Below are 72089 nucleotides of genomic sequence, written 5' to 3'. Positions count from 1 at the left end.
GTTGCTCAAGACACATGACAGGAGAGAAGTCCATGTTCCTCAGCCTAACAATGAAAGAGGGAGGAAATGTGAAATTTGGAGGCAACCAGTCTGGCAAAATCATAGGTACAGGAACTATTGGTAATTCCTCTACCTTAATTAATAATGTATGGTTGGTAGATGGTCTTGAACATAACCTTTTGAGCATTAGTCAATTTTGTGATAATGGTTATGATGTGTTTTTTGAGAAAACCAACTGTACTGTAATCAACAAGGAAGACAAATCCATTGTGTTCAAGGGAAAGAGAGTTGACAATGTCTACAAAATCAATTTTTCTGAACTGGCTGATGAGAAGGTGATATGCCTTCTATCAGTGAATGATAAGAAATGGATGTGGCACAGAAGGTTGGGACTTGTTAACTGGAGATTAATCTCTAAGCTTAGTAAGTTACAACTTGTTAAAGGGCTAACAGACATTGACTATCATTCAGATGCACTCTGTGGTGCATGTCAGAGAGGGAAAATTGTGAAATCATCTTTTAAAACCAAAGACATTGTTTCAACCTCCAGACCCTTATAACTACTCCATATTGATCTATTTGGACCAGTGAGTACTGCGTCCTTATATGGAAGTAAATATGGATTAGTCATTGTTGATGATTATAGCAGATGGACTTGGGTGAAATTCCTGAAAAGTAAGGATCATGCATATGATGTATTCAGTAACTTCTGCACACTGATTCAAACTGAAAAAGAGTCAAAGATTTTGAAAATCAGAAGTGATCATGGTGGAGAATTTGAAAACGAGCCATTTGAAGCTTTTTGTGAAAAACATGGAATTATCCATGAATTCTCTTCTCCTAGAACTCCACAACAAAATGGGGTTGTAGATAGAAAGAATAGAACGTTACAAGAAATGGCCAGAACCATGATCCATGAAAACAATTTGGCAAAACATTTTTGGGCAGAAGCAGTGAATACAACATGTTATGTCCAGAACATGATCTATATCAGACCTATTTTGGAGAAAACAGCATATGAACTCTTTAAAGGAAGAAAACCCAATATCTCTTACTTTCATCAATTTGGATGTACATGTTACATTCTAAACAACAAGCTCTACCTAAAGAAATTTGATGCCAAGGCCCAAAGAGGAATCTTCTTAGGTTACTCTGAAAGGTCAAAGGCATACAGAGTGTATAATTCAGAGACACTCCGTGTTGAAGAATCTATGCTCGTTAAATTTGATGACAAAGAACTTGAAGATAAAACTTCAAAGCAAGGTGAAAGTTTTGCAGAGATACAGGTTCCTGAAGTTACTCCAGAACCTGATCAGATAGCTGAATCTGAAGATAGTCCAGAAGCTGAACCCACATCAGAAGCGCAAGATGAAGCTGCTTCTGATGAAGCCTAAGATGGCTCACATCAAGAAGATCCTACCAGAAACACATTCAAGCACAAGTCTTCACATCCTGAGGAGCTAATCATTGGAAACAAAGATAGTCCAAGAAGAACAAGATCATATTTCAGACAAGAAGAGTCAATGATTGGACTGATCTCAATGATTGAACCTACAACAGTTGATGAAGCACTTTCAGATGATGGATGGATCTTAGCTATGCAAGACGAGTTGAATCAATTTCAAAGAAATGATGTGTGGGATCTGATACCCAAACCTCGGCACAAGAACATTATTGGAACAAAATGGGTACTCAGAAACAAGTTGAATGAGCAAGGAGAAGTAACAAGAAACAAAGCAAGACTTGTTGCACAAGGATATAGTCAACAAGAAGGTATTGATTACACTGAAACATTTGCTCCAGTTGCAAGATTGGAAGCAATCAGGAATTCTCTAAGTTAATGCAAGATGAATTTGAAATGAGCATGATGGGAGAGCTGAAGTTCTTCCTTGGCATTCAAATCAATCAATGCAAAGATGGAGTTTATGTTCTTTAATCAAAATATACAAAGGAGCTTCTGAAGAAGTTCAAGCTTGAAGATTGTAAAGTGATGAACACTTCAATGCATCCTACGTGCATCTTAAGCAAAGAAGATGAAGGAGCTAAAGTAAATCAGAAGCTGTACAGAGGTATGATTGGTTCTTTGTTATACCTCACTGCATCTAGGCTAGATATTTTATTCAGTGTATGCTTGTGTGCAAGATTCCAATCAGATCCTAGAGAATCTCATATGACTGCTGTCAAGAGAAGCTTCAGGTATTTGAAAGGAACAACTAATCTTGGACTCCTTTATAGGAAATCCTTAGATTATAAGCTAATTGGATTCTGTGATGCTGATTATGCTGGTGATAGGATTGAAAGAAAGTCAACCAGTGGCAATTGTCAATTTCTGGGTGATAATCTTATATCCTGGGCTAGCAAAAGACAGACAACAATTGTTATGTCTACAGCAGAAGCAGGATACATTTCAGCTGCAAGTTGTTGTACACAACTACTTTGGATGAAACATCAGTTGGAAGACTATCAGATAATTGCTAACAATATTCCCATTTATTGTGATAATACTGCTGCTATTTGTTTGTCTAAAAATCCGATTTTGCATTAAAGAGCTAAGCATATTGAAATCAAACACCATTTTATCAGAGATTATGTTCAAAAAGGAGTTTTAGATATACAATTCATTGATGCTGAGAATCAATGGGCTGATATATTTACTAAGCCTTTAACTGTTGAAAGATTTGATTTTATAAAGAAAAATTTGAACATGCACTACGTGTATGATAAAAGCTTGCTTGCTCTTGAATAGGATTTTAGGTTCTGAAGTCAGTTCAGAAGCAGTAGTCCATCATAAGCTCTTTATTGAGATTCTGAGGAAAACTCGCTTCTGATGATGACGTCAGCATCTAAAGTTCAGAAGCTGGATTTTATGCTCCTGAATAGTAGAGTTAGTGGAAACGTTGGGAGTTACTTTATTTGGTAACTTCTTGCCCAATGGTAGTTACTCTGAGAACTTCTGACGTGGCGTATGTGTATTGATGTATAACTTAAAAGGGCAATGATGATTTAATAGCTTTGAAAAGTACTTTCACGCGCTCCCAATTTGTCATTAATGTTATGTTTGTTTGTCTCTTTTGAATTGCAATCATTTTACTTTTAACACTTTGTCAATTCACACACTACTCACTCACAACAAACACATTTGCTCTCAAACCTCTTGCGAAGTAAGCGCAAAAACCCTAGAACCCTAAAATCTTCTTCAATCTTCATCAATGGCAACCTCAAGCTCAAGCATTCCAGAATCTACTTTAAGTAAACAACATAGAGCTTCAGGATCTGGGTCTGTTTGCAAACAGAAAACAATGTCTACTCCTATTAAATCTCTTATCGTTCAGATAGAATCTCCAGTGGACTTTGCTTCACTCAAGAAGTATGATGTGGACATGAAAGCATTGGTAGATGCTCAGAAGCTGTCTGAGTACTTCAAGATGTTGAATGGGCCGACGTATGTGATCTTGTTTAAAGACTTCTGGGTAAGGGCTGAAGTCTACAAATGAGAAGATACAAAGGTAAACTTGCAAGATGCATCGAAGAAGGGAAATTCAAAGTTGGAGATGAATCCTACTTGTTTCAGTAGCTTGGAAATCAGGCCTGAAGTGATGGGTATTCCTGTAACCATCACTGAGGAGGTTATAGCAAAAGCATGCAGAGTGGATACTGTAGGAAGATTCCAAGAGATTGTGAAGAAGGAGGATATCCTACTACAAAGCTTCTGTAACATGCTTCTGGGTGGAAATCCAAAAGCCAAAACCTCTGAAATGGAAATTCACAACAGGATGTTGTTGAAGTTCTGCACGGACTGCTTCTTTCAGAGAGGAGGAGGGTCTGATCAACCCAACAATCAACAGAAGCTGGCAATCTACTGCATGGCCGCTTTTGAGAAGATAAATTTCCCTAGATATGTTATGGATTATCTCTGCTGGGCAATAAACGAGGGCATCAACAAAGGGAGAAAGCAAGTACCCTTTGGAAGATTATTGTCTGAAATCTTCCATCAAGGTAGAGTGCTGGAGGTTCTGAAGAAATCAAGGGATGCTTCTGATGAATGCTTCAAGGCTTCAACTGTTGAGAAAACTATCAGTAGCAAGACCTTGCATTTCATGCATCTGTTCAAGAAAGCCCCTCAAGATGAAAAGTGGTTGGAGTTGACTACAGCAGACTCTGAGATTATCAGGGACTTTCCTTCCATCATTAAAGGAAGTAATCCTGAAATCTTAACTGAGAAAGTGGCTGCTTATGTCTTAGAGGCAGATGAAAAACCTCAGGAGGAAGCTGCTCCTGCTAAGGTCAAAGGCAAGAAGACCAAAGCAGTTACTGTATCAGAAGCCACTGTTGAAGAAGCTAAGCAACAGAAGGATGCTAAGAGAAAAAGGGGTAAAGCTGAAAAGGAGACGGTGCAAGAAGCTCTTGAGAGGCTAGAACAAGAAGAAATGGAGCCTAAGAAGAAAAAGAAGAAGGTTGCTGCATCTAAATTTCTTTCCATGTTTGAAGTTACTCCTGATATGGAGAAAAGAGCTAAAGAGCAAAGAGATCAGTTCTTAGCTGACAAGAAGAAAAAGGAAGCTCAATACAAAAAGGAGAGGGATGCCAAACTCAAGGAAACAGGGCTAAGCGAGCCTGAAGATTACATTGTGGAGAAGATGGCAGATGTAAGGAAGATTAATGATGAGGCTGAAGAGTTAGTCAAGAAGAAAGCTGATACTTCAAAGCCTACTTCAGAAGCCACAGATAACTCAGCAACGTTATCTCAGGTACCTCAAGTCTCACACGCATCTTGTATTTCTTCTTCCATTCCCTCTGAAGACACCTCTCTCTTAGATCACCTAGAAAGCCATTACCTAGGTGAACTACCCCAATCTAGCTTATATTCAAACTCAGAAAAAGCCTCTGAAATGGCTTCTGAAGCAACTGCTTCTGAACAGGTCATTTCAGAAAGCCCCCAACAACAACAACCAGAACCAGAAAAGACCACCTCACCCCCACAACAACAACCTACTGTTCCTGAACCTTCTGTTCCTGAACAAGCCATTCCTCAACAGACCGTTCCTGAACACATTGTTCCTGAACAACCAGTTACGGAACCCGTTCCTGAACCTGAAACTGTTGTTCCTGAACATCATGTTCCTGAGCCAACCCCTTCTTCCACAATTCCTTCACCAGTACAAGTTGTCAAGATCACCCACTACACTGGTGTGTGTGATATGGACACTGATTTTGAGGATGATCAAGATGATCACTCCTCTAATATGATTATTGACAATTGTGCTGACCAACCCTCAACTAGCCAACCATTAACCACAAATGATCAACCAACATCAAGCCAAGACATTGTCCCCATAGCCCCTCCAAAACCTTCAAAACAACCTTCACCACCCACCATATTCCTGGACTCTCATGTATTACAAGATGTGTGGGAAGACATTGCCTCTGAAGTTTTAAGACTGATAGCTGAAAGACATGACTTGGGTCATAAATTAGATTATCAAAAGCAATGGAGGAGGATCAAGGAAAGGGTAGTCAATCTGATTTCAGCTCTGCATGATTCCTGCATAGAGGCTCAAGAGCAAGCCAAGCAGAAGCTAGAAGACTGGTTGAACGGAGTGGAAGAAAATTCAGAAGATATAGAAATCCTTGGTACTTGGGTGAAGAATCCACTAAGTATCAGAGGCATAAAACCTGAGGATTTTATGCCTAAGGATTTAAATTTGTCAATTCCTTCCGAGATCCTTTTGAAGAATGGTGCACCTAACCTGGCTCTAGTTCAGGAGAACAAGGTGCTGAAGGAAAGCAATGAAAGACTAGAAACAGAGCTACTAGAGCAGAAGCTGAAGATAACAAAGTTGGAAGCTGACATGAAAGAAGCCAGAATCAGGGAAGACAAGTACAAGTCAGAGATGGATAGGAAGTATGCAGAAACTCAAGAGTTGCTGAAGAAGATCCTAGAGAATCAAAATCAGCCAAACCCTTAGTTGCACACCTAGAGCTTGTTTTGTTTCTTTATGATTCTGATTTATATGTTTCTGCTTCTGATTTAGTCTTTGCTTCTGAACTTTTATCTGCTTCTGAACTTTTTTCGCTTTTGAATATCATTAACTGTTTATATCATGTGTGTTCTAGTACTTGCTCTGATTATATTGTTTGCTAATTGCTATGCTCTAATTAATTTGTTTTAGAAGATGGTTTATATGCTTTAATTATGATTATTCATTATGCTCTGAACCTTTATCTTGTTTTTCTAATCTCTTCTTTTTGTTTAATTCTTTTTGCTAATGACAAAAGGGGGAGTATATGTGATAGTATTTAAAGGCTCTGAGCCCCATTAATAATATTTGAAAATTTTGAAAAATTTCTATATTTTTGTTTTACCTTAAAGGGGTGTATCAAAAAGGAGGAGTATCAAATTTCAAATAAAATTAATTGAACCATTCTTCTTATCTATAAGTCAATTCTTTCAATTTTTTTTAAGCTCTGATATTATTGTGCGAAAAATGAATTTAATTAACCTGGATAGAACTTAGGGGGAGCTTACAAACCTCACCTTAAAGGCTATCAGACTCAGGGGGAGTTAGAGCTTACAAACCTCAGACTCTGAGCTTACAAACCTCAGAACCCCAAAGTCAACTCGTTAATTAGATTAACAACAATTGATCAATTTTTAAATACTATTGTTTGTCATCATCAAAAAGGGGGAGATTGTTGGAACAAAATGTGTTTAACAATGAACCTTAAAGAGTTTTGATGATAACAAGGTATTAAAAATTGTAAATTGGACTAGCTAATATTTGTTCAAGTGTACAGGACCATAGTTAAAAAGTTACATCATTTATTGGTTTTGAATGAGCAAATAAAGAGCGAAAGTAATCAACGAAATTGAAGCTTAGACGCTCCTGAAGGCAATACGCTCCTGAAGATGGAAAGCGCTCCTGAAGTTTAGCTGCTCCTGAAGAGAGAATAGCGCTCCTGAAGAATAACGCTCCTGAAGACTAGTGCTCCTGAAGACTGGAAGTCCTGAAGCGCCACGTCATCATCAGAAGCTACATTATCAGAAGCTGCCTCATCAGAAGCCATTTCACCAGAAGCTGAAGATCAACTGGATTTGCAAAATCCAAGGATTCAAGAGTTGTTTCATAGATCGAAATTCATCAAAGGACAGCAAAAGATTAGTGGAACGTTGCAACGGTCATTTCAAAGGTGTTTGAAGGCATGTGCTTGCAATTTGGACGAAAGCGTTGACATTGTACTATTATACGAACTGTACAACCACCTTCTCCACTACTCTGTTTTGTGTCCACGCTACAAGACAAGAAAATAGCTCCAGAATACGGCTTCGCCTGCATAGATGTTCCTTTGGATAAGGAATGGATTTCAAATTTGTTCTTCATAGGACAACAACCAAATCAGGCAAAAGATCATTGGTGAAAGATCTAGCTTCAACAACGACTCTTTGATGTGCTGGCAATTTCACAACGTCTCTTTCACACCTCTATATAAAGGAGTGAAGACTTAGAGATTTGGCAATGCTGAACGAAAGACTCTCAACATTTTTACAAGTGCCAAACCTCTGCTGAAATTGTTCTGCATTCACTCAGAATTTCTGTGTCTCAAAGTCATATCTTAGAAATTCTTAAGTCTTAGAGTCTGTATCTGATTTGTATTGTGATCACCTCTGATTGTATATCAGGTGTTCAACCTTAAACAATTTTCTGTGTAATTTTGTTTAGAAGTCTCTTGCAGTTGTGCTTGAGCAGGGAAGTCTCTTGCAGTTGTGCTTGAGCATAGAAGTCTCTTGATTGTGTTCTTGAGCATAGGAAGACTCTTGCAAAGTGTGCTTGAGCAAAGGAAGTCTCTTGCAGGTGTGCTTGAGCAATTGTAATCAGATATTACTCTTAGTGAAATCTCCTTGGAAGTGCAAGGGGGACTGGACTACTTCCGGTTTGTGGAAGGAACCAGTATAATTGCTTTGTGTCGTTCTTCTTCTCTCTCTCTATTTTATTCCGCTGCATTTAGATTCTAATTATCACTTCAGAAGCTGTCTCACTTAGCTTCTGACCAGTGTGTTCAGTCTTTAGGAGAAATGAAGAATTTTCCAAAACACAATTCAACCCCCCTTCTTGTGTTTTTCTCACTTCAATCACTATTCACTAAATTATGCCCAAAATTACTAAAATACCATTCACCCTAAAATGACCAAAATACCCATACTCCTCAAATTATCAAAATACCCTTATCGTCTAAAAATTCATCAATCCCCAAATCAAACACATCAAATAAGCAATTAAATAAATAAATAATTCTGACGAAAAGTGTTACAGATTGCAGTACATATTAGTTCGGTATTTGATAAATGTCAATACAATGCTTACGGTGTAAATACTCTTGATGTACTTTGTTACAATTCAATGAAGACAATTTATCTTTCTATGATAGTCTTTTAAGATTAGGTATCAAACGACCCATTTATTCATTAATAGTCATACAATATTTTTTTTAAAATATGATAGTAAAAAATCAACTCATTCATTGTTCCACCTATTCAAACACTGGATTTAATTTATTTGGGTTTTCATGTAAAATGTGCCCCGTCCACCTTACGGGGGATTTAAAATTTCTTATAGAAAGTCAAAGATTATTGAATCCAAAGATATGAATGACAATGATCTTAGATACCCTTAATTAAGGTCTAAAGACTTGATATCGACATTATATAATTTATTTGATGTAATTTTAGATTTTATCTTACGAGGATGTGTTGTGTTGTTGCATTTAAATTATATAATCATCTATATATGTATATAATTTAAGATTGATTATATAATAGGAAATAGTATAAATATCTTGGATTGTAGTATAAGTAAATAAATTATTATTAATATAGTATTATTATATAATGTAGTAGATTAGATAAGATTAGTTAGAGAATTCGGTTGAGGTGACAATTTAGTGCTAATTCAACCACTACGTCTACTATATAATGCAAACTCTGTTCATTAGTAATTGTTGGAACACTAGTTAATTCTAGTGAAGAAAATTGGAAAGAAAAAACATTATGAAAGAACTAGTGTGTGGGTGTGACTTAAAAATGTCCCACATTGAAGGGTCACCCCAACTAGTAAGTGTTTATATATGGGCAAAGTGACCTCCAAAGGTGTGCCCTTGGGGTACCCAATTTTGTGAACGGGTGAATGCTTACAAAATATATATATCGAATAAAAAAAATGATATATATATTTTTTGTCACTTGAAAATGTTAAATTAATTAATTAATTAATTTAATCATTATCCGTAAGCGCTACGGGTAACAAATAAATTTGTTACGATCCGACCCGATCCATAACGCGTATCCAGAAACTTCCGGATATATCCAATTAAGAAACAAAACGCGTTTGCTTAAGGATTAAGCAGACTTAATCCCCAAGTCACTCGTTTTTTGTTACAAACTCTCCCTATAAAAGGAGAAGTTCGCCCCACTCATTCTTCACACCGAAAAGAATTTCATTGAGTTGTCGGGAATTCTTTTCTTCTCTTCTCCCTCCGACTTGTGTTAACAAGTTTCATATTTTAAGAATGTTCTTAAGACCATAGTCCCTTTTTCGGTTTAATGTCTCTTCGGAATTAAGAGTGGTCTTAAGTTCATAGTCCCCTCGGAATATAGAGTACTATTAAGATCATAGTCCCTTTTCGTAATACTAATGTCCCATCGGAATTAAGAATGATCTTAACAGTATATAAATTATTTCAATAATTTTCTATTTGATGAGAAATGGCGGTATCACCATATTTGAGTGGTCGTAGTGCCATATTGATGTTTTGGAGAAGTTAAAATTAGAATGGTGGTAACACCATATTTGAGTGGTCTCAGCACCATAATAGAATGGTAATAATACCATATTAATTTGAGTGGTTTCAATATTAAAGAGTGGTCTTAGTACCATATTTGAAGGTGTAAATCTCGAACGATTTTCTACAGTGCAGTGGTTAATCGAACACTTGTAGCTGGGCTTGTTTTATCCTGGAGGCGGCGTGGTTGATAGTCTACCTTGCACAACTTTGGGTAGTGCCACGAAACGTCTTAAAGAGAGCGACCTGGTCGTGACTCAACCTAGTAACAACTTCGGTAGATAACAGAATTTGGAAATCCAAATTTAACAGTTTGGAAATCCAAAAACAACAATTTTAAGACGTTTCGATCTGATATGTCTACTGAAGAAGTTACTTATTGAGGTTAAGTTGTCCCTAAATACATTAAGGATAAATCAAGCTATAGATTTACATCTTTTGACTGAAATGATGAAGTGATTGTTGTTTCAATCAACAACGCTAAAAATTTATTTGATGAAAACAATAATTTGTTACAAAACATGAGAAAAACGTTTGGAGCTCATAATGCGAGCGTCGCGTATTTTTTGTTACAAAATAGTAACAAGATAAAATAATTTAGTTCCATTTGTTACAAAATAGTAGGAAAGAATGGAAAATGATAAAGTTTTATTTTATATAAAACTTAATGTCCCTTACGTGTTATTTTAAAACAATAACAAGAATTGCCATAAAATGGCATACTGGATGTATAGACATGTTGGATGCTCTAAATATTAGAAAGAATCTGAATTTCAGATTTTATTGAATAAGACTGAGTTGACTCAGACTCAAAGAGAGACTTGTGTATCATACACTCTTGTGGGAAAAGGTTGTGCCTTTGATGACATGTTCAAAATTAAATTCCCTTTCTATATAAGTTGGGTAATTTTGATATTTGACATATCAAAATTGATCATGAACAAGAGTTTAATTTTTGAGTAACTTGGACTTAATTCCAACGTTATATAATTAGACAATTTTATTTGTTGCAGTCAAGATATATGAACCAAAAAGTTCATATAAATCAGAATTTAGAGAATTTGAATCTCTAAACATAATAAATTATGATATGAGTTAAATTGATGACACATAAATTAGAAATGATAAAATGATATTTTTATCATATTTATTGATGACTGTGAACTTTGGAAAAATAAAATTGATATGCTTGAATGTTCAATTTTTTATAACGAAAATTGAAATTTATAGAGTACCCAAGTCTAAGAACAAAAATTCTAATTAAGAAATTTTTGAAGAAAAGACAATCCAACTTGTCTTATTTTTGAGCTTGGGATTGTCTGGACTATATTTAGATCCTGAACCCCAAGAGAGTTGAACTCACTAGTAGAGCCTATGAATATGTATTCATCGGGTATGCGATAAATAACGAAACATATAGGTTTTATGACCTAAATGTTAAGGTGATCATAGAATTTAAAAGATGTCGAATTCTATGTAAATATTTACCCCTTTAACTAAAGAATAGTGGGGGCACTAGTGGGGGCTCTAATGGGAGCACAACATAGTAGAGCCTATGAATATGTATTCATCGGGTATGCGATAAATAACGAAACATATAGGTTTTATGACCTAAATGTTAAAGTGATCATAGAATTTAAAAGATGTTGAATTCTATGTAAATATTTGCCCCTTTAACTAAAGAATAGTGGGGGCACTAGTGGGGGCTCTAATGGGAGCACAACATTAGTGGGGGCAAAATAAATTCCCTTCTAAAAATTAAGAACTAGTGGGGGCACTATATCTAATCACATTCATGTAATTAGAAATAGTTATGAAAACATCATACGAGATGTTATAAAACCTCAAGGAGGTAAGAAAGCTAAAATTGCTAAAGAGTATGAACTTGGTTTATACATTGGAAGAAGATTCATTAAGCCTTAAAGAAGTTATATCCTCATTGGATGATGAATTATGGCAAAAATCAATAAACGATGAAATGAATTTTCTAGAGTCTAACAAAACATGACACTTGGTTAACTTGTCTCATAGTTGCAAAACCAATCGGTTGTATTTGGATTTTGGAAAAAGGAACTAAAACCTGATGGTACGGTTGATGAATACAAGGCTTTCCTTGTAGTCAAATGTTTTAGACAAAGAAAAAAATATAGACTTCTTCTACATTCATTCACCAGTCACGAAAATCATATCCATAAGAGTACTAGTCCCTTTAGCCGCCGTTCATAACTCGATAGTACTCCAAATGGATGTGAAAGTTGCCTCTTTTTATGTTGAACTAGAAGAAGAAATCTATATGAAACAACCTGAAAGTTTTGCGATTCATGGACAAGAAAACATGGTCTGTAAGTTAGATAATTAATTGTATGGTCTAAAGTAAACTCCTGAGGAATGACATGAAAAATTTGACATTCTAATGTTATCGAATGAGTATAAAGTGAATGAAAGTGACAAATAATATTTGCACGATCATATGTCTCTATGAAGACGACTTGCTCATATTTGATTTAAAGATTCATGTATGAATTATGTGAAATCATTGTTTATCAACAACATTGATAAGAAAGACCTAGACAAAAAAAAAATTGAAGTAATTCTTAGTTTCAAGATTACTAGATCAGAAAAGATAACTTTTTTGATAAATCTCACAAAGTTGAGAAGATCTTAAGGAAATGTAATTATTTCACCGTAAACTTGCAATCATATATTATGATCCAAGTGTAAGAACACTTGAGATGGAGTTAGAAAAACAGAATATACGAGCATCATTGGCAGCACTTAGGTATGCCACTGAATGTATTAGATCCGACATTGTCGATGTCGTGAAACTCTTGTGCAAGTTTACTAGTAGACGGATGAGAAGCATTGCCATGCTATAGAAAGAGTCAAGAGGTGCCTTAAGAAGACTATGACTCTAACATTACTTCACTAGGAGTAACATATTGTACTTAAATGGTATAAGATATAAAATAGAACATCTTTCAGATGAATATTTAGCGACTAGTGTTTGCACATTGAGCATCACTAGAGGAGTTGTTTGTTAAAACAAATGATATTGACTCAGTCCACTATGGAATGAATCTGAGATGAGAACACTAGAGAAAACTAGTGAAGAAGCAAGTTGGCTAAGATCCTTGCTAGCTGAGATCCCTCTATGGGAAAAACCGTTACCTGCTGTGTTAATTCATTGTGATAGTACCGCATCTATTGCAAAGATTAAGAATCGTTATTACAATGGTAAGAGACGACATATAAGGCGAAAACATAGCACGATTAGAGAGTGTATCTCTAAATGGAGCGGTTAGAGTTGATTTTGTACGTATGAATGAAAACTTAGCTGATCCTTTGACGAAAGGACCTAATAGAGAGAAAGTCATAGAAACATCCAGTAGGATGGGACTAATGCCTATAGCCCACAAGTGATGGTAACCCGACCTACATGACTGGAGATCCCAAGAAATAGGTTCAATGGGTAAAAACAAGTCATGAAGTGGTAGAACATGCTATGAGAGAAAGAATATAGAAAGCATGATCCTGCAGCGAAAGAAGGATGAGGTAATAGTAACTCTTAATGAGATCTATACTCTATGTTGAGTGGGGTACACAACTACAGGAGTACCCTTGATAGACTCACCTATACGAATGTGGAACTTAGGCCGGTCCTATGGAATTTTGAGGCAGAATTCCTAGAGCATTCGCTAAAACCGGGATACACGTGCATGGCCTTAAAACGCACGGGCTTTTAGAATACACCTATGAAAAGGTTTGTGTGTGGATTCTATGTCTGAGATAGAGTTCAATGCTGTAAGCAACTCTTGTTAAATCAGAATACCTTCCACTATGCAAAGGTTCAAGTTGTTGGCAACACCTTTGTATATTAGCAAATCTTATGGAAACGATTTACGAAACCATTTTGAAGTCAAGTGGGGGATTGTTGGAACACTGGTTAATTCTAGTGAAGAAAATTGGAAAGAAAAAACACTATGAAAGAACTAGTGTGTGGGTGTGACTTAAAAATGTCCCACATTGGAGGGTCACCCCAACTAGTAAGTGTTTATATATGGGCAAAGTGACCTCCAAGGGTGTGCCCTTGGGGTACCCAATTTTGTGAACGGGTGAACGCTTACAAAATATATATCGAATAAAAAAATGATATATATATTTTTTGTCACTTGAAAATGTTAAATTAATTAATTAATTAATTTAATCATTATCCGTAAGCGCTACGCGTAACAAATAAATTTGTTACGATCCGACCCGATCCATAACGCGTATCCAGAAACTTCCGGATATATCCAATTAAGAAACAAAACGCGTTTGCTTAAGGATTAAGCAGACTTAATCCCCAAGTCACTCGTTTTTTGTTACAAACTCTCCCTATGAAAGGAGAAGTTCGCCCCACTCATTCTTCACACCGAAAAGAATTTCATTGAGTTGTCGGGAATTCTTTTCTTCTCTTCTCCCTCCGACTTGTGTTAACAAGTTTCTTCTGCTTCTACTCCTTTCTGTCCCTTTCGGTTTCAAATAGAGCGGTTACGTACCGTATCGAGTGGCTTCGATCAATCGATTGAACCATATTTTAAGAATGTTCTTAAGACCATAGTCCTTTTTTCGGTTTAATGTCCCTTCGAAATTAAGAGTGGTCTTAAGTTCATAGTCCCTTCGGAATATAGAGTACTATTAAGATCATAGTCCCTTTTCGTAATACTAATGTCCCGTCGGAATTAAGAATGATCTTAACAGTATATAAATTATTTCAATAATTTTCTATTTGATGAGAAATGGTGGTATCACCATATTTGAGTGGTCGTAGTGCCATATTGATGTTTTGGAGAAGTTAAAATTAGAATGGTGGTAACACCATATTTGAGTGGTCTCAGCACCATAATAGAATGGTAATAATACCATATTAATTTGAGTGGTTTCAATATTAAAGAGTGGTCTTAGTGCCATATTTGAAGGTGTAAATCTCGAACGATTTTCTACAGTGCAGTAGTTAATCGAACAGTTGTAGCTGTGCTTGTTTTATCCAGGAGGCGGCGTGGTTGATAGTCTACCTTGCACAACTTTGGGTAGTGCCACGAAACGTCTTAAAGAGAGCGACCTGGTCGTGACTCAACCTAGTAACAACTTCGGTAGATAACAGAATTTGGAAATCCAAATTTAACAGTTTGGAAATCCAAAAACAACAATTTTAACAGATTGCAGTACATATTAGTTCGGTATTTGATAAATGACAATACAATGCTTACGGTATAAATACTCTTGATGTACTTTTTTACAATACAATGAAGACAATTTCTCTTTCTATGTGTAGTTTTTTATTTCAGGATCAAATCCTCTTAATATACGAAAATGTTATCCTCTGGAAAATACAATTTTGCCCCATGCTACCTTTCTCCCACGTCACATTTTTAAAGGTAAAACATGTCTAAATTTTGTTTTTACTTATCTACTTCTATCTACTTTTATTTCTACTAAAATTACTTAACTACCCATACCTAATTTTCTTTATTTAATAATAAAGTTTTCTCTCTCATCTTTATTTATTTATAATAACAATCTTTTCTCTTTCATCTTTATTTATTTAATAATAAACTTTTCTCTCACCTTTATTTTTTAACAATAAACTTTTCTCTCTCAATCTCAATCTCACTCTCCTCACTTATATTTTTCTTACCAACTTTCTTCATTTTTCATTTTCTCTCTTCATTTTCTCTACTAATTTTCAATTCGGTTTTACTAACAAGTTTTTTTTAGAGGAAACTAACAAGTGTTGTTGTTATAGCAGAATATGATTTTGTATTTTACGATAACACTATAATATAATACGTTAGTTATGTATTTCCACGGGATGCATATTATAATTTTTCACACTCAAACATATTACTAAATAAAATCTATTGTTATTGTTATTTATTAGCTTTTTATATCGTCAATACTAAAACAAGAACAATATTATAATATACTATGATTAATCATACTTCAATTTTTTCTGTTTTTTTAAATGTATCACTAAAAAACTCGTTGGAGTGTATAATTGTAACACGAGACCCATTTTAGTAACTACAACGAGTTATCAGTTTTAATTAGTATTTTTTTAATATATCTAATTAAACACCGCAATTGCCTAAGTTTTATATTATTATTGTTATTTATTAGCTTTTTTATATCGTCAATACTAAAACAAGAACAATATTATAATATACTATGATCAATCATACTTTAATTTTTTTCTGTTTTTTTTAAATGTATCACTAAAAAACCCGTTGGAGTGTATAATTGTAACACGAGGCCCATTTTAGTAACTACAACGAGTGATCAGTTTTAATTAGTATTTTTTTAATATATCTAATTAAACACAACAATTGCCTAAGTTTTATTAATATATTAATAAAACATATGTTGGTGTACGGACTATATACTAATAAAAATATGTATGAGTATATGTTTATTTTATATTAATATATTAATATATTCTTTTTTTTTGATGGAAAAAAAGAATATATTAATATATTACCATTAAACAAACATAAAGAGAATATATTAATATATTCTAATTTCTTAAATTTAATAGGAACTGTATATTGATAAAATACAAATGAGTATATGAATTATATATTAACAAAAATATATCTCACTATATGTTTTTTGACGGGAATGTGTTAGTATATATTTATTTATGAAATGTATTTTCATTTATTAGCTTTTTTAATATCGTCAATACTAAAACAAAAACAATATTATAATATATTATGATTAATCATACTTCAATTTTTTTTCCGTTGTTTTTTTTTTTTTGAAAATGGATCACTAAAAAAAGCATTGGAGTGTACAATTGTAACACGGAACCCATTTTAGTAACTACAACGAGTGATCGGTTTTAATTAGTATTTTTTAATATCTCTATTTAAACACCGCGACTGCCTAAGTTTTATTAATATATTCAAAAAAATATATGTGGGTGTATGAACTATATATTAATAAAAATATATATGTGAGTATATATTTGTTTTACGGGAATATATTAGTATATTCTTATTTCTGAAATCTAATGGGAACTATATATTGATAAATATATATGAGTGTATGGACTATATATTTATAAAAATATATCTCACTATATGTTTTTATACGGGAATATGTTAGTATATTTTTATTTGTGATGCGCCAAAATAGAGGCTCGGCCAAAACAGATAGCTTATGCCTCTGTACTGATGCATTCAGGATTATATAATCCAAACATGTTTAGCGAATTCCGGATTATATAATCCAGAACCGTCATTCACCATCCCCTTTTGTTGACTTTCAACGGGGTGATTTACACGTTTCAGATTATATAATCCGAAAGCATCTAACTATTTCAGAATATATAATCCAGAACAATATTTTCATAACTGACATCATCAGCCATCAGGGTGGATGAAGTGCCACAATACACGAATAAATCCGGAGTCAATATTCCGGAATTGGTTCGGATTATATAATCTGAACTAGGGGTATTTTGGGAAAAAAATAGGGCGCACGAGGAAAGACATAGGGTGGGAAAAGTAATACTCCTTATATATATACTCCAATTATGTTGGGTTTTTCTCATTCTTATTGGGCCTAGTAACTTTCCCTCATTCATAGAATATCACTACATATTTACTTCATTTAAACCCCCACTATTACTCAGACATCACTATTCACTAAATTATCCAAGTTATTACTAACTTCATATAAATAACTCTCTATGCCCAAAATTACTAAAATACCATTCACCCTAAAATGACCAAAATACCCATACTCCTCAAATTATCAAAATACCCTTATCGTTTAAAAATTCATCAATCCCCAAATCAAACACATCAAATAAGCAATTAAATAAATAAATAATTCTAACGAAAAGTGTTACAGATTGCAGTACATATTAGTTCGGTATTTGATAAATGACAATACAATGCTTATGGTGTAAATACTCTTGATGTACTTTGTTACAATTCAATGAAGACAATTTATCTTTCTATGATAGTCTTTTAAGATTAGGTATCAAACGACCCATTTATTCATTAATAGTCATACAATATTTTTTTTTTATAAATATGATAGTAAAAAATCAACTCATTCATTGTTCCACCTATTCAAACACTGGATTTAATTTATTTGGGTTTTCATGTAAAATGTGCCCCGTCCACCTTACGGGGGATTTAAAATTTCTAATAGAAAGTCAAAGATTATTGAATCCAAAGATATGAATGACAATGATCTTAGATACCCTTAATTAAGGTCTAAAGACTTGATATCGACATTATATAATTTATTTGATGTAATTTTAGATTTTATCTTACGAGGATGTGTTGTGTTGTTGCATTTAAATTATATAATCATCTATATATGTATATAATTTAAGATTGATTATATAATACTCCCTCCGTTTCAAAATGAGTGTCGCTTTAGCCAAAAAAATTGTTTCAAAATGAGTGTCGCTTTAAGTTTCCAATGCAATAATAACTTTTTCTTTTCAATTGTACCCTCTAATTAATACGCTGCACATTACTTCCAAAGTATTACTTTTAAAACTAACCAATGGTTAATAAGGATAATTTGGTAAAATAACCACTCTCTTTCTCTTAATCATTGCATTTCTTAATATGTGTGTAAACACCTAAAACGACACTCATTTTAAAACGGAGGGAGCAGGAAATAGTATAAATATCTTGGATTGTAGTATAAGTAAATAAATTATTATTAATATAGTATTATTATATAATGTAGTAGATTAGATAAGATTAGTTAGAGAATTCGGTTGAGGTGACAATTTAGTGCTAATTCAACCACTACGTCTACTATATAATGCAAACTCTGTTCATTAGTAATTGATAATCAAGAACAAGAATTATAATCACACACACACACACACACGCGAATCATCATATCATTCAATTCCATTCGCTCTCTCTCTCTCTCTCTAGGGTTTCGTCGCTCACAGAAGAAAAAGCTATGGATTCTGGTTTCGTTAACTCCCTCCCCAAACTAACAGATGACGAGCTCAATCAACAGATTCAGACTAAGCAAATGGAGGTCGCCACTGAACCTGACAATGTCGATTTCGCCGCTGCGCTAGAGTTGTTGAATACTGAGCTTGGAAAACGAGATACGATAAGGAATTCACCTTTGGCTCTATCCATTAACGGATACAATGACCGAGAAATCCAAGAGCGTATTAGCAGCCTTCAGGAAACCCTAACTAAGATCAAAGGACCTATATCGGACGGAGGTGGGAAACTTCAGGCTTCGATTGAACTTTTGGAAAGAGAAGTTGAAAAACGGAAAATCGACAAGGAACTAAGTGTGTTCAAGAATTCAAAAGAAGTGTGCGATGAATTCAACAAACTCTTTTACATAGATCTCAAGGAAAGAATTAAAAATATGAAGTCACTGCTTGCAAAATTGCCCCCCTCCGACAATAGAGGCGATGATCTCCGTGCAGCAATCAACCTTGCTGAAGACATACGAAGCACAAGGAAGAAGCAATTACAACAGTCGCGGCGCAGATCTCTGGAGTTGGAACGCGAGCAGAGAAGGCGACAGAATCCTCCTCAGGTTGTTATATGTTTGTTTCTTGATGATGATTAGTTACTAAAATTAATATATTGATTGAAGATTACAAGCGTTTTTCCTGTATTAGTTTAGGGAATGGATTGTCTCCTGTTAAGTTTTTCTCCAGTTTTCTCCTGTACAATCTCAGCCTTTCATTTTTTTTTAAAGAGAGATCAACGGCTACCAGTAAAGCCAATTGATTCAAATTTTGTCCCCTTTCTTTCACGTATCCCATTCTTCACAACGGTGTCTTCTTCCTTCTCTATTTTCTGCTTCATTCCCTACACAAGTTCTTAGGTTAGCAACGGTGTCTTCTTGCTTCTCTATTTTCCATTTTCCTTCCTTCTCCCTGTAAATTTTCTAATATTGTTTAAGATGGCTTTCCATTTATTATTATTATTATTATTCAAATTAACCTAATTTCAAATCAACAGGAAAGAAATCAATTAATCAGATTAATCAAAAAAAGGGAAGCCAACTGAAATTTAACAGATCATAGTTGCGGTTACACTGGTGTGGAGATCAGAGTTGCAGAGTTTCAAATTGCAGGGATGCATTTTGTGAGAAAAAAAGGGGAAAACCGGAGGAGATAACCAAAACGATAGGAAATAGAGAAAACAACATCTCATTTATGTGTTTTATTTTTATCCATTGATTTGTCATTTAAATAAATGAAGGGCTGAGATCTATTCACAGGAGGAAACAGGAGATAAAATGCACTGGAGACAATCCGCTCCCTTGACTTAGAACGTCATTTTTTGGTTAATTGTTGACTTAGAACGTCATTTTTTTTTTTCCATCTCTTTTTTGGTTCTAAACGCGGGAACTATCTTTTCATACATGCATACTCTTCTATGGACACGAGTTAGGAATTTATCTCCTAATAATCACATGTATAATGAATCCAATTATTTTGGCAGCATATACTAAATTATTATATGACATGCTTAATCATATATACCGGTAGATTGCTAAAAGTCATATTCAATGAGATATGACATACACATATATTTATAAGTGATGAACGCAAAGAGCTAAACATCATATATATAATTTAAGATTAATTATAATTGAGCTTGTAATTTTATTTTAATTTTTTTTTTCAATTTCAACCGTATCATTTTTTTTTTACATCTAACCTTATCAATGTAATTTATCACTATTTTAATAAAACAACTATCCACACTCTATTGATGATATTGGTTGCGTGATGGATGATGGATATTTCATTCGATTTTATCAAGAGCAAGGTTAATGGATGAAATAAAAGCAAGGTTGGTTTTCCTTATTATAACCTTGCTCTCAATTTTCCTCATTTTGGCTTTTGTGATGGATATTTCATCTTGTGCATCTTGCCCACTTTTTTTTTTAGCCGTAGTCTTAATTTATATATTTGCCATTGCCTTATTGTTGGGATTCATAATATATAATTTGAATAAAATATACAATAAATAGTGTAACGTTTTAGGCTGAAGAGAATGTGGAGTGGTTGCGGATTCATAATATATAATTTGCCATTTCGCGTATTGATTTAAATATAAGTGGTTCTAATTTTTGGAAAGGCGTGGTAAATAATTAGTAGTCGGTTAAGAATAATTTAGTTTGGAGGATTGGTGAGGGCAGGAATGTTTGTTTTTGAAAAGATAAAGATAATTGGATTTCTAATACTGGAAATATTTTCCCTCCGTGGAGGGATGACATTAATGTTCGAGATTTGAATACGCCATTATGCCGATTTTTAGAGGTTTGCTCCCCATCCTTCATCTGATATTGTTGACAAGATTAGTGCTATGATTCCCCCATCTGATGCTTTAGGAGATGACACTATTGCTTGAGAGTGCAATCCTAACAAAGACTTTCTCATTGCTACGCGTACGCATTGTTGCAACCTACAACACTCAACAATACTCTATTTCCCGGTCTTCAAGGCTGTTTGGCATTGGAAGGCGCCATAGAGTTTGCGGTTACTTTACTTTTGTGAAGGATAACACAAAAAGTCTGGACCATCTTTTTTAAAAAATTGATGAAAATTTAAATCAAAACTAGGGTTTTGCTGAGGTGTTCCAAGAATGATATTCTGTTATTTAGTTAAATTGTCGGGTCTTTCGATGTTTCATTTCTACATGTAGAAATTCATGCATCGTTAGTTAAAGTGAGTGATTTGGTTAACAATTTTTCATAAATTATTTATATGTAACTGTCAATGAAGGATTTTCCTATTCTGAAGTCATGAGTCATGACATCCATCGTGTGGTATGGAGCAGGTTTTTTATAGTTTAATAATCCTTTTTTTTTTTTGATAAAAGTTTAATATTCTGTTTTAAATGTACAACATTATAGTATTCTTACAGTGTATCAAAGAAAAGTGGATCATCCAGTCCTCTTCTCTCTCCCTTTGATGTATACATTCATCATGTCAATAAGGATTATGTTGGTGTCATGATGTATTAGAGTGTAGTGAATAAACCATAGTTAGTTGATAACTAAACTATGGTTAGTTAGTTAGTTAGAGTGTTTGAGAAGCTTGGAGAGCAAGTTACCTAGATAGCTTGGAGAGCAAGCAAGTTAGTTAGAGTTAGTTACTCAAACTCACTCCTATAAATACCTCACTCTTGTACTCATTCATATATATATCTTTTGATCAAATAATTCTCTGTAATCTTTTTCAATTCATAATGAAATTCAGTTACAACTTTTCTTCTTTGTGAAGTTTTTCTTCTCTTAACCATGGCGGATTCTTCTTCTATGATGGTATCAAAGCGATACCGTTCGCCTCGGTTGCGATCTTCGAGATATTCTTTTTCTTCCGCTGCCGCATCAGAAATTTTTACCGTTCTTTTCGATCCTCCGTCGTTTCTAATGACATACTCCATTGTTTGTCATCTATGGAAGATATCAAAGGCTGAAAAGAAGTTTTTGCCATTACCGCCACTTCGGAAACCACCGCAAGAATCTGCAGTTTTATCATCCGAAGCTGTTTCTTTCAATTTTGGAAGTTTTAATTCAGAAATTGTTCCTATCAAGCCGATCGAATCTGTTGCACCACTGATTGAAGGTTGCAGCATCATGATTGGTGAAATCTCATGTGTTTTGAATGATTCTGTTTCTGTATCATCGGTATCGTATGCGAACGATCATGTTTCTGCATCATCAGTATTGAATGCAAGTGATTCGTCTACTTCGTTCGATTTCGTATTTGAATCCATAGCGAAGTCGACGGAGATTGTTACGGAAGATCGAGAACCACCGCCACTTCGGAAACCACCGCAAGAATCTGCAGTTTTATCATCCGAAGCTGTTTCTTTCAATTTTGGAAGTATTAATTCAGAAATTGTTCCTATCAAGCCGATCGAATATGTTGCACCACTAATTGAAGGTTGCAGTATCATGATTGGTGAAATCTCATGTGTTTTGAATGATTCTGTTTCTGTATCATCGGTATCGTATGCGAACGATCATGTTTCTGCATCAACAGTATTGAATGCAAGTGATTCTTCTACTTCGTTCGATTTCGTATTTGAATCCATAACGAAGTCGACGGAGATTGTTACGGAAGATCGAGAACCACAAAGTTTTCGAGTTCCTTCCTCTGTTTTCAGTTTCGTCATATCACCAAAGATTGTGACGAAAGATGAAGAACCACAGAGTTTTCGAGTTGCTTCCGCTGTTTTCAGTTTCGTCATCGCAAATCAATTCCGCGGTGATAATTTCAGAATTGTAATTTCAGCACCGCCTTGGTTCACCGGAGGTGATGGTTATTCTCCATTGACTTTCGATCCCGGTGGAAGTGTTCTCTGTTTTCTCTGTTTTCGCAATTCTCTGTCAAATTCGTTTTCGGTTGTGGTGGATACCATGGTATCGAGGCAAGAAAGTTATGTCTTCATTCAAATCAATACATGCCATTACAGAATCGTTTCCTTCTTCTTCTTCCATAAATTGCATTTTGCTTCCATAAATTGGCATTTTGCTTCCATAAATTGCAAATTGCTTCCATAAATTGCAAATTGCTTCCGTAATTGCAATTTTCCCTCTGTTTCAAGAATCACGTTTTGAGTTTTACATATCTGGAATCACATTTACAACAAGCTTTTCTCTTTGAAGAAAGTGCATTCCAGAATCGCGTTTTGAAATAAGTTGCTTTGCAAAGGCACTTATTGAGTGGCTGATTGAAGAAGTTGTTTTGATTCAGATTCTGCAAAAGTGTGTTTTTTTTTTTGAAGAACTGGTTTGGTATAATCTGTTCTGGTTATGTTCAGAGTCTTTCCTTACAAACGCGTGTTGGAGAAGTGTTTTTTGGAAAATCGCTTATTGGAAAGCATGTTTAGTACCAGCTATTTTGCAGCACGTTTCAGCAGTTGTAATACTCCAAGGAAGAAAACTGGTGTGTTCAGATTCTTCTCCTTAGAATTGGGGGTTCTCATTTGGACATGGGCCTGATCACTTTGTTGGACTGCATTCTGGGCTTGCTTATCATTTTCTACCAGTTTTATTTTACTTAGTTTACCCCTAATTTGCTTAGTTAATCTACTATGAATAATCATTGTACTTTCCTTGTATTTCAAACTCAAATTGGTAAAATTCCCACTTTGAGTTTGAGGGGGACTATTAGAGTGTAGTGAATAAACCATAGTTAGTTGATAACTAAACTATGGTTAGTTAGTTAGTTAGTTAGAGTGTTTGAGAAGCTTGGAGAGCAAGTTACCTAGATAGCTTGGAGAGCAAGCAAGTTAGTTAGAGTTAGTTACTCCAACTTGAAGGTGAGAAAAACACAAGAAGGGGGGGTTGAATTGTGTTTTGAAAAATTCTTCGTTTCTCCTAAAAACTGAACACACTGATCAGAAGCTAAGTGAGACAGCTTCTGAAGTGATAATCAGAATCTAAATGCAGCGGAATAAAACAGAGAGAGAGAAGAAGAACGACACAAAGCAATTATACTGGTTCCTTCCACAATCCGGAAGTAGTCCAGTCCCCCTTGCACTTCCAAGGAGATTTCACTAAGAGTAATATCTGATTACAATTGCTCAAGCACACAAGCAAGAGACTTCCTTTGCTCAAGCACACAAGCTAGAGACTTCCTTTGCTCAAGAACACAATCAAGAGACTTCCTGCTCAAGCACAACTGCAAGAGACTTCCTAACTAAACAAAATTACACAGAAAATTGTTTAAGGTTGAACACTTGATATACAATCAGAGGTGCTCACAATACAAATCAGATACAGACTCAATGGACTTAAGAATTTCTAAGATATGACTTTGAGACACAGAAATTCTAAGTGAATGCAGAACAATTTCAGCAGAGGTTTGGCACTTGTAAAAATATTGAGAGTCTGTCGTTCAGCATTAGCGTTCTTGCATTACCAAAACTCTAAGTCTTCACTCCTTTATATAGAGGTGTGAAAGAGACGTTGTGAAATTGCCAGCACACCAAAGAGTCGTTGTTTGAAGCTTGATCTTTCACCAATGATCTTTTGCCTGATTTGGTTGTTGTCCTATGAAGAACCAATTTGAAATCCATTCCTTATCCAAAGGAACATCTATGCAGGCGAAGCCGTATTCTGGAGCTGTTTTCTTGTCTTGTAGCGTGGACACAAAACAGAGTAGTGGAGAAGGTGGTTGTACAGTTCGTACAATAGTACAATGTCAACGCTTTCGTCCAAATTGCAAGCACATGCCTTCAAACACCTTTGAAATGACCGTTGCAATGTTCCACTAATTTTCTGCTATGTTTTCGAATCCAATAGACAGCTTTTGCAATGTAGATTCTTCAATCTTTGAATCTTTTGCAAATCCAGTTGATCTTCAGCTTCTGGTGAAATGACTTCTGATGAGGCAGCTTCTGATGATGCAGCTTCTGCAGCTTCTGATGGTGCAGCTTCTTCAGCTTCTGGTGATGCAGCTTCTGATGATGCAGCTTCTAATAATGTGGCTTCTGGACCTCTTGTCTTCAGGAGCACTATTCTTCAGGAGCACTGTTTCTTCAGGAGCGCTTTTACTATCTTCAGGAGCAGCTTGACTTCAGGAGCGCTTTCCACTTTCAGGAGCGTATTGCCTTCAGAATCGTCTAAGCTTCATTTTCTTTTGCTCTTTATTTGCTCATTCAGAACCAATTAATGATGTAACTTTTTAACTGTGGTCCTGTACACTTGAACAAATATTAGCTAGTCCAATTTACAATTTTTAATACCTTGTTATCATCAAAACTCTTTGAGGTTCATTGTTAAACACATTTTGTTCCAACACAACTCACTCCTATAAATACCTCACTCTTGTACTCATTCATATATCTTTTGATCAAATAATTCTCTGTAATCTTTTTCAATTCATAATGAAATTCAGTTACAACTTTTCTTCTTTGTGAAGTTTTTCTTCTCTTAACCATGACGGATTCTTCTTCTATGAATTATAGAAACTCCAAATTTGGGAAAATAAAGTCACCATTTCGTTATCCCCTCTCAACTTCCAAACACCCTATACGCGGTTAGCAATCTATGCACATGCTGTGCTCCCAGTTTGGTATTTGATTTCTTTTTCCTTGAAGTTTTTCTAATTTATTATCATCCTATATTTCAGCAATATGTTAAAGGTATATCAAGTAGTGGAATGCAATCTAACTATGGCTTTACGAATTTAATTACTCTGCGCTGACAATGTTAGATTTTTCTCAGACATTCATCATATTTTACTATGTAGATTTTGTGTGCATAGTTTAGAAAATAATGTTACTAACTTGAGGATACATGGTCAATGAATATTTATTAAACTCTTGTTTAATAATTTAACTAATTGCAGGTGGGTAATTATTTTGTAAACCCTCAAATGGAAGATCACACCACGGGTTCAGTTAGATGAGGCAAGGCAATTTTTACTCCGTTTTTTCAAGGTGGAACCAGGATTTTTCCCAAACGGATATGAGGCATCATCATAGAAGAAGAATCCGCCATGGTTAAGAGAAGAAAAACTTCACAAAGAAGAAAAGTTGTAACTGAATTTCATTATGAATTGAAAAAGATTACAGAGAATTATTTGATCAAAAGATATATGAATGAGTACAAGAGTGAGGTATTTATAGGAGTGAGTTGGAGTAACTAACTCTAACTAACTTGCTTGCTCTCCAAGCTATCTAGGTAACTTGCTCTCCAACCTTCTCAAACACTCTAACTAACTAACTAACCATAGTTTAGTTATCAACTAACTATGGTTTATTCACTACACTCTAATAATAATAAAACAGGGATTCATTTTATAATACATATTTGTTGAATTAGCATTCAAATTATAGTTGAAAGGTCAAATTTAAAACAAAAATAGTAAATGGTTTTCATCTGTTAGAGATGCAAGGATCTAATGGTAGAGAGTTGCTAGTTGATGCATTTATCTATAGAATACATTTTAATAGGTCAGGATCCAATGACTCGTTTGGTTTTATTTTTATTTATTTCTAATGTAAAGGGTTGAAGAAATTTGTCATGTATTCATCATATTGGCTGGCGTATATGATCATTATTAATCAACTTCAAGTCTATATTGATAGACTTATTAATTAAAGAATCCTTGATGATATGGCTGAATCTGTCAGATTCGTTGATAGCGAAATTTACTCGCTTATAGCGAGTTGCACGAAAATCTGCTCTGCTCCAATGGATGACCTCCACGTGTCCCTTATCCTCTTAAACTTTTTGATCTCACTTGAAATTCGCTTATGGCGAGTTGGCTCTGGACAAAACTCGCTTTAAGCCAAAAACTCAGCTTTTGCACTTTGGTTGATTTTTGGTTCTTGCTTGTATGTTCCTACACAAAAAGGGGTAGAATAAGGCACCAAAGCATAAACGACATAATTGCATCAAATTGTAGCTTTTACCTTAAGTAATTTGCAAAACAAATCACTAAAGCGCCTAAACAAGAAATATATCACTTTTGAGCACTTATCAGTAATTTAAACTAAAATACATATATTTTTTTATAATTTTGTTAGGGGAGTTTTTTTACAATTATTCTCAATGAAAATAATGAACGAAGCAAGAATCAATACTATATATAAAGAAAACAACACTTTCGGGTTGACGTTTTCTCTTTTAAAAAAAACTCTCAATTTTCAATACCAATAACACATGTAACAATTAGATAAGAATAAATTTAAATATTAAAATAAAAGTGTAACAAACACAAATGTCCATTTTTTCCTTTATCGTTTAAAAAGTGTAACAAACCAGATGATGAGTGTATCTATACTTACTTTTTCATTATCCCAATTATACTTTTAAACAACAATTTTTTCTATAATAAAGATTGCTACAACTTTTTCTAGAATAAAGATTGTTGTTTGTGTCATTAAAAAAAATAAGAAATTAGATTATATTTTATTGTTGGTTTCATTGAAATAGATAATCATAGTTAGTTTGGTTTGTTATAATTTGAAAGCAAAAAACATTTATATTTTTACTTTTAATCAAAATTAAAATTTCATAAAAAAACACTGTTCATAATTTTCAAACGTTAACGCAATAAAAAAAAAAGCGGAAAGAGGACACATGAGTGCCCGTCTTTTCGCTAGTAAACATAACAATATCATTAGAAAATATTGAAAAATAAAAAAATATAAAGGGTTCAGGGACTAATACCAAAGTGCAGTGATCAATATCAAAAAGTGTAGAAGTGCATAGACTAATACCAAAACTTTGAAATATTTTAATTATGAAAATTTTGTGTTTAGTGTGCCACGTGGGGTGGAACGATTGGTCCACGTGGCACACCGTTAGTTTTGGTTTTTTATTTTAGGCCAAATACCTCCCCGGGTCCTTTAAGTTTCATGTTTGTTTCAGATAGATCCTTTAAGTTTCTAAGCTTTTAGATAGGTCCTTTAAGTTTCGAGTTTCTTTCGGATAAGCCCTTTAAGTTTCTAAGGTTTCAGATAGGTCCTTTAAGTTTCGAGTTTGTTTCAGATAGGTCCTTTCTATCAACCCCCGTTAAGCCAAAGTTGATATGTCTGTTAAGCCAAAGTTGATCTCGTTGGGGAAAAAATTGATGCCAAGTGTCAGAGAGAACTACCTCACCCACTTAATGGACATATCAACTTTGGCTTAACAGACAGAACAACTTTGGCTTAACGGAGGTTGACAAAAAGGACCTATCCGAAACAAACTCGAAACTTAAAGGATCTATCTGAAACCTTAGAAACTTAAAGGATCCAGAGAGGTATTTGGCCTTTATTTTAAGGCTAAAATGCACTTTTGGCCCCCTATGTTTGGCTCCGTAGCAATTTTGGCCCCCTATTAAAAAAACAACTTTCCAGCCCCCCAACATCACCCCTTTTTGCAACTCAGTGACCCCCTCCTATTTTGACTCGGTCAAAACTCATGTGGCCCTTAGATGAAAGCCACGTGGCATATAATAAATTAAAATTAAAAAAAACCAATTAATTATTTACATAATTAAATAAATATAAAAAAAGAAATAAAAAAATGGAAAAGTGATGAGATCTTGTCATTACGTAATTTTATATGTATTTTTATCACAGAATGGAGTTCACAAGGAGACTTATGTAGCAAAAAGAGCAGAAAAACTGAAGGAAATGCAAAGAGTTAAAACGTGTCACGATTGGATGAAAACGTGACACGATTTGGGAAGTGCCAGAAGCATTGATTCGACATTCAAGAAACGTGTCATGATTGGTAAAACGTGACACGATTTGGTGAAACCCTAATTCAGTTTCTTGCTCCACAAGATGAAAACGTGTCACGATTTACTTAAAACGTGACACGATTTGGGCAAATTTCTGTGCCTATTTAAGCTGAAGTCTATTCCAAAAACAAGGGTTACAAATTGAAGAGAGAAAAGTGCGATTTTGAGACTACAAGACGGCCAAGAAGGGCGATTTCTTCATCCTTCCATCAGTTTGTGTATGTTTTAATTCCTTTAATGATTATGTTATTTGTAAACACCATTATGAGTAGCTAAATTCATTAGAGGTTAGGTCTGAGATGATTCTTTGTAACCCTAATTGATACATGTTGCTGTGAAACTCTATTTATTGTGAATGATAATCTAGTCTTTATTCAATTCAATTGTTCTTAATGCTTTTTATATCATGATCAAATATAAACATGATTTAGTGAGAACGAATGACTACTGACCATAGCTTTCGACTTAGACCTAATTGAATTGTTCTAATAAACATGGTTAATCTAGGAATGGATAATCGTTTGTTAGTGATATTAGGTTAACGTGCTTAAACCTTCAAGGATTATTAGACCACCTAAGGAATTAGGGGTTGTAGTTTGAGAGGAGGGTCCTAACTCAAGGGATTGATTAGGACTATTTTGTTAACTATCGTGGGATTAGAAAATCATTCATAAGAATAGGTGCAGTGTACCAATTAGGGGAACATATATGATTCGAAAGACCTCAACTCATCTCTCTCTTATTCTTAAAAACCAACTTTATTTTCCGTCATTACTTTTATGCAATCAAATGAATCTACTGCCTAGTGGCAAAACAAAATAACTTTTATACATCCTAAGTTCCAACGTAATTGAATTATTGAGATTAAAAACAGTCCACCTGGGATCGATATTTTTACTACTTCGATAGTATTTGGTGCACTTGACAAACGTCTATCAAAAAGGAGAATCAAACACAGCAACATCATCATCTTCATCTCCTTCTCATTCATGTTGTTCTTCAATCTCTTCTATACATACACAAGAAAAAGAGAATCAAACATAGCAAACCCAATAACAACAACAGTTCCAACAATTTCAACAAATCTACAAAAACAAAATTTCCTATGGGTTTGTTCTCAACAATTTCAATCTCATTCATGTTGTTCTGGGTTTGTTCTCAACACCACAACCACATTCTCCTCTACTACATCTTCATCATCACTTATTCACGACTACGTCTCTTTCCTACCACCACCATTCACTGTGTCGCTATCGTCGTCGCTGTTCATCCCCCACCGTATTAGTTTGCCGTCTTCATTATTCATCCGTCAATTCAATTAACGGTAAGTTTTATCCTTCCTTAATCATGTGTATTAGTCTTCTTTCTACTATAGATTGAAAACAAATTTTTTGTTTCTTCCAAAATCGTTTTTAATGTTTGGAATACCAAATCTAAACTCATAACTTATTCCATGAAAATTGAAAATGATAACTTCTTTCTGCCGATTGCCACAACTTTCATGGCCCTTTTTTGTTGATGTTGGAGGAGAAATCTATGATCTTGAAACAAACTCATGGATATAAATGCCATTTGGAATGGGTGAGGGTTGGCTCTTTTCCAGATTTCATCTTGCTCTTTCGATTCCATTTATTCCCATTTTTCTTCATCTGATATCTATTTTGTAAAAAAATTTGTGAATTAATGCAGTTAAAGAAGTCAAGGAAGACTTGAAGGATGAATAATATGATGTTGAAGGTGAAGGTGAAGACGATGAATACGATGCCTTTTCCTAAGATTATGAGTTTTTGCTTTTTTTTATATATTTTTTATATTTATTTAATTATGTAAATAATTAATTGGTTTTTTTATTTTAATTTATTACATGCCACATGGTGTCCATCTAAGGGCCATATGATCTTTGACCGAGTCAAAATAGGAGGGGCCACTGAGTTGCAAAAGGGGGTGAAGTTGGGGGGCTGGTGTAACACCCATACTAGACGTATCTAGAAAGTCTAGCACGTGCGTTGAATCTAGTACTGGATACATTAAAATATACAACATAAAAACTTCGAATGAATTTATATACAACAAAACGCGTTCGTACATTATAAATACATCATATCTTATCTTATTTAAAATAAATACATCCTTGAGATCCATAGTCTTCATGCTTCGGGTACGAACGAGCTCTTGCTGAAAATCCACCCGGCTACTACCTTGACGTCAAACCTGATATCTGAAACAAATAAGGATTGGGATGAGACATAATGTCTCAGTGAGTTCCCCTAAATCCTAGGCTATAGGTAACCTCAGGGGAAACCTACGGTCACCACGTGTCTACATTACAACCTGACGGTTGATTATACGTGTGTGGTCATGCTTTCCTAGACGGTAGTGCATGTTAAACCCGTCATAGGCTTATCTCACTTGTTATAGGCTTCACATCCTATACGTGTCATGGCGGTCGAGGGGGAATCTAGAACCGCGTTGCCAAGAATACGCTTTACGTTTCAAGGCCTAAACATATCATAATCATGGCACGATTCTAAACCGGATGATTAGGGGAAACCTAAGATCGTCATCGGTATCATGTTCTTTACTTGTTCTATACATAACTTGTACTTGTCTTATAGCATCTCATGCTCTTATACTTAACTTAATCATACGTGCTTTCATTCGTGAACATAATCATAATCATAATCATATTCGTAATCATATCATACATAAACGTATCTAAGTTCATTCAATTATGTTAGCGTTGAACAAACAATTATTATCTTGGTTCATTTTACGGAGAGCCCCGGGTGGAGTAACCCCGAGAACAATCCCATACATGACCGATGTACGTACATCGGACTCCCTCGGTGTCGTGCGGGTCCCTTGCGGCTTGAACCATTCCCCTTAGGTCGAGAACCTCCCGTATCCCCCTGGCGTGGATAACAAGAGACACGAGCACCTACGTCTTGTTAATTTCAGTGACATGCGGGTCCCTTACGGCTTGAATCGCTCCCCTTAGATCGAGAACCTCTTGTATCCCCCTGATGTGGATAGCAAGAGACATGCCACCTACTTAAAATAATCATAGTCATGTCGTACGTATACTTAAACATATTCATACTTGCTTGCTTAATATCTCGGACCCTTGAGTCGATCCGATTAGCGGTAAACTTATATTTGTCCATGTACATACTTAATCGTGGTGGGGTGATTAACTAATCAAACCACATCTTAGCATGGTTGCTATCTTATTCTTAATCATGTGCGAAGATAACATTCTTCGCGTCTTATCATCTAGGGATTCTTGCTAACTAGCTAGTTCTCGACTAACTATGTCGAGGCTCTAGTTATTTCCCTTGCTTAAAGAAAATCTTGCTACCCCATTTCATATTGTTTAACATACGCTCTTGCGTATCATCTATAAACAATCATTGTTAATAATTTGCCATGCCTTAATCTTGTTTAAAACCTTGTTTGGAATTGTACATTAAACACTTGGAATTGAGGGGTTCATTTTTCAATAAAAGTTTGCAAGAAACGAAGCTCAAAAGACATCTCGGGACCTCCGGAACGTTTTAGAACATTTACACAAAGTGTTGTCTAAAGCTGTGAACATTTCAGAACGTTTTCATAAAAAGTGCTGTCAAAAGCTGCCTGGACGCTTAAGCGACGCTTTAGCGTGCTGTGGACGCTTTGAGGACGCTTTAGCGTGCTCCAAGCGTGCAGGTCCAGTAGTTACGACATTTTGGACGCTTTAGCGTGCTGTGGACGCTTTAGCGTGCTGTGGACGCTTTAGCGTCCTGCCATCAGTCCAGAAGTGCAGAAAACGTATTTTTACATAAAAATCTCCAAATCCAAGTGTTCTAATGCATCCTAAACTTCCAAAACATCATACAAACAGCTTATATCATATGCATGACATCAATTAACAATATTTGATCATACATGACACAAAGGGGCAACTAGAACCCTAAAATTACATACTAACAAATTCATGATTTTCTCTCAAGAAATTGCATAACCCAAGGGAGGGATAAGCTATCTAGGAACTCACCTAATCAAGGCTGCAAAAGATCCCAAGCTTCCAAGCAACCAAAACCCTAACTTGTACCACTTGCTTCTTTTGTTCATAACCTTTCCATCTTGATGTTTTCTTGCAATCTAAGGCTTCATGATCCTTGCTTGATCATCTTTGATCCAACCCAAAGCTTCTTCATCAAAACCCTAACCTTGAATCTTTTCTAAAGAGTAGGAAGGATTGGAAATAAGCTCAAACCAAGTCACCAATCTCTTGTGGAAAGATAGAGACACTAAAATTTGTTCTTGAATCTATGAAAAAGAAGATTTGATGCATGATGTGGTGTGAAGAGGGAAAGGATCGATGGAAGAAGAGAGAAAGAGAAGGAAGCTCTTGCCAACCTTAAGAGAGAGAAAGGAGAAGAGGAAATGAGATATTTTTGGTGCCTTAACCCAATAAATATTCTTTCCCATGCAATTACCATTTTACCCTTGGCTTAAGCGTGTTTAAAACGACACTAATACTTTATGCGTATTATACTGACATGTCATAAAATATTTCCATCACACTTACTTTCCATGAATTTAATTCCTCTGGCACGATCACGGGTAATATACCGATGCTGACAGGCGGGATATTACAGCTGGAAAGTTGTTTTTTTTAATAGGGGGCCAAAATTGCTACGGAGCCAAACATAGGGGGTAAAAAGTGCATTTTAGCCTTATTTTAACTTGACTAACCAAAGCCAATATTTTTTACAAATGCAGTGATCAAAACCAAACAAAAAGGTGCAAGAATCAATGCCAAAATCCGGTGAAAGTTTAAGGACTAATGACATATTTAAGCATATAACTTATTTTCATATGACTTATTTAACACTAATAGAAATATATATACGTGTTTTTTTTTTGCTGAAATAATAAATTTGTTCGGTCCCGACTTGAGGCAATGTAAAAAATTGAAAAACTCGATAAAATAATAAGATAATAATTTCTCGGGAGATCCCTTTATAATTTTCGGTCCCAAGAAAATCATAAATTAATAATTAATAGAAACTGAAAAAAAAATATATTAAGAATACATTGAACACATTTGTTCCTCTTGTTTATATTTACTGTGCTTCAAAAGTCATTATTGATTTCCAATGCATATGAACACGTAGTTACTAATTTACGTTAAGTCTCAAGGTTCGCTGCAACGTAATTCTAAGATACATACACTAATTTGCCTTTTTGTTTGATATGAACAGTATAATTACTTAAAAACTCTTTAAATTAATAATTATTAATTTATTGATAAATTAATAACTCTCTAAATTAATAAATTTATACGGTCCTGAGATTATTAATTTATAGAGTTTTAACTAATAATATTAATAATAAGGGAAAATTACATTGACATCCCTTAAGTTTTCATTGAATGTCACAAACACCCCCTCTAGTTTTAAACTTGACACTCACCTCCCTTAATTAAGTTTCTAATAGACACAAACCCCCCCTTTTTGTTTAACACTGTTTGGCCACATTAAGTTAAGAGGCTACTCATACCAATGAAAGAAAAAAAGCTACTCTTTTTTTTTTCAATAGCCTAGTGGCTAGATCACACACTTTTAAAGTGTGGAGAAGTGGGGAATTTGGGGTTCGAACCCCGGCCCCTGCAAACATTGTCCCTGGTAGCTACCAACTGAGCTACACTTACGGGACAGAAAAAAAAAAAAAGCTACTCTACTCACAAATGAACCACTCAATAAAGGTTGTTGAACCACTCAGTAAAGGTTGTTCTCCATAGAGAAGAAGGACAAGAAGGCAGAAATAATATTCATTTATGAATCTCGTAGTAATTTCTCCTTTTTTTTCGTCTATAACTGGTATTTAATTTCATCTGTCCCCTTTTCCTTTATCTTATTTTGGGGTTCTATATTTCAAATCCCTTATTGACTTGGGAATTTATTGTCAGTATTGTGTTTGGGAAGATATGGTTTCGTTTTTTATAAAATTATGGTTGTTTCAAGTGGAGATTGATACCCAAAATCATTGTCTCACTGTTGTAGATTGCTACTAAAATTTAAATTATTTGACCACTATAGTTTGTCTCGGCAATCAGTCAAGTTCAAGATACTTATCAGTTATAATCTAGTTTATGAAACTATAGCCAACAACATGAAGTAAAGCTATTACGTATAATATAAAGGTCATGATAATAGTAAATGAGTCAGGAAAGTTGCAGGCTATAGTAGAAAAGCCATAAAAGTATATATCTAAAAGAACAAGGAATCAAAGCTCCAAAGTTTTTGAGGGTTTTGAAAAATATTTATGAAAAAAATTCTCTCCAAAGATTCAAACCCATGACATGTTGGTTACTTCAAAGCATTTTGACCACCAAGCCACTTACTATTTTTGTGTTATCATTTGGCTTTCATTACATGATATCCAACATTAAACTCCCTTTTCTAAAAAACAATTAATTCTTTTTCCTTTCTTTTCAAACGGTTTTGAACCCCTTTTTTCTCCTTCGCAATCTAAACCCAAATTTTTTTGATTTTCAACCATTTTTTCCCTTCTGACTTTTTTCCAAAAATTTGTTCATTGTTTAAACATGTCGACAATTAATGATATAGTCAATCTGATGCTTATGCATGAAAATCGAAATAAACTCGTACATCGCACGGGTCATGGTCTAGTAATAATAATAATAATAATAATAATAATAATACGTATTTTGTTGGTTTTTACCACTGCACTTCTACTCGAGCTCCTCTTCTTCTTGTTAAACCTAACCGGCTTAACCTAACCCCTAACATCAATCAATCAATGAAAATATGAGCGAGCGAGCAGCGAGAATGAATAATAAGAGTTTAGGGTCAGATTTGGAGATAGAGATACTAATTCGTCTGCCAGTGAAGTCGTTGATGCGATTCAAATGTGTTGAGAAATCATGGAACATTCTGATCAAAAATCCCTCTTTTGTGAATAGGTGGAGGCGTCATAATTCTAAATACGATAAGGGCCATAGTCTCATGATTTATCACAGACCCATTGATGGATTCAAACCTCCCTACATCACTCTTCTCTCCTGTGACGGTGGCGACGGAGGCGAGGAGTTGGAACGTATCTACTTCTGCTCCCTCTTTCCTGGTAATCAATCCGTAGACCGAATCGAAACATATGGCAATTGCAATGGTGTTTTCTTCTTAAAAGCTTTTTATAGGAATTCAACTCTTGGTCAATTGATCCTATGGAACCCAACAACTAAACAGGTCCACCTTATACCCCCTGCACCCTCATTCTGTCACTCTAAATATGATGATTCCCTGTATGGTTTCTGTGCATTTAACGACGACTGTAACATTAATTTCAAAGTTGTTAGACTTCAACAATGTGCACATGTTGAGAAGATGATTATTCCTTCAGGCGCAGAAGTGTATGATCTAAGCACTAAATCATGGACCCCTGTCCATCACCCTCCACCATTTAACCGCATCCCAGTTCGATACTATCCATCATATACCCCGGTTGTTAACTGTGTTTATCATTGGATTGTCACTGTCGATTTGCATACTACTTCAAACATCATCTGCTTTGACTTTCACAACAATCAGTTTCACCAACTCAAAGCTCCCTGTCGGCACGTTAAACATTCTAGCGAAAACATTGCTGAGATCAAGGGCTCCCTTGCTTATGTTTTGGAGTATCATCATCCTAGTCCGATCCAGTTGGAAATCTGGATTATGGATCAGAACCGGTGGACCAAAATGTACAACATTGGGCCAGTTCCGTGGACATGTTGCATAAGTGATTTCTGGAAGGATGGCGATCAAGTCTTTGGAGGAAAGGTTGGAAAGCTGCTGGCTTCATATGACGATCAAGGCAACTCGCTCAGCGAATTTCAAACTTATGTTTTGAATTACTATAGATGTTTATGGGGTTCTGAGTATTTACAGAGCATAACTCCCTTGTCAACCTAGCTCACCTCACTAGGATATTTTTATTTCTTTCTTTCTGTTAGTAAGTATACACCCTCTCATACTATGCTCAAGCACTTGAATTGATGGTGTTAATTAATTAGTATAGGTGTGTGTTGGGTTGTCTTATTATTAGGAGATCACTGTTTTGATTATTGTCCCCCTTCATTATTCCCTTTACATTGTTTAAGAACAATACTCCTGGCTTTGGCATCACACAAGTTGTTTTACTGTTCTTGCATTAGGCCATGTGAGATTGATTTACACCATGTTTGATGTTCGTATTAGAAATATTTATCCAAGTTTGTTATGGTTGTAGGTAGTTTTACTTTCACAACTATCATCTTCAAGTATAACAATGTGAGTTGAGGGTTTGTCATATATTTTTGAAAAAATATTAGAGAATTCACACGGTCACAAAATCAAATCCCCCCCTCCCCCACACACACACACCGTGGATTGGGACATTTGTACGTGTTCACTTGCCTGCGGCAATTTTTAGCTTCTATTTTCAGCATGGAGCGGACGTGTTTGTTGGTGGTGGGCAAGTTTCAGGCTGTGAATAGAAGGGTAGCGGTAATGTGCCAAAGATAAGGATGCTAGGCTGTTTTCCATGAGCATGATGTATTATTAAAAGGGTATTGCAGTGTGCTCATGGTTTCTAAGATTGTTTAAGTTGCATTCTATGCCGCTGTCTAAATTTTGAGTTACATTATCATGGTTTTTATAGGATTATTATCACCTATATGGTAGATTCTACTCATGAATGAATCATGTTTTAATGCATGAAATTGTTAGGGGTTAAGGAATCTGATCTTCAAAATCAATGAAGTTGAAAATTCTCGATCATTAGATGAGTTAATTTAGCCTGCGAAATGATCTCAAAAAGACTAATGTGATCAAGAATTTTCATATTCAGAAATCATTTTGGAATTTTATTAATTTCACGGGGAAAATAACCTGCACAACATTCTCTGGGACCAAATTAAGTTGGTTCATGTTCAACTAATTGACCTTGAAGCATCATCTATCATTTTTTTTTTTTTTTGGAGAGAAATCTATCATATTTTCTGTTATGCTTAAAGTTGTTATTTTTGTCTAACTTTGATGATTATTTATTGTCCCATTTCATTCTTGGTCACATAGATGAGGAGCTGTTTTGGAAAGAATTTTTGGGGGAATAATGTCATTTAGCAGTTAAACAATGACTAACTGGTTGAATTAGGAAAATAACTTTTTCCATTTCTAATATTTTAGCATGTTGGAATTACTGGTTTGGAGATTAATACATTCAGATTGTCACTAACTAGTTTTCTTAATTGAGTTGGGTGTAGTGGTGAATATGTATGGTCACTGCTGGATCCTTGTGGTGCTGGGATATTTGCATTTCAGATTAAATTACGGAGGGATATTTAATTCGGTGGTTGTTTTGGTAACAATGAGCAGGATTTGCCACACCCTGTGATTTCGTGTTTTGCTAAGTTTACGGGTTTTGCTCTGCTTGGGTGTGTATCACAGTCACTGCACATTGTAAATGTCTCAACTATTGTTACAACTTACAATGAACTATTGTTACCGAACACTTGTGAAATTTGTATGCGAAAGAACTTGAGCAAATGTTGCATGCTGGTTTTTTGATGTTGCAGAGTGAACATATACATATTTTCAACTCAGAGCTATAGCTTTGCTAGTTTTTACTCGTTAGGATGTAGTGGCAAAATACCATTTCTGATATATATATATCCTTTGGATTTTTTTTTTCTTTCCCTGTTTGCATTAAATTTGGCAATGGATGCAATTTATCCTGGATCAAACACATGAATTGTTTCTAGCTTCATGTTTTGATTTATGTAGTTGACGATTGAAGGATTGAAGGATGAAAACTTAGTTGGACTCTGCTACTACTTTTTTGCTGAGTTATTATTGTTTGGTGTTCAATGTTTTCATTACTTAACCTTGAAAACATTTAGTCTTAAAAAAAAAAAAAAAGAGCCTGATCGTGTTAGATCTTTGTTTTTTTTCTGCATTTTTCATGTAGGTCAGCCAAAGGAAAATTGTTGTTCACACATCTGATTAGGCTGAAAAACACCTATAAAAGACGAAAATACCCTTCGGCAGTTAACTGCTGCCGTTTCACTATTCCTCGGTAGTTAACTGTAGCCGGTTCCATCGGCAGTTAACTGCTGAGGAATAGTGATTATGCCGACAGTGGGTTATGAATAATTGAACCAAGCCAATTTCGGTCAGTTTTTACCTATAATTCAACCAGAGCATTTCCAAAGGCAATATTAGTCGTACAACATTTATACTCAGACATAAACAAGAAAAATACATTATCTTTTACAATTGTCCATAATTAAATCAAACTGACATTTCGTTAAAATTACACGAATGTTTGAAATTCATCAAAACATTAAAGAGTGTCCACAATTAAACAACACATTGCAACACATTACATATCGTTAAATTAAATATCTACTCTACGCAGTTGCAGATGGAACAAACATACATATATAATATATTACCTTGCACCTTATTCTGAAACATAAATCCGACGTAGCTATCGTCCCGAATAAATCAAGGCACCTAGGTCGTCGTTTTGAACATGTCTTCATCTTTATGTTTATCTACTCCTAGGTGGTCAATGCAAGGCATATGAGCAAATAAGTGACGTGTATATTGAGTTTCACCAATATGCTCAAAATAAGTGTTAACTTGTGTCTTCAAATCATTAAGAGAGTCGGTCAGCGTTATCATAACCTTAACTGTCTTTTTAAAAGCGGAGTATCTGACATGGCCTTTAATTTTTGCAACCTCATACATGTTTCACTTCACAAAAGATTTATGAAATAAAATCAAACATTAGAATGAAATTAAATGAAACGTAATATAACCAATAAAGACTAACAAATAAATCAAATGCGTAAACATTAATAACGAATAAATAAGTATTGCACTAGTTTCACCACATAAAAGTCATATTATCATATATTTATATAAATTACATGATGTTAGTTATATATTGGCCACAAAAAATTGGCGTTACAATTTCGACCCCAAAATATACGTCGGTGTAATTTCTACCAATAAAAAGGACTAACACCGACAAAAAATCACTCATTAATCACCAAGTGATTAGACCAAGTGAAATAGAATTTTCTTCATCTTCCACAATTACTTCAAATTGTTGCTTTGCTTTTTCGGGAGTGTCCAACAAAATAGGTTCCGGTTTGTTTGTCTCATTTTTTGGTTGCGGCTGTTTCTTTTCAATAATTATGAGATCTTAGAACAAATCATGTTGATCCAAATACTCATCTTTCCAAGTCACCGCCTCTTCATTCTTGTGATTGTACCACTCCGTAGATGATGGAGGTAGTGGACAACCATCCTTCAAAAAAATAAGCACGAAATGATTCAGAATTAACCCAAGGCACATGATGGGAGTTTTCTGCTTAGCCAGCGGTGGTGTCTCTCTTAGTGGGAAAAAAGATTCCGATTTTCCAAGATTTGTCAACAAGACACACACCTTTTGTAATAATTAGCAACAATGTGTCCCATATCCGGAAAAGTCAACCACTTATCAACATGTGCAATACCACTCATATTTGTGGGAGGATGTAAGCCATTTAAAATGTAGTTATAACGATTCTCACCCGCATATACTCTCACATAATCTCTATGATCTCTTGAATAAGATGTCTACGAATCATGATATGAATTTCTTCGGTCAATCCCATGAACTCGGCTATAGCCTGAAATCCACAATGTCCATCGCCTATAACATCCATCACTTTTTCAATAAATGGAACCATAAACTTTGGCATATAATCAATAGACGTTGGAACCGGAATAGGCTTTAGATACCGAGTAGGTGGTGGAAGAGTGGAACATGATGTTTTACCTAGACGAACACTTTTTTTTTTTAGAAAATGATGAAGTTGTTGGTGACGGTGACGGTTGACTATCCGGGTTTTGGGAATCAACAACCTCCGACGAGGAAGGGATTCAACTAGTCGATGTCACTTTTGCTCTATAACTCGCAATATCCACTTTTTTCTTTGATCCCTTGGTTGGTACTTTTCATGGTGGTGGAGACAACATGGTGGTGTCAGGAAATGCCAACTGCCGCAAAACCTCGTTCATTTCAAGCTTCATTTGGTAAGGGACTTTCTTGAGACGTTCTTGAATACTATTCCACTCATCCTCAACAGAAAAACCATCTTCATTACTTTCTTAGCCCATACATAACATTTGTCAATGATGGTGTGTCTCATCCAATAAAATAGGCTTGTCTTCACGGATTTTAGTAGCAATAAAGCATGCACATGGTAGCTCGTAGGATGTCCTTTGAACACAACCACAAATTTCCTTGTCCATACACAATGTTTTCCTACAATGTTCCTCTTCCAAAGCAATGTTGTTCATAGCATATCTAGACACATGACCCCCTAACCCGGAGTACAAAGTGGCATCTTTGAATCTATGTTCCAATACGGTAACACTTTGACCAAATGATGTTTGTATCACAGTTAACTAAATCACCAACATATCATGTATTTTCTCCCAACAAATACCCAAATCATCCACACTATTGTCCAAATATTTCTTTACTAGAGCATGATCCGATTCTACCCAGTTGGTGGTTCTGCAACCAAGATGCAACACATGGTTTGTCCATACCCTCACTATTTTCTCATTCACTTCATCCAAGGTTTGCATGGCATAGGTTAGGACAATTGGAAAATCACTACAAACATCTTAGAACTCCACTAATGCATTTGCATATAACTCTTGAGTGGGCGATTCAACAATAACTTTCCATGCGCTTATTATCTTTTTCACTACATCACCATGTTTCACCTCTTTCCCATTCTTTTTTCCCAAAGGATATATAAAGTCTAAGATGCACCTTTGTTTAACATTTTTTTCCACATGAAAGTAACGATTCATTGCATAACTTCCGAGGAGAACATTTGCAACCGCATTCATCAAAGACATATATCCCTGTCAATCACAACCACCTTAGGCATATTCATTTTTGACGTAAGAAGTTTACGCATCATTTTTAAAACCCAAACAAAGTTTTCCTCTTTCTCATGTGTCACAAATCCAAAGCCAACTGAATATGTCAAATCGGTTGATGAATCTCAAACATTAGCATCTTGTACATGTTGGTTTTGTAGGTGGAGTCCATAACCAAAACTGTTGGAAAATTATTAAACCACTTAACGGATGTTGGATGAGCCCAAAAGATATCTTCAATAGTAGTACTTTCACTTTGTGTTCTTGAGAAATAAACATAGTTATGCTCCTACAACTTTGAGACTAGAAACTGCAACGCCGTCTTGTCACCTCTATTTGACTTCCATATTTGTTGACGTTCTTGTATACTTGCTTGATATTTGTCATGCAATGTTGTCTTTTGCTCTTCAAATTTATCAAAATATTTCTTGGATGCACCTTGCTCTTGGTCAAGTCACATACAATCTTCTTGTTATCCTCCTTTAATCTACCGGCAAGCATGTTTCCTTCTAAACCTGACTCCATCGCATGGTTGTGAACTCCATTAAGAATGTTCAATCCCCATTTCTTTGTTTGCCTACTAAGATATCCACTAACCATGAACATGCACCCACATTTTCTTGAGCCCGTTGTTGCATGTTTCGGTTTTTTTCGGCACTTTGTGAGCTCCACTCTTTTCACACACTAGTCGCAACATTGAATTAATCAAACTTGGTCTTTGTGTAACAATTGTAAATCCCGCCTTATTTGCTTGACGATGTGTCAAATTAAGCAAGTTTTCCCTATCTTTCCATTTAACATCGTCGGAAAAAAAACTTAGCCGTGTCAACTTCGTTGGCATGAAGTAGGAGGACACCAGAGTCAACATATAATGAAGCTTCAACATGTACGGAAGCTCCATCAATTTTTGGTTTGGCTTCAAACTTAGTCAGTTTGACATCTCTGGATTTTTTTGAGAAAATTCGATTGTCTCTCCCGGATCATCTTCCGCGTTCTCAACGATTGCTATAATTAAACAACACAAAACTATGAATTAACAACTAACTAATGCATAAGCAACAATTGCATAATGAATTAAAACAAAAAAAAAAACAACGAAAAAAAATGCTGCAAAATGGCAGTAGTAGCCTTTCCTGCGTTTTTGCCCAGCTTTCCTCGGCTATTAACTGCCGAAATAACTTCGGTAGTTAAGTGCCGAAGTCCCCATGCAAGCCTCGACAGTTAACTGTCGATCTCCCCATGACAGTGTTAACGTAAACTGACGTAAAAAACCTAAAAAAACAGCTAGAAATAAACCGATTAAAATGCTTAATACCTGATTTTTTACATCAAAAGTGTGTTGATACCTCCTATGCTTAATGCTTTAATGATTTTGGAGCAAGATTTGGTGAAAAATATATTGGATTTGGGGGTTTTGATGGAAGAGGAAAGAAAGGTGATGATGAAATAGTGAGTAGGTGAGCAAGTGGTTGTTTCATCTGACGAACAGCGCCTCGACACTTAATTGCCGAGGAATTCAAATAACTGGTGGCAGTTAACTGGCAAGGAATAGTGAAACCGGCGGCAGTTAACAGTTGAGGGGTATTTTCGTCTTTTATAGATGTTTTTCAGCCTTATCAAATGTGTGAACAGTAATTTTCCAGCCAAAGAAACACCTTCTCACAAGTGAATGGAGTTTCTTTCCAGCCTGTAAGTTTGTATTTATATATACAAACTTTCCCCATTTCAGGCAATATTTTCATTCTTAAAATTCTTTCATATGTCTCGTTTCTATTCATGTTTTGAGCAAAATTTTCCTGTAAATTTCGATTTTTATTACATTTTTCCTCAGAAAAATGTGTTGCAATTAGTTTATCATAATTTAACTTGTTTCTGTTATCTTAATTTTACAATCTCAATGATTACTTATTGCTACGGTGTGTTGCAAATTATGTAAACTGTGCTTAGCTCCATAAGGAACAAGTAAATGCAGTTTTGGCTTCTAAATTATGGGAATGCTATGGATTGAGCAAGTATTATATATGTATGTATGGATAGTTATTACTATGTTTCGATACATGTAGTTGTAGCTAGATTCAATACTGTTTAGAGTCCAATATATAGGTTGAACTTGTGTTTATAAGTGAGGGTTGTACTCACTTGCAAGTCGATTTTGTACAAAATCTAACATGTTGTTAGAGTATATCCCAATATGAATGAATTAGATGGATATGGATTTGGATCTTAACGGGATGGATCAAAAAAGATCTATTACTCTATTACAATCCACTATTTGGAAATTTTACCTTACACCCCAACAATTATACTTCTACCATTACAAATCATGAAAATACCAATTTTAACCCTTTCTAAAATTATGCCCATTCACCCCATCATATTTTCCATAATTTAAAAAAGTTAAGAAAATTTTCAGAATTTATTAATTATACCGGAAGTCGCAAAGAAAGCTTTCCGGAAATTACATGGTCGGTCAAATTGAAAGCTTTTCTGGAGTTTTAATTTGTTTCAGTTTCTTAATTTTCTTTTCAACCAATTTTTTCTTCTTGATTTCTTTGGATGTTATAGCGACGACCATATGTGAACATTATGAATTCCTTCTGTCCACCATAACTCCCTTCAAGATCACATTCAATCTCTCGTCTACCAAAGCCCATGAAACATGAAAAATGAGTGTGATTAAGTGTTTAACAATTGTCCAAACAAGATAACGATATTGTTTTCCAAACACGTAAACCATTTCGTGTTCCTAATCAGATCAAAAGGAATGAGTTAGAAACACATTCAGATATGAAGCATGGAAGCAGAAGGAACGTGGGTGGGGGTGAATGGGATGAACAAACATGAAATTGAAACAATGAGAAGCATTTTTGTATATATATGAGGGTAAAATTGGCAGTTCACAAAAAATGCAGGGGTGGAGGTATTTTTTTTGGTGGTGTCTGGGGTTCGAACCGCAGACCTTGCATATACTATGGATGTCCTTACCAACTGAGTTAAGCTCACATGGACAGGGGTGGAGGTATAAATGTAGGGGTACAAGGTGAAACTTCCCTACTATTTTTTTGGTCAAAAAAAGCGATCAAATCCATCCCGTAAGCATTATGTCCATCCATTATTATTGGATGGATAATCCATCTGATCCATGAATCAAAGTGTATTATTTTGTTTCAAGAGGTGTATTATTTATTAAAGTCTTTCTTTCACTAAATTCAATCCAAATAAATTTTATATAACCAAGCCTAATACTTCTTTTTTTAGCCCAATAATATTTTTTGTATAAGCCCAAATAATTTAATAATTCAAAAATATTAAATATTATTAATTAAATAATTTAAAGTAATATGGTGGACAATGGCGTTGACCATGATGGTTGGCACTCTTCCCTCATTCTGCTCCAAATGTAAGATCCTAAATATAGATAATGAATAATAATGATCCTTCAAAAAAAAAATGAGGGGGACAATCCGGGAGTCATATGAGACTGCGGAGAATCCTTGTCCACATAGATCCCTTTGCTACAAAACCAAGGGTCTGTTTGGTGCACATAATAGGAAGACAGGATATGATAAAATTGGGTGAAGATCCTCTCCATTTATTATCCTCTCCATTTCTACCATTTGGAAAGATAAAACACATAAAAAAGTCAAAAGTAATTAATCATGATGGGACCCACTTTATGGTAGGACCCACTACCTATTTTATGTGTCTATCTCTCTTCAAATTGCATATTTCCATTTATTTTCTAAATGGAGAGGATCTTCACCCGATAAAATTATCATATCCTACTTAAATCCCTTGTTTGATGCACCAATAGGAAAGGATAAAATAATCACATTGCTTATCCTATCCATTCATCCTTCATTATTTTAATCCTATGTTTTAGTTGGGTTAGAAACAGGATAGCAAAAACATACGCCTGTACACCTTTCGAATCCCGTAACTCCCATTCTTTTTATTTTTTAATGTCTCGTTTTGCCCTTCTTTTGAGCTCATCGTAATTGATGTTTATCTTCTGCACCTTTTGATATTATGCATAATATTGATATATGTTCATCGTATGTGATCGAAAGGTGGAAATCACATTTTTTTTATCTTCTGCATAATATTGATATCATGTACTTTTGTAAAGAATATAAAAACAAAGAATAATACTGATATAGTGTTGCTTTTTTTGCATTTGCTTCTTAAATTATTATATTTTCTTTTGTCATGGATTATGTGCATGAGTGAATTTTGCTTAAAGAAATTATTATATTTTTCCCATAAAAAATATATGTATTTGTTTCATAAGGATAATTTTGTCATTTAAATATAAGATATATATTTTATCATGTCAATATTAAGTGTGTATCAAAACATGAAAGGATAAAATAATATTATCATGTTTCTTATCATGTGTGTACCAAACATGTGATAGGATAAATGTTATCATGTCACCAGGGTTTAGTATGGGAAAGGGAAGTTGTTTCCCACCATGGGAAAGTTTTTTTTTTACCATTGGATTAAAGAGGAGTACTGATTTTATCATAGACTGCCTACACCATATTTTTTTCTTTCTCTTTTACGCTAATTTTTTTTTTGTTTATTAAGATCTGAAATTTTAGACCCAGTTATTGAATTGCATCATGATAACAAATTCACTCACGTTACCTGGACTACATCACGTTCATGAAGATACTTCAAGCCATTTAAAATCTGTCTTGTGTATGCAAAAACTTGAGAATCATTTAGATTTAGGTGATAGCTTCGATAAAGCCAATGACCCTTTTGTCACAATTTCAAAGAATATAATAGAAATGCAATTGCTATTTAGCAGAGATAGAGAAAATTGGTATAATAAGATTAACAAATGAAACAAGTAGATTAATGGTTCATGCTTTTTATCCTCTACCATTTTAGATGAAGAACAAAACAACCAGTAAAGTTTTATCTTTTTCTTCATCTTTCCCTCTTGCTCTTTAAAGGCTTTACAATGAACCAAGTTCCAAGGGTTTAGTCACTGTGTTGAGTCATACCATTTCAATCACTACTCATGGAGGTTGAATGAGGGTGAGGAGTGAATTCCAGATTGTGAGATTGCTGCAAGTGGTGGGTAAGAGAGATGAAGAAGAGTGAAAAAAAATCATGTGTTGAGTGTCTATGATAAAAGCATGTTCCTTATTAAATCTAATGGTCAGAAAAAACTTTCCCATGGTGGGAAACAAGTATCCTTTCCCATACTAAATGCCACCCACTATCATATCCTATCATTATCCATCTCTTTATCCTATCATGTCTTTATCCTATCATGTGCACCAAACGAACTCTAAGAGTATATTTCTACAGGTGACATTTAACATGGGAAAGTCTAAAAGTTTCCCACCATGAAAAAGTTAATATTAACCATCAGATTAAACAAAGAACACAATCTTATCATACACACTCCACACTATATTTTTTTTGTCTGCCATCTCTCTTTCATACCCACTAAACCTCACGACAACCATGTCTTTCTCATGTTTCTTATCATACACACTCAACCCCAATTTTATATTATATTTTACCATCATAATCCAATCTTCTTATTATTTTATTATTAATTTGATCTTATTATTATTCTCACTTGAATCTCACAATAAAAGAAGGTAAAACAAGTTAATTTGATTTGCTATGGGAGTTGAAGAAATTGACTCTGAGAAATTTGGGTGATAGTTTGAAAGGAATTAGATATCTGAGATGTGGTGGGATTTAGTATGGGAAAGGGGACTTGTTTCCCACCATGGGAAAGTTTTTTTCAACCATTAGATTAAATAGGAGTATCAATTTTACCATGGACTGCCTACACCACATTCTTTTCCTTTGTCTTTTACACTTTTTTTTTTCAGATCTGAAATTTCTTTTTTAACAACGTCGTCATCATTCTGAAACACAGCTGCTCTTAATAACAATATTTTTAATTTTGCTTCCATTTTTATCGCTGAGAAGAAATACAATCCACTCCTATTAATGTTGAACAAAAATATGCCGATAAGTAGAGGTGCAATTAATCTGAATCTCTGGGTTTTACACTGCTCATCAGATCTGGAAAGTATTACTTCTTCTCCAGTCGTATTTCTCCAGTTATTTGCATCATATTTGGTGATCTTTAATTGTCGATTAATGATAAGATTTATCTTATTTTTGAAATTATCATGACTTTATAACGTTTGTTCAAGTAATAAATCTGTTTATATGGTAACAAAAAAAAAATTGTTTATATGAACATACATAAACTGCAGTGCAGAATGGATACATAAGGTGTAGCCTAATTATTATTACTTTCGGACTAATTTTTGGTTTATTCCTTAAAAAAAGAATTTATACAACCAAAATTGTTACAATGGCTCCAATGTCTTCAAACAAAATTCTGGGTAAAACATGGGGGGTTTTCTAATTGAAGAAACAAGAAGCCCCATGGAAATGGCAAAGCTTGGTTAGTAAAACACTTGGAGAAGAAAAAAAATGAAAATAATGAAACACTTGGTTACTGACGTTATTTTTTCCATTTGGGGTATGTGAACAGGATGAATGGGATGAACTTGTAGAAAAAAATCTAGTGTTGGTGGTCTATCATAAAGCTATGCTCCTCATACGATCTGATGGTTAAAAAGCAACTTTCCCATGGTGGGAAAAAACAAGCCTTTCCCATACTAAATCCCACCCTGAGATGTATGAGAAATTAGATGTGTGAGAAGTAAAGGAATCTTAACATATTTAATGTTGGTGTTGTTGTGTACTGATTGAAAACTTATCAGTATACCTCTTTGATCTATTTTCGTTTTCCAGAAAAAGAAAGAAAGAAAAAAAAAAAGAATTAGCATAACCATTTTTGTAGCATTTAACTTTCCCTGTTCTTTTACTCTTTTCCTCTCCAAACCAACCTACCGTAAATGCAGCGCACAAAACATTAGATATGTTAAGATTCCTTTACTTCAGCGAATGTTTAAACAGTTCATAGGTTAATGGTAACTGTGAATGTGATGCAACAGTTTGTTCATCAATGGTGAGCATAGGGTTTGTCCTTTGTAGAGTTTGGTTGAGATTATGAAACGAGTTGAATAATCTACGATGATTTTGAGGGTTTGTTTCTGGAAAACTAGAGAGAGATGGTGGTGAGGTTACTGACTATGAAAGAGAGATGGTGGTGGAGGATAATGACAAAAAATCTAGTGTTGAGTGTGTATGATATAATTGTGTTCTTTATTTGATCTGATGGTTAATATTAACTTTCCCATGGTGGGAAACTTTTATCTTTTCCCATGTTAAATGCCACCATAGGGGATAATAAAGAATAACGAAGGAGACAAATATCAAACTAGTTATCTCTTAATAAGTTAACCAACACATACATGAAACAAACAACAAAATATCAAACTACTTACCTAAAATAGCAAACAACCTCCATGAGACAACAACAAATCTAAGCAGGGTTCAAACAAAAACAACTAAAGGCAAGCAAAAAGCTGTTGTTTTTTAGACCAACTTTATAGTTGGATATATTGTATCAGCACCTTCATCAGAAATACCAAAAACATCCATCTCAACTTTATCTCCAATCAATTTATCTTCTACACTATTTTCTGTCAAGACACTCACAAATTTCACTTGATTTGTCTTTTGCTTAGTGAAAAGTGAGACAATTTTTTGCTCCATAGTCTTAAGACATGCATTCATCAAGTAGACCTTCGACACACAACTGAGATTAAAACTTTCAAGATTATCCATCATTCTTAAATCAACCAAAAGAATGTTTACGTCATCTTTATTTTGAAATTGATGAATAAGATGAGTATTAATTGTTCCCTTCATGCTGTCGAAGCAACAATATCCCTTTGTATTATTAGATCTCAGAGCAAAGTATAACCTTACCAAAGTTTCAATGAACTCACAAAAAACTACAATCTTGTGAGTTGGATCTTCTTTCAAAAGTGTAACCATAATATCAATTTTTGACCTTGTGTCGTAAAGTGGCCAAACATCTTCTGCTTCTATGTCATTGTAGCAATAAATGCAACTTATCTTCTTAGTAACATCGGCATTCTGCTTCCACAGGGTAGACACACAAGCAACGCACAAAAGATGGAAACATGATGTAGCTAACAAATCATCCCTAGTTCCACAGTTTATACAAATTTTTGGATAAACATTGCGGATGGATTGTTCAGATACTGAATTTGGAGCTGCATCTGATTTATGATAAAAATAGTGTTACATCAAAAACAAGTTTTAAAATCATCATGTAGAGTCCACAAAATATCAATCTAATTCTTGTTTCTAGCATGCATAATTTCCTACGAGAAAAAAAAAATCTTAACATTATATAAGAATAAAAATTAATATTGATTAAGGCAACAAAATGAGATTAGGTTACAATAGAAAGATAAAAAGAAACCTACCATGAATGGTCTCAAAGAATGGATTAACGTGGCATAGATTAATAATGGACTTCGATAGTTTGGGATCTACACAAAGCTTTCGCGCTTCCAAAAATAAATCATTTGCTCTTGCTTGTTCTTGTTCTTTAACACTCAAGTCTGTCTCATGCTTCATACTCAAAACAATATCTTCCAATCTATATAGCATTGAGTTATGCACCAAACGCAACATGGGGGGAAGGTTCACAAAAATGAAACGAAATTTGAATGGTGGTGCAAATGGATGATCAGAAGAAGAAGCAAAAGACGCCATACCAGTCCTGCAACAAATGTAATTATCATGTTAAATACAATGAAAATATTATGGATGCTGAAGCAAACAATATACAACAAAATTTTGACATTATAAGATCTATTTATCCCATGTTGAGACTCATGAGTGACGATTTAGAAAACTATTAATCGAGGGCTAAAAATTATGATACAACCCATTTTAAATTTTTAATTAGAAAGTCTTGTGTGGTCACCAACATTTACACTATTCGGATGTGCACAAACACTTAAGAAAAGATGAAAAGAAAAAAGAATTAATTAATATGCATTTTTAAAATAATTAAATGATATATTGTATTGTAAAATATGGTATGATATACTAATAGCAATCAATATTCTACTTATATATGTGTGTGTGTGTGTGTTTTTTTTTCTTTCTTCTTTTACAAAATATGTTCTAGTGTTACTTGCAACTCCGAATCTTGAAAATTAGTTTAATCGCAGGTGAGATTAAAAGGAAATGAGAATTGGAAAAGATAATACATAACAAGGACCAAAGAAAGATTTTCAAATAAATATGCTCACAATTACTCACTGGATTTTAATTTTATAATCCCTCCGAATTTGTTTATTCTATGGAATTGCTGGAATGCTGCGGTAACTAATAAAAAGATCCAAAAAGGGGTTAGCCTTATTTGGCATGCAGCGATTTGGTGTATTTGAAAAGCTAGGAACGACAGAATTTTCAATAACATTGTCTTAAAGCTTGAGGAATTGCTGGAATCAATTAAGGTTATGTTTGGAGGAGGTGTCTGGGAAGATTGAATTTACCGGCTTGTTTGTTTTATGAGTGGAGTTGGACTTGGAACCCAACGGAGTTCTTGTTGCAGTGAATTGTTGGAGGATGGTGGTGGCTGCTTGCAGCCGATTGGCTATTATGTCTGTTTTCTGCCTGCGCTACTGTTATCTGTGACATGACAGCAGTGGCGGAGCCAGACAAAAAAGTTTGGGGTGGCCGTCATCCCGCCATCAAAATAAACTAAAATATAATATATAAATCATTCAAAATAAACCAAAAACCGTTCATTCAAAATTTAAACTACATAACAAATAAATTCGATCATTTCATACCTAAAGACACACTTTGACATACGGTTAATGCATAATATGAAACAAAGATAAACATTGTTACACTTTGACATACGGTTTATGCATAATATGAAACAAAGATAAAACATTGTTACACAGAGCACTTTCAACTATAATTTTCACCTGTTGTTTAATTAAATTGATTGTTCAAAATTGAACCAAAACAAAGCAAAGGCAAAGAGGCATGAACATAACAGGTTTAACAACAATTAGGTTAACAACAATTAGGGACAAACATATAACATGAAGAAACTGAAAGTATGGATTTCACATTGGCATGAACATGACAGGTTTCTCACATTGGCATGAACATGAGAAGTTTCTCACATTGGTTTAACAACATAACAGGTTTCACATTGGGTTAACAGCATTAACAGGTTTCACATTGGCATGAACATATGGATTTTTATTTTCAAAAGAACACATGGCAATCAACTAAAGAACTCATGTAATCATCAAATCACAATCATAATTGAAGAAAATTTCATTCAATTTCACATTGTCATTACTTACAACAATTAGGGTTTGTGGAGAGAGATGGAGATAGCTCTCAAAACTGAAGAAGGAGGAGAGTAATCCGCCACTGGATGGATGGAGAAGGAGGAGAGTGGCCGGCGGCGGTGGTGTGGTGGATCGATTTGCTTTGGTGGTGGTGGAGCGATTGGCTTTGCTGAATCGTTTCTCAGTTCTTCTCTCAGATGAGAAACGGGAAAGGAAATGAAACTGGATTGGGAAGCATTAGTATTACTGAAGGGTAATTTTGTAATTTCCGGTATATAATTTTTTTTTTTTTAAGGATGGGGTGGCGGTGGCTCCCTTTGCCACCCCCAAGTTCCGCCACTGATGACAGGACTTTTCTGCTGTTTTACTGTGCTGTAGGCCTGTTAGTTTTATTCACTGTTTTTTGTTCTGCTGTTTGGTACCTCCCTAACGGGGTTCTTGTTTTTTCGGTTGCTTTGAGTTGTTAGGTGCGTCTTGCACCGGCTCGGTACTAATAAAATTTGTTGATAAAAAAAAAAAAATAATCACATAATGCTAACGAAATCAATATCTTTAGAATTAATACACAATACTTGAATTAATACACAATACTTGGTAATATGACCATCAAATGATAAACTTAAGCCATCAACATAGATCAAAACAAAAAAGTTCAGCAGCAGCAATTCAAAGACAGCATGAAAATTGAAAGAAAAAAAAAATTAAAAAACAAAAAATTAATAACACAGATCCAACCAATACCAAATCTTAACTGAAGAAAAGAGCGATATTAAAAAAAAAAAAAAAACCCAAGTGAAGAGAGATTATAGATCTGAACAAAAACACAATGAACGTTCTGCATCGAGATTAACAGTAAGGCTCGCCGTTCTGTATGTTGGAATGTCGTACATATTACCTGTTTGGTTATGCGTCCTACAACCTCAAACGCACGATTGCTTGGTCAAACGCGATTTCGTGGGTCAAAATGATGTTTGGGTTGTAGTTGTGAACGCGATTGATTAGCCACAAAATCGATTCCAGTTGAAACCACTTTTCCCAGCTTCCACGTCTACTCAAATCGATTAATATCAAAGGAACCTTATGTACGAGTCTCAATTTAGTCCTTTGAAGAAAACAATTCTGAAATTTGCAGCAAATAAATATAAGAAGATAAGAGTATTCCTTAAAAAAAAAAAAAAAAAAAAGAAGATAAGAGTATTGGGCATTTGGGGTTTTTGAGGCCCATTTTTTTATATCTATATATCTTCTGAGGGAAATTTTACTCTATACCACCTGCATTTGTACTTTCACACCTACAAATCATAGGAAACTCCTATTTTACCCCTCTTTTGATTTGACTTCAATTCTTCCACGTCACTAACATTTTAAAATGTTGGTTAAGGTGCATTTTTCAACCCTTAAGTTTTAAAAAGTTATGATTTTGGTCCCTTACGAAAAAAAATGGCAAAAGTGAGCCCCTATGTTTAGGGAAATATGCTCTTTTGTCCCCCTAATATAAGGGAAATATGATCGTTTGACCCCTATCTTCTAAAAAAGTTGCGATTATGGCCCCTTTTTTGGTGCTCTTCTCAGCAATTTTGGGACGAAAGGGGCCAAATTAAAATTGTCATTGTTTTGAATAGGGAGCTAAAATCACAACTTTTTAAAACTTAGCGTCGAAGAGTGCAGCCTAAAATGTTTTACCAGTTATCTGTTCTGCCTGCCTGTTTCACAAGAAGCATAAACAAGGCACGATCTGCAAAAATCCAAAAAGGGTTCCTCGACTTCTCTCTCTCCAATTCATATCCCTCAACAACACAAAAGCTTTGAAAAACATTAATGTTATATAAATTTGAGGATCCTTCTTGGACCTGTTTATGAATGAGATGGAAAAAAGACTCTATCGTACTGTGAATTTAACGTTTCTTTGGAAGAGATGAATTTACGGTTAATACCCATCACCTAATTAATCCAAAGTTTAGATGAAATTGCCCTTTCTTTCAATCTGACACACAATACACAATACTATATATTTTTGACCCGTTGACGTTCACCCAAGACATAAAATGGTTGTTAGAGCTAGCAGTGTCTCAAGAGGAAACACTATAGATTGTGGGGACGAAATGAAATGGAGTTGGAGTATAAGACAACTTTGATTTCAAAGTTTTTTTTATTTTATTTTAAGTTGTTAGAATTGACTTATTTTACTGTTTTTTTTTATTTAAGCTATTAGAATGGATGATTCTCACAATGTAAGTAAATAGAAGTGGTTGATTTCAGAGTTTTTTGAATTTAAAGTTATTACAATTGACTTATTTCACTGTTGAATTTCTTATTAGAATTGAATCTGTTACGAAATACAATTTACCACCGCCAAATAAATTTTTGGGAAATGTTAACTTGTGCCCTTGGGGCATAAGTTAAGAAGACAAATGTAAAAAAAAAAAAAATTAAAACTTGTGCATTCAATGTCTTAAAAGTTGCAAAAGTTATAATTTCAATATAGAATTTATTTTTAATTTCCTTTTTAAGCTCCTTAACTTGTGCCCTAAGGGCACAAGTTAACATGACCCTAAATTTTTATAGGAAATGAATGCTGGGCAATTTTTTTATACCAAATTAAATCAGCTAGAGGGAAGGCTTCGTCTACCTATGGAATAAGAGTAACATTATTTGCAATCTGCAATCTACCTGTAATAGCGGTGGATATGATATCTAAAACTAGATTTTATAATTGTTTATATCATGCCTTGTGAATGATCTTAAGAGAGTATTTATAGTTTTTTGTGAGCTCGTATTTCCGTGACGTAACCCCCCAAGTAGTTTGAAAGAATTATTTTGAGACAGACAGAGTATGTTGAAAACATAAACTAAATAAAATTGTGAACATTATATCAATTAAAAACAAATCTAATACTCTTATTAACTTTCTTAATTCACGTGATTTTGACTATAAAGTCTTATATTTAGGATCGGAGATAGCAATAAGTTGCAAGTGATTTGTTATACTTCGTAAAAGTGGCCCAATTATAAATAGTGGGATTCAAGTTAACAAAAACATAGGGTAATGCACAAGATTTTAACTTTTTAAGTGTTTGATGCAACATGAGACAAATACAATATATACCGGATATCCAAAATTACAAGGTTATGTGAATCAATAAAAAATTTCGCTCCTGAGATCTTCCTTTCCTTATTCGGGTGATCCTTGGTGTGCGTTTTGTTTTGTCGATCGATTAATCGGTTGGATTAATCTGATTGTTTTGCTTTCATTAACTTTTTGTTTGTGATTTTGGGTGATTCTGTATTTTTTTCGTGAATTGGTATTTTGGGAGATTTGTGTGTAATGTTCCAGATCTGATCTATCTCTTATGGTTATGGGTGAAGATTTGGTCTACTGACTAAAACGAATGAAGGAAAACGTGGATCAATTTGGAGTTCTTACTTTTGAAAAATTAAGATCTTAGCTTTGGAATTCATCAGTTGGAGGATCTTGGAGTTTTATTACGGGATTAAGGTCAATCAGAAGAGTCTGTATGGAATTTGGGGGGAAAATGTGCTACAGTAATTTTACTCAGTATGTCAACAAAGGAGATATTTGGACAATGGATCCCGTAATTGAGGGGATTTGTCTTCATACCTGGTATTGGTTTTTTTCTTTGGTTTTAATAATGTTGATTATAGGCAGATACAATGGGGATCCCTTGGAATTTATTTCTTGGATTGAACAGCTATTTAAGGAGATTGAGGCTGAAAAACAAACCCTTGTGCTTCTATTCATGCAAACTTTGCTAATTCTCCTCATAGCCCTAATATTTTTCACTTTTTCTTTATCATACACCATTACCATGAACACTGATGCCCTTAACCTTGAAGGCCTTACCCTCGCTGCTGAAGGTTTAACCCTAAACCTGAATGACAAACCAGATACGACCCAAATTTTGGAACACTGCCTGATCAGATGCGTGTTAGCGGATAGAGAGATCAAGTTTGCCTATTTTAGCGAACAGATGGCGAAAGCTTGGAAACCTGTCAAACATGTTACGATTCTGCAAGGTGAGGAAGATCGCTACCTGTTTCAATTCCATCACAAAATGGATGCTGCCAAAGTGTTCGATGAAGGTCCATGGGTGTATGATAGTTTTCATATCGTTGTTGATAGAATTGCCCCTGGTGCTGTGCAACGTGTTGTGCCTCTGAACCATATTGATTTTTGGGTGCAAGTCCATGGTTTACCCTTTGATTTCATCCAACAAAGGGTTGGTCAAGGCATTGGTCAATTCCTTGGCGAAATGAAATTGTACGACAACCGTAACACAATTCACAGCTTCTTTATGCGGTTAAAGGTTAGAATTGACATCACTCGTCCAATGAAAAAACAGTGGCAGGTACGAGCAACCAATGGTGCCTATATTACTATTCACTTTAAGTACGAGAAGCTGGGAGTTTTATGCTATAGGTGTGGCCTTCTCGGTCATACTGACAAGGTATGTCCTGATCTATTTGAGTTGGATTCTGATGACGGTGTCCGTGAGTGGGGTGTAGAGTTGCGACCTGTTGTCCGTCGTGTTGGGACTGCTGCCACTAACAGATGGTTGCAAAACCCTATACCATCTGTTGTGCCGAGAACTGATAATGCTTTTGGAGGAACACATGTTGGTACTTCTAACACTGCTGATGATGGTAATGTGAATATTTCCAATCTAGGTGGCCGGCTCAACGCTCTGCATAATGAGATTAATTCTATCAATAATGGTATTATGATTGTTCAAAACAACTCGTTGGCCAAGAGTGGTAACGCTATTACTGCTGTGCATCTAAATTCTGCTCTTCCTTCCTCATCTGCGAGTACTTCTGCTACTGTTCTCAATATCTCCAAACCTGTTGTGCTGAGTTTACCTGCAGCTCTCACGGATGGGACAAGGGCTGAGAATGTTACTGCTCCTAATGAGTCTGAAGCTGAGGATATCAGGTCAGAAATGAAGAAGCGGAAGCTAATGTTGGCGGAATGTCTTCAAGGTGGTGCTCTTCAAAATGATATTGAGTTTTCTTTTGTTGTTGATGGGGTTAATGGGGATACTGAACTAGGTTATAATGTTAGTGAGAGGGGTGATATTGTAATGAATGTTTGTGACAATCCTTTGTTTCAAAGTAATGATGTATTGACAGGCTCTGATGATCAGGCCTGCCGGGATAAATGAGTCTGATAGGATGGAATTGCAGGGGTTTAGGTCGCCCGAATGCAATTCCAGATTTAAAGTACCTAGTTCGGCACTTCAATTCGGACCTCTTGTTCTTAAGCGAGACACTAGTCTCTCGCAATAAAATTGAAGATTTACGTTATTTGCTTGGTTTTGATTTTTGCTTTTCTGTTGATCGTAGTGGTAGAGGAGGTGGCCTTGCTCTTTTTTGGCGCACTTCTTTTAGTTGTCAAATTGTAGATTACTCAAATAATCATATTTATGTTGATGTTAATGATGTTGTCCATGGTATGTGGAGACTCACCGGCTACTATAGGTACCCTGAAGGAAGACGTAGAAGGGCTGCGTGGGATTTCCTTCGTCAATTATCTAATCAGTTTGCAGGTCCTTGGTGTATACTAGGCGACTTTAATGATATTATGGATGCTAGTGAAAAAAGGGGAAAAAATCTTCGACCTAACTGGTTGATAAATGGTTTCCGACAAGCGATTATTGATACAGGTTTGGTGGATGTTCCGGTGGAAGGATATCCTTTCACTTGGTTCAAAAGTTTGGGAACACCACGTGCGGTTGAAGAACGTCTTGATAGAGCCCTTGCCAATAATCATTGGTTTAATCTCTTTCCTACGGCTACTCTGGAGAATCTTGATGCCCCATCTTCAGATCACTATCCCATCCTTTTGAACAGATGTTTGATGCATCGTCCTCATCTTCAAAAGCGTGGTTTTCGATACGAAAATGCGTGGTATTTTGAACCAGGTTTCAAGGAGCTTGTTACTGATGCATGGCACACACAATTTGCATTTTCGGTAGTAGCTAAATTGGTTGCTTGCGCGTCTGACATGGTTATGTGGAGTAGGAAGCATTGCAATAAGCTGAAGGGTGATATTGAAGAGTGCAGGCGTCAGATTCAAAACATCAGGTTGAATAGTGTAGGGCCTTACCAAGATCAAATCATGAATTTACGGAAGAAAATGAGTAGATTGTTGTGCCAGGAAGATGCTTATTGGCGCCAACATGCTAAAACCCATTGGTATAGAGACGGTGATCGGAATATAAAATTCTTTCACGCATCTGCTACTGCTAGAAAGAAGGCCAACATAATTTTATCTCTCGAGGACAGCTCAGGTAATAAGGTGTTTGATAGCAGAGAAATGTGTGAAATTGCTAAAAGTTATTTTTTGGATTTATTTCAGAAAAATACTAGTGTTACAGCCCCTGTTATTCAAGTTATTAGGCAATCTGTGTCGACGAAAGATAACATGCTCCTTACCGCGCCTTTCACTAAGCAAGAATTTCGTAAGGCCATGGTCTCTATGCATCCGAATAAATGTTCCGGCCCAAATGGTTATAGTCCGGGATTTTATCAACAATTCTGGAATTTGTGTAGTGATGAGATTTTCAAAGAATGTTGTGCTTGGTTGGATACAGGTTCTTTCCCTCCCGATTTAAACATGACGAATATATCTCTTATTCCGAAAGGCACTTCTCAGGCATCCACGAAGGATTGGCGGCCTATAGCCCTCTGTAATGTGCTTTACAAACTTGTGTCTAAGGTGCTAGCAAGCAGACTCAAATTGATTCTTCATAAGTGCATCTCGGATACCAGTCGGCTTTTGTACATGATCGTTCCATTCTTGAACGCGATGGTTGCCATTGAAATACTCCATTTTATGAAGATAAAAACTAAAGGTAATGACAATTTTGTTGCTCTTAAATTGGACATTAGTAAAGCATATGATAGGATGGATTAGGATTATTCGAAGGAGGTTATGATTAAAATGGGATTTGATCAAAAATGGATTCAGTGGATGGTTATGTGCGTTGAATCGATGGATTATAGTGTTCTTGTTAATGGGGAACACGTTGGTCCAGTTATTCCCGGACGAGGGCTTCGACAAGGGGACCCGCTGTCTCCATATTTGTTTATTATTTGTGCGGAGGGCCTATCATCGTTAATCAGAAATGCAGAGGAGAGTGACACTATTTATGGTACAAGTATTTGTTGTGGGGCTCCTTCCGTTTCTCATCTTTTGTTCACAGACGACTGCTTCCTTTTCTTTAAGGCGGAGGCGAGTCAGGCTCATGTTATGAAAAATATTCTTAATGTTTATGAGGCGGCGTCAGGCCAAGCTATTAGTTTACCGAAGTCTGAAATTTTTTACAGTAGGAATGTGTCAGATGCCTTGAAGAATAACATCACCAATATTCTGATTGTCCGAGCTGTTTTGGGCACCGGAAAGTATTTAGGAATGTCGTCTATGATAGGTCGTGATATAACAACCACCTTTGCTTATATTAAGGATCGTGTGTGGAATAGGATTAATTCTTGGAGTAGCAAGTGTCTATCTAAAGCAGGTCGGGAAGTTATGATAAAATCAGTTCTTGAAGCCATTCCTTCCGACGTCATGAGTCTATTCCATTTACCAACTACGCTGATTACTACCATCGAAAGAATGATGAACTCATTTTGGTGGGGTCATGGTAGAACTTCACACAGAGGTATAAATTGGTTGAGTTGGGAAAAGCTTTCGATGCACAAAAATAATAGTGGTCTTAGTTTCAAGGATTTATCTGCTTTTAATCTTGTGATGCTAGGAAAGCAAGGTTGGAAATTTCTTACTAATCCTCAATCACTTGTTTCTCGCATTTTTAAGGCTCGTTATTTTCCGAATAATTCCTATCTCACTGCTACCATCGGTCACAATCCGAGTTACGTGTGGCGTAGCATTTTGCGTGCCCGCTTTATCGTGTGTGGAGGGGCTCGCTGGAGTATTGGTTCTGGTATGACTATTCACATTCTCGGTGCACCCTGGTTGTCTAACGGTGAGTTTATTGATGGCAATATAGCGGGAGGCCATCATATTCGTAATTTTAAGGTTAACAGTTTACTGGCTGAAAATGGTAAGGTTTGGAATGTGCCTCTCATTAGGTAAGTGTTTAGTAACGACATTGCTGAAGCCATTTTGAATACACCCTTGTATGAATAGGTTCAGAATGACCGTCTTATTTGGAAAACGGAGAGGAACAGTTTTTATTCGGTGCGGAGCGCTTACCGTCTTTGTGTTGAAGAACTGGTTGATGTTTCCCACCTCCACCGTCTGGGTAATTGGCGAGACATTTGGTCCCTTAAGATCCCACTGAAGGTTAAACACTTAGTTTGGCGTATGTGTAGGGGTTGTTTGCCTACTAGAGTTCGGTTGCAAGACAAAGGTGTTTCGTGCCCGACGAATTGTGCTAGCTGTAGCTATGAGTATGAGGACCTTAACCACCTTCTGTTCGAGTGCCCGCTTGCTATTCAGGTTTGGATGTCAGCTGGTATGTGGCAGAATGTCCAAAATGCCACCATGAATTCAGATTCTGCTGTCAACTCAGTCTTCTATTTACTCCAAAACTCGTATGTGATTATTCAACACATAATGGGCTTTACTTAATTGGGCTCAACTCACAACTCCTTAATGGGCCTAACCCATTTCTATTCTAACCCACAATGTTACTAGTCACTTAACGGTAAAATGTAATACTAACGGTTACTTACCGGTAATTAAATAATTACTACACTCTCTCTAGTAACTTGGTAAAATAACACTAATCTCACTAAGCACTAAAAAAAAAATCCTCATCACAATTACAAAATTACCCTTGCTCATGAAATTCGGTGATTGAAGGGTGTTTTAGTCATTTGGATGATAATTCGGTGATTTGGATGATAACTCAGCTGAAAGTCGAAATCCTTAAGATACTTCAACCATCTTCTCTGCCTCATATTCAACTCCTTCTGGTCAAACAAATACTTCAAACTCTTATGATCACTGAACACTTCAAACTTAGAACCATACAGATAATGCCTCCAAATCTTCAACACATACACAACGGCCGCTAATTCCAAATCATGAGTCAGATAGTTCTTCTCATGCACTTTCAACTGCCTCGAAGCATAAGCCACAACCTGACGATTCTGCATAAGCACACCACCAAGACCCATCTTAGAAGCATCACAATACACAACAAACGATTCCTTCGGATTCGGTAAAATCAACACTAAAGCTGAAGTCAACCTCTTCTTCAACCCTTGGAAACTCTTCTCACACTTAGCATCCCAAACATAAGCTTGCCCCTTCCGAGTCAACTGCGTCAATCGCAACGCCAACTTAGAGAATCCCTCAATGAACCTCCGATAATAACCTGCCAAACCAAGAAAGCTTCTAACTTCAAAAACAGACTTAGGTGATTCCCACTGCAACACTGCATCAACCTTCGACGGATCCACGACAATACCACCTTTAGAAATTACATGACCAAGGAAACTCACTTCACGCAACCAGAACTCACACTTCGACAACTTAGCAAACAACTTCTTCTCCTTCAAGACTCCCAACACAATCCTCAAATGCTCAACATGCTCTTCCTCAGACTTCGAATACACCAAAATATCATTGATAAACACCACCACAAAACGGTCCAGAAAAGGATGAAATATTCTATTCATATATTCCATGAAGACACCTGGCGCATTAGACACTCCAAATGGCATTACAGAATACTCATAGTGTCCATACCTCGTTCGGAACGCAGTTTTGGATATATCTTCTGCCTTGACTCTAATATGATGATATCCTGATCTCAAATCAATCTTGCTAAACACTTCTTCACGAACCAACTGATCCATCAAATCATCAATCCTCGGAAGCGGATACCGATTCTTGATCGTCACCTTGTTCAACTGCCGATAATCCACACACAACCTCATGCTTCCATCTTTCTTCTTAACCAACAACACTGGAGCTCCCCACGGCGAAACACTCGGCCTGATAAACTGTTTCCCAAGCAACTCTTCTAACTGTTTCTTCAACTCACCCAACTCTGATGCAGACATCCGATACGGCACAATTGAAATAGGACTCGTTCCTGGCACCAAATCAATTGCAAACTCAACTTCCCTCTCCGGCGGTAACTCGGTAATGTCGTCCAGAAAAACTTCTGGAAACTCTTGCACTACCGGCAAATCACCAACCCCTTTCTCACTACTCTCCTTCAAGGAAGCAAACATCATAAACACACTAGCTTCACCGTCCAAAGACTACTTCCTTTGTGTGTGCTAAGTGTCCTGTTAGCTTTGGTAATGTTGATTTTGAGTTGGATCTTGTGTGTCTTCCGTTGAAGCATATGGACGTGATTTTTGGTATGGATTGGATGTTGACTTTTGGTGTTAACATTAATTGTTTGACCAAGAGTGTGACGTTTTTGAAGCCGGTAGCTGAAGAGAGTGGGAAGTACCAATACCAAAGCTAATAGGACACTTAGCACACACCGAACCACTAGTCGGGGTGTCGATAACCATCCCTCGAGATAACGGAGTCACAACCAAACCCAAACGCTCAACACAACTAACCGCGAGAAAAGAATGAGTAGCACCAGTATCAATAATTGCAATCAAAGGAGTACCATTGATAAAACACATACCTCGGATGAGATTATCCGGATGCTCCACCTCTTCCGCATTCAACGCAAATACCTTTCCCACCGCCTTTTTCGGCTTGGTACACTTAGTACTGATATGCTCATTCTCACCACAATTGTAGCAAGTGATCTCCTTCTTGCACTCAAAAGTTTTGTGACCTGCTTCTCCACACTTGTAACATTTCTCATTACTCTTGCAATCGTTAGCAAAATGTCCCAATGTGCCACACTTGTAGCACCTTACCTTAGCAACATTTGGCTTAGAGCCTCCACCAGATTCTCTCTTTTTGCCTTTGTCTTTGTTGTACGGCTTCCCAAATCCATGACTCTTTCCCTTCTTCTCATTCATCGCCTTGTAATGGTTCACTTTGACCTTCCCAGCTTCATCAAACATACGACACTTGTGCACCAAAGTATCAAAGTCTCGGATCTCCTGAATGCACATGTACTGATAGATGTCGGGTCTCAAACCGCTCTCAAACTTCACACACTTAGAAACCATAGCATCCTCCGCATTGATGTACGGACAAAACCTCGAAAGCTCTTCAAACTTTGCAGCATACTCAGCCGCTGAACGATTATCTTGCTTCAAGTTCAAGAACTCTACTTCCTTCTTGGTCCTCAAATCCTCAGGAAAGTACTTCTTCAAAAACTCAGTCTTGAACTTAGCCCAAGTCACATCTCCACCAGCCTCAAGCCTTCCCTTAGAATTGGTCCACCAGTACTCAGTCTCCTCAGCAAACATATGAGTAGCCAATCTAACCTTTTGATCCTCACTAGTCACCATAGCACGAAAGATCCTCTCCATGACTTGCACCCATGTCTGAGCTCCATCCGGATCATACCTACCCTTGAACGGCGGCAGACTGTTTCTCAAGAAACGATCAAGCCTCCGCTCCTCAACCTCTCCAGGATCACGATGACCAACCGCTGCCTGCTCATTAGCCTGAGCCAACGCCTGAGCCATTGCAGTCAAAGCCTCTGCAATCGCTCCATCGTCTCTACCACCAGCCATCTCACTTCTTCACAAAACCAACCAACAGATAAGAACAAAAGCACAACCAGACAAGTATCGAAGGTAACTCATTACCGCTCGTATACAAACAGGAAAAATCAACGCATACTAGTCCGGACAAGGACTGACCACGGCTCTGATACCAACTTGTAACTACATATTTCTATTAAAGCGATAAAACACGCGAATATAACAGATATTCAAGAAATAGACTCTACGTCTTAACAAAAAATCCAAAATCTCATCATGCATATATATAAAATATCTCAGCAGTCTCAGCGGAACAAAACATATAACTCCTCAAATACAAACCATGGTCGAAATACACCAACATATAAATCCTCCAAGTCCTAAACACAAGGACAATAAAGTCAAATCAACAACAGACACAAGACACTAGCCTAATCAGAGCCTGTCCTAGACTAAGACTCGACAGCGGAGAAAGCTCCCGCCATCCAAAATCCACCAAGCAAACTCACCGAGCAACTAGTCCTGCACAGCGTCTACCCATCCATACAGACAGGTAGGCGCAAAAACCACTGGGGGTAAGCATTACATTAATCATAATCCATAACAGATTTAATCAAGAACATTGGAAATGAAAGATATATTCAAGACCAATTCATACACTTATTCACAAGTATTCTCAATACACATATCATTCAAGATCATTCAATATCATCATTCCAAGTTCGTATCAACAAGTGTATCATACACATATCACAATTTCAACCATGTCAATTAACAATTAACAATTTCAGTCATCATGCACAACACACATGTATTTCAATTCACCAACAATGTATGCAATGGCTCTAGACCCATCTAGATGCATGCGGTACCATACCACCTCAAGGTCGTCACCTTCGATGCAACAAAAACATCGTAGTCACCTCAATTGGATATAAAATCCACCACCATCAGTCATGAATGCATGAACATATGACTCGACTACAATGCATATGTTCACACAAACAAATCACCCCATCATCACCAATACTTGTATATATGCAATCAACAACAATTCACCACCACCTAACATATATACAATCACCAACAATATCCATAATTCAAGCAACATATACTTATCACATATATACACCACCAATCATCTTCACATAAGGTACAACAATCTTCCATAAAGGATTCATATGCAATTGGGTTCTCAAAAATCATTTCAATCAAATTCGTCTCTCAAAGTCATAACATTAAAAATAATTGAGTATTTAAGTCAAACCAAACAAACAAGGTCAATTGCCTATGCCATGTATTCTTACAAATTACATATTCGTGTAATAGAGGTTACATAAGCATTTCATTGGCCAAATACGACGGATTTTTGAAAATCACAAAGTTCGTCTCACCGAAACATTTTTCAAGAAATTCTCTATTTTCCAAGCAAAACAAGTTAGACTCAACACATCACGGTTTGAAAACCATAATTGAACTCAAAGAACCCAAGTTTGAAAATAGGAAACAATCCATAAGGTTTGGGTTGGCTCAAAAGTGGTTATGCGGAGTTTTCGTAAAATTTCTCTAAGACATCCTTAGAGTGTTCTCCTCATAACTTAAAATCCAAGAAACATTTTCAAGCCAAACCAACGCCATTAGAAAGATAACAAGAATATCTACAACTTCCATGTTTACACCAAAAACCAAATCAAAACAGAAACGCGAAACAGGGAGTGCTGCCCTGTGTAACTCGCCATTGCGAGTAACTTTACTCACGAGGCGAGTAAGCTCCAGGGATCCCTCCTTGCTCGCGTCCAACTCGCCTCGCGAGTGCGGTGGCGAGTTGTGACAGTAACTCTTGGGAAAAACCTCCATTTTCACCCCAAAACCCCAATTTTGACTTCCCAATGCCCAAATTTGATCCCAAGGTTTGTCCAAACATTTCCAAACATGAAAAGACACTCAAATTGATATAAAATTTGACCCACAACATTCTCCTAACAAAATTCATCATTTGACCCATTTTCATAAAACTTCAAAAATAACAACACAATCATCACAAGCTCAAAGATTAAGATCACCCAAGGTTCTATTCACCAACAACAACACTTCACAACATCAACAACAACAACTAATCATGATTTCATCATAATTCATCAACAACAACCTCTCATATCAACAATTTTTGGGTAAAACACAAAGCATACATATGTACATGATTTAAGCTTGCAATTTCATCATCAACAACTCAATTAACATTCAATTTACATACCCAAACATTGCATCATAACATAAGCACGAATTTATCAATTAATTTCTCAAATAATCAATTATTCAAATAAGCACTTATGTAGAAATTAGGGTAGAAGCTACAACTAAGTGATTATGATCAAAGACTAACCCTCTTACCTTAATTCTTCACAAACTCAAAGCTAGGGCATCACTTTAGCTCCCACACTTGAATCTCTAGCTCTCTCTAGCTCTCCTTCTTCACCCCTTTCTCTTCTCTTGCTCTTTCTCTTTCTACCTCTTCTCCCAAATGACAAATGTCGGTAAAACCCTATTCCTCTACTAACACTAGTGTTTAAATAGGCTTTACTTAATTGGGCTCAACTCACAACTCCTTAATGGGCCTAACCCATTTATATTCTAACCCAAAATGTTACTAGTCACTTAACGGTAAAATGTAATACTGACGGTTACTTACTGGTAATTAAATAATTACTACACTCTCTCTAGTAACTTGGTAAAATAACACTAATCTCACTAAGCACTAAAAAAATAATCCTCATCACAATTACAAAATTACCCTTGCTCATGAAATGACCAAAATACCCCTGAGTCCAAAATGACTAAAATACCCTTCAATCACCGAATTTTACAATTCCCGACCTAAAATACACACAGAGGCAAATAATCACATAAGAGCACATATAACACACATAAATAAATAATAAAATAAATCTAGCGAAAATCGGGCTGTTACAAGGTGCAGCGGTTTGATCATATTTATCCAGTCGCAATAGGTGAAGCATTGGGACTTTATCATGCTATCCATTGGATGAAAGATATGCTTTTTGATAATATCGATTTTTGAGCTTGATTCCAAGATAACGAGAGATGCGTTCCATTCCTGCAAGACGGATGTTTCAGAATTTGGTAGTATTATTGGTGCGTGTCGAGATTTGTTCTCCACTTCCTTTACAAACTCTAGGGTCGAGTTTATCCGGCGACAAGCGAATGTGGCGGCTCATGCCTTAGCAAGAGAAGCCACTTCCTTAACTAGTCCCAATATTTATTATGATATCCCTCCTTGTATTGAAACTATTATTATTAATGAAATGCCATAAGCATCTTTTATTAAAAAAAAAAGTTAACAAAATATTAGTATTAAATTAAAGAAAATATATTATTAATTTATTATATATATGATGAAAGAGAAATGATATTTGTACAACTATTTTTTGACAACTTTTGAAAGAATCCTCTCTCTCATACTCACATGTTTTTCTAGTCTCTCTTTATTGTTTTTAGGGTTAATTATGTTTTTGGTCCCTACAAAATTGTGACCTTGTAAGTTTAGTCCTTACTTAATTTTAATAGCATTTTTAACCCCTACAAAAAAAAATTTACTTATAATTTTAGTCCCTGTTAAAATAAATTTTGTTTAATTATCCTTAAACTCTTAAATTTTTTAACGATTTTTTTTATACAAGTGTAAAACACTATGAAAGGTTCATTTACTAAAATCTATAATTTTTTAACATGAAATAAACTAAATATGAATTTTTTAAAACGACAAAAGTTTAAGATATAAGTAACAAAAATATGGACGTAGAAATCAAATTTTTGCGATATTTTTTTCGGAGGACCTTTTAATAACGTTCTTAACACGCCTGTAAAAATTGTTGAAAAACTTAAGAGTTTAAGCATAAATTAAACAAATTTGGATTGAGTAAGGACTAATATTGAGTGCAGAAATTTTTTGTAGGGATTAAAAATGCTATTAAAATTAAGTAAGGACTAAACTTACAAGGTCGCAATTTTGTAGGGACCAAAAACATAATTAACCCTTGTTTTTATCCAATAAGAATAGAAAAAAAATGTGGTTGTGCTAAGGTTGTACAAATATCACTCCTCGTGATGAAAAGGTGGCAAACTAGGGGATAGTATAATCCCAGCTTTACAAGGGTCGCGGTTGCCCCTATTTAATAACACTTGTCTCCGTCCCCGTGGAGGGGTCCTAGTAGACATAAGATAGATATAATTTGATCAAGAATTGTTCCACTTAAAAATTGAACTTGAGTTTTGTCGAACGATTCATATTTTAACGGAGCTCATTAATGGTTTTTGGTCTCAATTACTTAATTTGATCATCCATTAACCTTAAATATACTAATCCCTCTGTCCCAAATTGTATGACGTTTTGGGCATTTCACACGTATTAAGAAATGTAATTAATTTTGTGTGAGAAAGATATATTATGGGTTGTTTTACAAAATTGTCCTTAATAAATGATATTAGAATGATAAATGAATGACTTGGAAGGAGAGAAAATAATAAATAATCTCTATTATATATATTTGCGCTATTTTTTTTTTAAAAGTACACGTGGCAACCTATTGGTGAAAGGCGCATTTAATGTTATTTCTCATGTACATTTAATGTTATTCTCATGTACACGTAAGGTATGGTGGAGTTTATAATAGGAAAAAAAAAAAAAACAAAATTGGAATCCAAATTCGGTAACCGAAAATGTTGTGCAAAAAGTCAGAATTTGAAATTGTTGTTTAATGCACCAATGTTTTCTTTTATGTTCACAATAAATATGAAAAAGTTTATAATAGAAACAACAATCATAATTTGATGAATTATCCTAAAATGTTATCTCTATTTTATAAGAGTATTTAATGCACATGATTTCAACCAAAAGTTATCAGAATTTTACGGGAAAAATTAACAGTATTTTACGGAAATAATGAAAAAAGAGGATTATTGTTATTTCCTTAACAGAATTTTATAGGAGTATGTTATGCATATAGTGCTTATTTTCTAATTTCCTAATTTCCTACATATCGCCTAACACCTCTGTCGCAGAAAAAAATTATTAAAATTAATTCATGTCATCTTTATTATAAACATTTCCCTTCCCTCAAATCAAAAAGTACACGTCTTTACATTTCACTTCTCATTTAATACTTTTTTTATTTGTTTAATTTATTTAATTTTTAAAAATTGAAATGACTAAAAAGGAAGAATATTCTATAATTTTGTATACACTCTTATTCAAATCTCACTTTAATTGGCCTACCATTTTAATCTCCACGTTAAAAAAAAAATTATATTACATTGTTAATATCATCACGAAAAATCATCACTTTATTTCTCACTTTTTTTTATAGAATAATTTCTCACCTATTTTTTAAAACAAATTCCTCACCTTTTTTAGAAGTGGGTAACTTCTCACTTTAATTTGCTGTAATTTTAATCTATAAATTATGATAGGTTTTTTTTTTTTGTAGATATAGATTATGATATGTTGTGGATCACCATGTTTTATTACTTTTTTTTTGTCAAAAAAAAATTACTTTTCTTTTTTTAAAGTTGTTTTTGGTACAAGATTTTTAAAGTCATTTTTTTTTTGTACAAGATTTTTAAAGTCATTTAGTAAGCAATCAATGTAATGACAATTGACACCATTTTTGGTGGGATTATTTCGTTTTTTTCATTTACAATACTACTCCTAATTACTAATTTCAATCAATGGAAATAATTACCAAATTCCTTTGATTGTGATTGTCCATCTGCACTCTTTTGCTATAAATATTGCTTACAATCCTCAATATTTTTCACACGATATTGATATTGCTTCTCTCAATTTTTTTTTTTGAGGATGCTTCTCTCAATTTCTAAATATCCTACATTCAAACATTTTATGTTTCAAACTATCCATTTTTTTTTTTAAATTTTAGAGTTAATTTATTTTTTTAAAAAAATTGTCTTTAACCCAAACATTGTTTGTCAATATTTTTCACACCATATCGATATTGCTTCTCTCAATTTCTTAATTTCCGACAATCAAACATTTTATTTTTCTAACTATCCATTTTTTTTCAAATTTAATATTGTTATTTTATTTAAAATTTATATTTTAGTAACTCAACTTTTTTATATTCTTATCTGCAACTTTTTGTTGTTTTTATTATGATGTTACTTCTTTGGATAAAAAAATCAGGTGCCTATATGATGATTGGACAGATTGAGGTAGTAAATATATAGTATTTTTGTGTTTGCACACATATAATTGTTAGGCTTAACCTTTATCTTAATTCTTTATTTTAAATTGATCTCATAAGTATAAAAGTTTTAATTTGATCTTTTATCTTTGTTTTTTTCAGTCAATTTGGTATTATTACATCAATTAATTGTCCATGGAGAACCAACACCGAAAGTGGTCCATCATAAATCTTACTCCCTCCGTTTCAAAATGAGTGTCGCTTTAGCCAAAAAAATTTGTTTCAAAATGAGTGTCGCTTTCAGTTTCCAATGCAATAATAACTTTTTCTTTTCAGTTGTACCCTTCAATTAATATTCTGCACACTACTTCCAAAGTATTACTTTTAAAACTATCAATAGTTAATAAGGATAATTTGGTAAAATAACCATTCTCTTTCTCTTAATCATTGCATTTCTTAATATGTGTGTAAACATCTAAAACGACACTCATTTTGAAACGGAGGGAGTATTAGTTTTTATAATTTTAAACATTTGATCTTTTTTTTATATAAAAATAGGATTGTTGGATTAAGCATGTCTATTAAAAAGATGAAGAAAGGGATTTTTTTTTATTGTAAGGAGGGATTTTTTTTATTGTTGACGATTCATTTTAAGATATAATAGACTTTCACAATCTAATGATCCCTTTTTTATAAACAAAAAAGGGGTTAATTAAAAAATTAAAATTTATGGTTGACCACCTTCAATTTGATTCATCATAGATATTTGAAGTTAAAATTGATTGAATATGACCAAATAAAATGACAGAAGCACTAATGATGGACCTAATTGAGACCTATTTTAGTTAGGAGACAACTTTGAAAGAAAAAAAAGGTTAAGGATCAAGTGGTTAATTAAGCCTAATTGTTATTTAAATATACTTTGTTTTTTTAGGGATTTAAATATATTTTCTTAAATATTTCTTTCAAAGGTCTCTGATGTCATCCAGAAGGTGTACTCAAATATATTTTTTAATATTGTAGACGTGATCTAATATGACAGTTTGTAAATTTTTGGGTGATGAATGATATGAAACTAATCAGAAAAATATATATTTTCTCCTCTTGATTTTGCAGTGTTATGGTACATAAACTATTCATCTATATGTATTATGTATTATCTTTATCTTTTCTTTAAAATTATTATGATACTTAAAATAATAAACATTTTTCTTGCTTCAAAAGTACACGTGTCATCTTTTGTTTGCCTTGACCATCTAATAGTTCTAGCATTTAATTACTTAAAATATTTGCTTTTATCATTTTTCTAATTTTTTTTTAATAAATCATTTTTCTAATTGTTAACTGTGAACTCAATGTTACATGGCATTTTTTTAGACGAAAACATTTCATGGTTTTTGTAACATTAAAAAATTTATATTTGGTCATTTAAAACAATATTAATTGATTGAGAAAAAACCACTTTACATTATTTTTTCCTTTCAAGTGAATACGTTACATTTTTGATAATAGAGTTAAAAAAAGATTAACTTATGCCCAACAAAAAAGTTTGATAATAGAGTTAAAAAAATTGACATACTTTTTTTTTAAGCAAAAAATTTGACAAACTTATGTGCATGTTCTTTTTTTTTTTTTTTGTGGTTTTTCATATATAATTATTACTGCCATTGATTTTTTAAATCTGCAATATTCTCAAAGTTGGATATAGCCACAAAAGCTACATTTGATGTGAAGAACCTTACGAAAAGCAAGTAAAAAAAGCGTTATTTTTTTTATGGAAAATATTATTTTTATGAATATACCATTTAACTCTATTTAATCAAATTACATCATCATACTATACAAAAACAACTTTCTA

General features: G+C 34.9%; 4 protein-coding genes, 1 long non-coding RNA gene and 1 pseudogene across 10 annotated transcripts; 2 read left to right on the top strand and 4 right to left on the bottom strand.

Annotated features, from left to right (window-relative positions):
* The first annotated feature begins 18614 nt into the window (after positions 1-18614).
* On the top strand, positions 18615-20252 carry LOC146952716 (uncharacterized). The gene is made up of 2 exons (XM_085704826.1): positions 18615-19710; positions 19848-20252. Exon 1 carries the CDS (start codon positions 18814-18816, stop codon positions 19447-19449), a length of 636 nt encoding a protein of 211 aa, XP_085560952.1. The 5' UTR covers positions 18615-18813; the 3' UTR covers positions 19450-19710; positions 19848-20252.
* A 9788-nt stretch (positions 20253-30040) lies between these two features.
* On the bottom strand, positions 30041-33745 carry LOC146952715 (uncharacterized). Its single transcript, XR_015007334.1, has 2 exons — positions 33126-33745; positions 30041-31310 (listed from the first exon to the last, which is right to left on the bottom strand). It is a non-coding gene; the product is annotated as an uncharacterized LOC146952715 (long non-coding RNA).
* Positions 33746-35828: 2083 nt separating this feature from the next.
* On the top strand, positions 35829-37291 carry LOC146952714 (F-box protein At1g30790-like). The gene has a single exon (XM_085704814.1). The coding sequence runs from the start codon at positions 35908-35910 to the stop codon at positions 37051-37053; it is 1146 nt and encodes a 381-aa protein (XP_085560940.1). The 5' UTR covers positions 35829-35907; the 3' UTR covers positions 37054-37291.
* Positions 37292-40333: 3042 nt separating this feature from the next.
* LOC146952713 (uncharacterized) lies at positions 40334-43796 on the bottom strand (annotated as a pseudogene).
* A 5594-nt stretch (positions 43797-49390) lies between these two features.
* On the bottom strand, positions 49391-53494 carry LOC146952712 (DNA-dependent ATPase/E3 ubiquitin-protein ligase RAD5-like). Of its 6 annotated transcripts, none has more exons than XM_085704802.1 (5): positions 53284-53494; positions 51570-51777; positions 51334-51399; positions 50487-50785; positions 49391-50276 (listed from the first exon to the last, which is right to left on the bottom strand). In XM_085704802.1, exons 4-5 carry the CDS (start codon positions 50776-50778, stop codon positions 49564-49566), a joined length of 1005 nt encoding a protein of 334 aa, XP_085560928.1. In that variant the 5' UTR covers positions 50779-50785; positions 51334-51399; positions 51570-51777; positions 53284-53494; the 3' UTR covers positions 49391-49563. The 6 variants fall into 6 exon arrangements, with proteins under 6 accessions (XP_085560928.1, XP_085560935.1, XP_085560907.1 ...); XM_085704809.1 differs by lacking the exon at positions 53284-53494 and adding an exon at positions 52401-52594; XM_085704781.1 differs by lacking the exon at positions 51334-51399 and having other exon boundaries at positions 52401-53494.
* A 9289-nt stretch (positions 53495-62783) lies between these two features.
* LOC146952711 (uncharacterized) lies at positions 62784-63815 on the bottom strand. Its single transcript, XM_085740212.1, has 2 exons — positions 63084-63815; positions 62784-62825 (listed from the first exon to the last, which is right to left on the bottom strand). Exons 1-2 carry the CDS (start codon positions 63813-63815, stop codon positions 62784-62786), a joined length of 774 nt encoding a protein of 257 aa, XP_085596338.1.
* Positions 63816-72089: the final 8274 nt, after the last annotated feature.

Source organism: Medicago sativa, chromosome 1 (assembly GCF_051527215.1).
Source record: "Medicago sativa cultivar Bolivia chromosome 1, Bolivia_mono, whole genome shotgun sequence".
NCBI classification, from domain to species: domain Eukaryota; kingdom Viridiplantae; phylum Streptophyta; class Magnoliopsida; order Fabales; family Fabaceae; genus Medicago; species Medicago sativa.
Note: the sequence above shows the minus strand (reverse complement) of the source record. Positions and strands in the feature narration are given on the sequence as shown.

What these genes read in the sequence shown, in the direction of transcription:
- LOC146952711 (XM_085740212.1), bottom strand. Translation starts at nt 63,815, where the DNA reads ATGGTGACTAGTGAGGATCAAAAGGTTAGATTGGCTACTCATATGTTT. An exon ending in CGAAAAAGGCGGTGGGAAAG is followed by an intron (nt 62,826 to 63,083) that starts GTATTTGCGTTG and finishes CACTCTCTTCAG; the next exon opens with CTACCGGCTTCAAAAACGTC.
- LOC146952712 (XM_085704781.1), bottom strand. Translation starts at nt 50,778, where the DNA reads ATGGCGTCTTTTGCTTCTTCTTCTGATCATCCATTTGCACCACCATTC. An exon ending in ATTCTTTGAGACCATTCATG is followed by an intron (nt 50,277 to 50,486) that starts GTAGGTTTCTTT and finishes ATCATAAATCAG; the next exon opens with ATGCAGCTCCAAATTCAGTA.
- LOC146952716 (XM_085704826.1), top strand. Translation starts at nt 18,814, where the DNA reads ATGGATTCTGGTTTCGTTAACTCCCTCCCCAAACTAACAGATGACGAG.
- LOC146952714 (XM_085704814.1), top strand. Translation starts at nt 35,908, where the DNA reads ATGAGCGAGCGAGCAGCGAGAATGAATAATAAGAGTTTAGGGTCAGAT.